At 42.3% G+C, this 60948-nt stretch overlaps 1 protein-coding gene across 1 annotated transcript; it reads right to left on the bottom strand.

Moving 5' to 3' along the window:
* Window positions 1–1956: 1956 nt before the first annotated feature.
* On the bottom strand, window positions 1957–46013 carry LOC115476553 (phospholipase A2 inhibitor and Ly6/PLAUR domain-containing protein-like). The gene is made up of 5 exons (XM_030212980.1): window positions 45884–46013; window positions 27394–27510; window positions 27033–27185; window positions 15595–15741; window positions 1957–2308 (listed from the first exon to the last, which is right to left on the bottom strand). The coding sequence occupies exons 1-5, from the start codon at window positions 45933–45935 to the stop codon at window positions 2190–2192; spliced, it is 588 nt and encodes a 195-aa protein (XP_030068840.1). The 5' UTR covers window positions 45936–46013; the 3' UTR covers window positions 1957–2189.
* Window positions 46014–60948: the final 14935 nt, after the last annotated feature.

Genomic DNA, 60948 nt, shown 5'->3' with positions numbered 1-60948 from the left:
ATAGAAGATGCTCTTCTTCAGTGGATTTCTCAAGTCAGGAGCAGACAGTTTCCTGTCAGTGGTCCACTGCTTATGGAGAAAGCTAATCAGCTAGCTGAAAGTCTTGGACTAACTGAATTCAAAGCCACTGTTGGATGGTTGGAAAGATGGAAGGAGAAGAAAAACATAAAATTCAAGAAACAGCATGGTGAAAAACAAGCCGCTGGTGACTTTGGTGCTGAAAATTGGGTTGTTTCAGTTCTTCCTACCATCTTGAACGAGTTTGCACCTCGTGACATTTTCAATGCTGACAAAAACAGTCTCTACTGGCGAGCGATTCCTTATGGAACACTTGCATTCAAACAAGCCGAAACTACAGGAAGTAAAACGTCGAAGGACCGACTGATGATCCTCCCTTGCTGCAATATGGATGGGAGTGAGAAGTTGGAACCACTCGTCATTGGAAAGAGCAAACAGCCCCGTTACTTCAAGAATGTTAAGCGACTTCCTGTGTCATACGAGGCTAACGCAAATTCATGGATGACTGGGGAAATTTGGAAGCAGTGGCTAAAAAGTTAGACACTAGAATGTGGGCACAAAAGCGTCAGATTTTGTTGCTTTGTGATAATTGTGCTGCACACAGTGATGATGTCAGGATGTCTAACGTCAAGGTGGTCTTCCTGCCACCAAACACTACCTCTCTGATCCAACCTATGGATCAGGGCATAATAGCCAATTTCAAAAAACATTATCGGGCTCTTGTGCTACGTCATCTGATGAGCGTTATGGATGACCAGATTGGCAAGGATAAACGTGCTGTTGAACTGGCTCATAATCTATCACTGTTGGATTCCCTACATATGCAGAAAGAAGCCTGGAATCATGTTACACAGGCAACCATTGTGAACTGCTACAAGCGGGCAAGCTTTGTTAGGGATGTGGAGAGGGACGAAACAGATGCAGCTGTTGCAAACGCATCAAATGAACAGGCTATTGACATCCCACCTGGTGTTACTGAAGAGGAGTTTCATCACTACGTAGCTGTTGATTACAATCTACAAACAGCTGACGACAGCACTGATGTCCGGATATGCGCCTACACGTAGGCAACGGCTGATGATGAAACAGATGATGAAATGAGCAGCGAGGCACATGCTGACGAAATTCAACAACCTCCTGTAACTTTTGCAAGAGCACTGGAGAGTCAACACCGCGCGGGCCTATCTGGAGGCCACTGGATGTCAGTGCTATGACAGTTTTTACTGTTTGACAGATGTAGTCTATGGAACTCACAGACACAAGAGTGTACAGAGGACTATGACTGATTACTTCAAGTAAACCTAACGTCAGTTAACGGAGACTGTATACTGTACGTATAATAATATAAATCTTGCACTTATCAGTGGTGTGCTAAACCGAAGTTTGTTCCCATAGAAATTGATGGTGCCAAAAACGGGACCAAAGTACGGCATGCAGTTAAACAGAGCATGCGCTTATCCGACATGCACTTAAATGTTGTACATTGTGTATATATCCTAAGACGATTATAAGTTACACCTATAATATATCCTATACTGGTGTCTGGACATGATCCGGCATTGAATATCCGGGCCTAATTTAGCTGGCAAGGGTCAGTGCTTAAAAAAAACACTGACTGCCACCATCTCAGTATTGATTGGCTACATATTATGTTCCTAAAATTTGGAATTTAGTGGAATTCTGAGTATAAATTTAGGGACTAAGCCCTGCATTTTTCAAAGAAGCCAATTTATGAGTTTATGTCTTAAAGTTAAAAACGTAAATCCTCAAAGCTTTTATCTGCTCAGTGTTTACTATAATGCCTGTGTGTTTGGTATGCTTGCATAATGCTATCAATGCATAGTGCAGGCTTACAATCCCCTCGACTAACAAAGAAATAACAAATGAATGACAAGGAGAAAGGATTATAACGAATTCTTTTTTTTTTTCTTAGCATGTTTAATTGACTATTGATTTTAAGGTAATTTTGTACAGATCTTGAGAACTCTTTAGCAGCAAATGTTGTAATTGAAAAAAATTGATCAGACTCCACGAACTGAGGCTTTAACTATTACTGTTTTCGGTTGGGAAGATCATAGTAAACATAGTTTACACTATTCAAAGCAATTACAAAGAGGAGGAAAAGAAGCATCTGATCAAGATATGAAATTGCAGAGATGTTTTCTGTTGTGTTATATACAGGTGAATTTCTTCATTGCAAGCGCCGTCATCCCTTTTGTCGCTGAAAAGCCAATCTCGCAGGATCCAGTTGAAATGCATCCCTGAATGGCCTGTTCTTCAAATTTATCACCTGTTCACAGAGAGAAATTACAGGTCATTTTCACTGCTCATAGCATGTTCAAATGAGATTATTTACCTACATACTGTATTGTCCCATCCTCTTATTTAATTGCATGACCACCATGTGTTCATTGAGCCAGTCATTCAGAAGACTGGGTAATGTGCTTGTTCATCAATCTACTATATACTTTTTTTTGGCCAAGCCAGTGCATACACAATAACTGAAACTGTATGTTACACCTGTTCTTTATGTAACCAATTGTTTATCTACTCTTGATTGACGCTTGCTATGATATATTATTGTAAGCCACATTGAGTCTGCAAATAGATGGGAAAGTGTGGGATACAAATGCAATAAATAAATAAATAAATCAGAGACCATCATTGGTGCATTTTTTTTCCTAGGCATCCCTGGATTTCTGCTTTTCTGCTTTCAATAATCATAGAATATTTAATTACATAGAAACATAGAAACATGATGGCAGATAAAAGCCATATGACCCATCCAGTCTGTCCATCCTCTGTAACCCCTAACTCTTCCTTTTCCTAAGTGATCCCACATGCTTATCCCATGCCTTTTTAAATTTTGGAACAGTTCTTGACTCCACAACCTCCACCAGGAGGCCATTCCATGCCTCCACCACCCTTTCTGTGAAATAGTACTTCCTTAGATTACTGCTAAGTCTAACTTTGTCATATGCCCCCTCATTCCAGAGCTTTTCTTCAGTTGAAAAAGGCTCTCTTCCTGTACATAAATGCCCTTGAGATATTTAAACCTCTCTATCATGTCTTCTCTCTCCCAGAGTATATATGTTGAGGTACATAAGCCTGTCCCTATTATTTTTGCGTTCAAGACCGCTTACTAATTTTGTAGTCGCCCTCTGTACCGACTCCATCCTGTTTATATCTTTCCATAGGTATGGTTTTCAGAACTGCACACAGTACTCCAAATGGGGCCTCACTAGAGACTTATAGAATGGCACTATCACCTCCTTTTTCCTGCTGGTCATGCCTCTCTTTATGCACCCAAGCATCCTTCTGGCTTTGACCATCATTTTTCTACCTGTTTGGAAACTTTAAAGTCATCAGACACAATCACCCCCAAGTCCCGCTCTTCCTTCATACACTGAAGCACTTCACCCCCTACTGTACTGTTCCCTCGAATTCTTGCGATTCAAGTGCATGACCCCGCATTTTTGGGGAATTAAACCTTAGTTGCAAAATATCGGTCCATTCAGCTTTGCTAGGTCCTTCCTCATGTCATTCATACCCTCTAGGGTGTCCACCCTGTTGCAGAGTTTGGTATCATCCTCAAAGAGACAAACCTTTCCAGAGCCGGCCCTAGGACTGATCCCTGTGGTACTCCACTGACGACATCATTTTCTTCAGAGCAAGCTCCATTTACCACTACCCTCTGTCTCCTACCATTCAACCAATTTTTAACCCAATCAGTTACTCTAGGTCCCATACTGAGGGCACTCTATTTATCAATCACCTGAGTGGAACCGTGTCAAAGGCTTTGCTGAGATCCAAGTATACCACATCAAGAGCCCCTCCCACGTCCAACTGTTTGGTCACCCAGTCGAAGAAGACAGTCAGATTTGTCTGACACGACCTCTCACTAGTGAAGCCATGCTGCCTCGGGCATTCCATTTAGTTCAAGAAATCTCACAATCCTCCTCTTTAGAAGCGTTTCCATTAGCTTACTCACCACCGAGGTCAGACTGACAGGTCTGTAATTCCCAACCTCCTCCTTACTTCCACTTTTGTGCAAAGGAACCACATCCGCCCTTCTCCAGTCCACTGGGACCACTCCAGTTTCTAAGGTAACATTGAAGAGGTCCATCAGCGGAGCTGACAGAACTTCTCCGAGTTCCTTAAGCACCCTTGGGTGTATCACATCTGGCCTCATCGCTAAGTCTACTTTTAGTTTGGCTAGCTCCTCATGAACAAAGTCCTCCATAAACAGGTCTTGGTCTACCATCCATCCATCCATCCATCCATCCATCCATCCATCACCTTTAGCCTTTGTTTTCTGCAGCCCTATCCCCGGTCTTTCATTCGTAAACACAGAGCTAAAATAATTGTTAAGTAGTTCAGCTTTATCCTTATCATCTTTCACATATTTTTCTCCCTCAACTTTGAGCCTCACAATGCTGTTATGGCACTTCCTCTTGTCACTTACATATCTGAAAAGGGTCTAATCCCCCAATTTTACCGTATTAGCTATCTTTTCTTCCATTTGCTGCTTCGCTTTCCTGATAGCTTTTCCAGCTTCTCTTCGCTTATTCAGGTATTCTCTCCTCTCTTCATCTTTCTGAATCGTCTTATAACATGTGAAGGCTAGCCTCCTTACCCTTATCTTTTCAGCTACTACATTCGAGTTCCAGAGCTTCCTCTTACTTTTATGTAATTTTCTAACATAAAATTATTTTTTTTTTTAGTTACATTTGTACCCCGCGCTTTCCCACTCATGGCAGGCTCAATGCAGCTTACACAGGGCAATGGAGGGTTAAGTGATTTGCCCAGAGTCACAAGGAGCTGCCTGTGCCTGAAGTGGGAATCAAACTCAGTTCCTCAGGACCAAAGTCCACCACCCTAACCACTAGGCCACTCCTCCACGCCTTTAATATAGCTCCTTTCAGTCTTGTCCATTGCTGTTCCCATCCTGCTAACTGTTCCTTGAGAAATCCCCCCATCTCAGCAAAGTTAGTTCCTTTGAAATCCAGGACCTTCAATCTCGAATGAGCCCTGTCTTCTGTTTTAATATTGAACCACACCATATGATGATCACTAGATGCAAAATGGTCTGCCACCATGACGTCAGAAACGTTCTCTCCATTCGTAAGCACCAGGTCCAGAATAGCTCCATCCTGCTTCGGTTCCATTACCCACTGCTGGAACAATTCATGCTTGAAGACAAAGCAAGTCAATAAGGAAACCCATAAGACACTGGGAACAGAGAACATATGCTCAGAAAGGGCCAGGACTGCCGAGAGATTGGGCTGGGCCCGGGGCAAGGCTGCCCCCGCTCCCCCCCCCCCCAGGCCGCGCTCCGCATTCCCCAGTCTCCACCCACCCACCCCCGGCCCTGTCGACAGTCCCCCTCCGTCCGCCACCAGACGGGGCCCCCTACATTCAAATCACAGCGCCTCACCTCCAAGAGAAAGCGCAGCAGCGGCAAATCGCCTCCTTTCGGGCCTTCCCTCCCTGTGTCCCGCCCTCGTGGAAGTTACATCAGACGAAGGCGGGACACAGGGAGGGAAGGCCCAAACGGAGGTGATCTGCTGCTGCTGTGCTTTCACACGGATGTGAGGCGCTGTGATTTGAATGCAGGGGCCCTGGCCTGGTGGCGGATGGTCAACGGAGCCGAGGGCAGGTGGGTGAGACCGGGTCTGCGGTGCTGGGCCCCCCTTGGAGGCCCAGGCCTGTGGAATTTTGTCCCCTCTGCGCCTCCCTTCTTGGCGGTCCTGGAAAGGGCCAATTACAGAAAACTATAGGAACTTGTAGTTCACAGCACAGCAGTACTTAATATATACAGTCTAGCATAGGCACCCCGTATAAGAGGCTTGTGGAGGCTAAGCCTCCCCAGTCAGGTGGGGCGCAGGGGGAGCAGTCGCTCCTCCAAAAATCTTTAAAAGAGATGGCGCCTAAGTGCCAAATGCTGACCGGCGGTCTCTGCCTCCTCCCCCCTCCCATGCGAGTCTTGCACCTCCCCCCTGCTCTCACCCATCCGCATTCTTCCTCCGACGCTGCGCTGTGGATTCACAGAGCCAGCCTTAATCTGCCTGCGTCGGAAGTTGCATTAGAGGAGGCGGAGCGCGTCTGAGGGAGAGTCTCCACTCAGGCAGATTAAGGCTGCCTATGTGAATCGCCGGCGTCGGAGGGAGAACGCCTCAGGCTTTAAAAATGAGTGGATGGGTGAGAGCTGGCGAAACGGAAGAGACAGGACCCTGGGGGGGGGGGGGGGAGTGGAGCGAAAGCTACGAACGGATGGATGGCTGGCTGGTTGGGGGAGGGGAGAGGAGAGTCGCTGGTGGGCAGGGAGGGCAGGGGGAGAGGTATTCCTTCAGGTATTTTAAGGGTTCCTGACCTACTGTAGCTGCTGTACTGCTCTAACCCTGTCCACTACAGTATTAACATCATGTACCAGTACAGATGTTGCAGAGGAAAAGTAGGCAGGTCCTGTTAAAGGAGGATGTCAAAGGGATATGCTCGTTAGTATGCAGGTACTGTCTCTTCATGTTCAAGTGTACAGCGCTGCGTACATCTAATAGCACTATAGAAATGATAAGTAGTAGTAGTAGTAGTAGGTCAGGGGAAAGGAGAGTTGCTGGATATGGGTGTATGGAGGGGAGGAGGGTTGCTGGAGATGGGTGGATGGAGGGGAGGGGAGGGTTTCTGGGTGGATGGAGGGGAGGGCAGGGGAGAGAAGGGTTGCTGGACATGGGTGGGTGGATGGAGAGGATGATTGCTAGACATGTATGGAGGAGAGGGAAGGGAGAGAGAAGACATGCTGGACATGGATGGAGGGGGAGGGAGGAGTGAGGAAGCAGATGAGATGAGGGAAAAGGAAGAGAGTAGAAAAACTGCACATGGATGAAGAAAATAGGCAGAAGCTGGATCCACTGGACAGTCAAGTCTGCGGAGGACCCAGCTTTTACTTACGGATGTAGGACAAGAAATGAAGAAGAAAGGCAGAAAGTAAAGAAATAAATGGAAAGGAAGCCCTGAAAACGGAGTTAAGAGGACAGATAGCAGCAGAATCGGATACTGGGCCAGCATGATCAGAAAAACAAAGTCACCAGACAACAAAGGTAGAAAAGATCATTTTATTTTCATTATAGTGTTTGGAATATGTCCACTTTGAGAATCAGGTGCTCAACATTAAAAGTTTATATTTATTTAATTATTTATGGCATTTTATCCCACATTAAACATGAATTAGGGTGTTTTGTGGCTGTACATGAGAATTGTGATATTATGATCCCTTGTTTCATATTGTTGTCGGCCCGCATTTTCCATATGAGTGGTATATTGGTGTATTAGGTTCTGCCCAGTGTAATATTTATGGTACAGTAAGGTTCTGAGTGTGTTTTTGCACAAAGTTGTGCATAGTGTTTTGCAGTTGAGCGATTGTGGTTAGTATATGCTTAGATCAACCACTTTATTCTTTGACATATGATACATATCTAATATCTGAATTTAATAAAAGGTATTAATTGTGACTTTTATTTTTATTTATTTATTTTTTCTGTGTGTTATCAGACAATTATGGATTTAAGCTCCACCCATGGCCCCACCCCTAACCCCACCCCCTTTAGCCTCCCCAAACAGTTGGGCCACCGACCGCCTATGCAGTCTAGGCTACTCACATCTAACATGGGGCAGCGCAATCAGGGCTGGATTAAAACAATATTGAACCATAGGTAAACATGCATTTATGGGCCCCCTTCTACCATGGAGCCTCATATTTTATTTTATCACTTCCTCCCCAGTCACATTTCAGCACTTGTGCAAACTTAGCTCTGCCTTTGAGCACCCTATGCACTATATCTGTGTTGGTACTGTTATAAGATTATTGTCTCTGTTGAGTATGAAGCAAAGGTAGAAATAAAGCATTACAAGGTCAGGTTAGTAGCCATGGTTAAGGCAAAGTATCCTGTCCCCCAGCCCACCCTCTTAAATATTCATTCATAGTCTTACCCCCAACATTTCACCTCTCCTGAAGTAGCAGAGAAAAGTGCAGAGCCTACTGAAGCTGTGGGTGTGTCAGTGCTAATACTTTGTTAATGAGCATTGGGATTAGGCAAATTATGTTTTTTTTCTAATATTTATTTATTGATTATAATACAGTATTACAAAATGTGGGAGGGGAAAACAATAAAGGTAGGAAGGGGAAAACCACTGTAATGAAGGAGAAGTTACAAATGTAAGTGTAATACAATATTAACGCAGAAACATATGGGCAGAAGATGCAAATAAATGAGAGGATGGGCACATAACAACCAGGAGGAAAGAGGATATTGATGAAAATCAATGATGAGAGGCAGAAGAGCAGTATGATTGACCAGTTTTTATAGAAAACAGGTAAAGATCCTTTTTTCCTTGCTAAAATTTCGTCAAATTTCCTAAACTGGCAAACATAGCCCCACAATTCATAAAAAGATATATTGACATTATTTTTCCAGTGAAGAACAATCACATAAATGGCAAATGCAATCAGCAGGTTAAATAGTTTAGCATTATCAAGAGAGACGGAAATGCCAGGAGAAGAGAAGTGTAGGATAATGATTTTGTATATGAGGTTATCTTGAATAGAAAAAACAGATTTAATTCTATCCCATACTTGCTCCCAGTATAAGACTAAGTTTGAAAAGTAGAAAAGCATGTGGGAAAGTGAACCATTGTCCTTTTGGCATGACCAACATAAGTTTGACAAACTCTCAGACATTTTAGCAAGTTTCTCAGGAGTTCTGTAGGCATTATGCAAATTGAAGAAAGAGGACTGTAAAATTCATTCTCATGCTGCATTATGGGACATGTAGCACTGGTATCAATGAGTAAAATCAGGGACTTCAAACAACATACTGAGATAGTATGTAAATTCAAAAACGACTGGCCAAAAAATCTCATTCCTGAAGCTAGGTAACTTGGCAGTTCTGGAGCAGTGGGCTGAGAACCAGGAAAGATGGGCAACTCTTTTTCACCCTACATTGCTTCAATTGTCGTGGGTAAACTGCTCCAAGAGTGAGATTTCTAGGCAATCCCTCGGATTCTACATAGCGCGACCGCTTCGTGCATAGTGGCTAACTGGCTATATGTTCAATATAGCTGGCTATCCGTGAATACTCAAGTGCTAGCCAGCTAAATTTAGAGGGCAAATCAGACCGCATAAATAGCAGTCCTATCTTTGCCTGCTATTAACTTAACCTGCTATCGCTGAATATTCATATAACTGGTCAAGTTAGAGCTGGCTAATAAAACCCCAGATATTTAATGCCAGTCACCAGAAACAGCCTCGCACTGAATGTCCAGATTCAGCGCTGGCAGCAGCACTGCCCGCTGCTCAATGAATATCGGCCTCTGTGTCTTTCAGGGAGGGGCTACTTCCTGGGGAGCTGAGCATTCCTGAAAAGCAGACTTTTGGAGCATATGTGTGATTTGAAGTACTGCAAACCTAAAAGCTAAGCTCTTCTGAATGTATATATTTCCAGAATTTATGTGTGATTTCGTTTATAGATCCTAAATTGCTCTCTTACCTGTGATTCTCTTTCATTCTGCTTTGGTGAACTGGGTGGGGGGAACAAAGCAGTCAGAAAGGGGGGGGGGTGAGGAAATGGGACCATAAAGGTAGGGATATTGGACTGATGAGTCGGAAGTTATGTGGGTGTTGGCCAATTTTCAGTGTCTGAACCCATATAGTTAGGCTACTAAAGACAGAGCAGCCTTTTGTACAGTACTATCTGGCTGCTTAGCTATGTGGGCACTGGCATCAAAAATGACCTGGTCCCGCATGAGAGCAGGCTCCTTGGTGGCTCCATCTCCAGATCGTCCCTCCACTTTCCAGTTTTCCCATGGGCAATTAGAGCCAAGTACTTGATGTCCCCTCATTTCATCAAATTAGATTGAATGAATATCGGTCATCTATTTTTTATATTGAAGATGCTAAACAGTGGAATTTGTTACCTTTTGAGTTATGTAGTATCACTTCACTTCTTCAATCTCGTAAACATTTGAAATCATTCCTTTTTATTCAATCTTTTCTGATAGTTAGTGATGATTGTTTTAATATGTTGAAGGCTACTGACTGACTTCTTTTTGCTATGTAAGGGTCCATTTGTCATATTGAATGTGTTTATGTTTTGAGGAAGAGCTTATTTGCCGTATTGAATGTCTGCATGTTTTTATTATTATTATTATTATTATTATGTATTTAACATTGTGATCTACCTAGAGTTGTAGAATTGTGTGGAATAGAAATTTTCTAAATGAATAAGTAAATTAATTAATTAAGTGGCACTGCTTGGCTAAGGGGATCTGTTAGAATGCTGCGGTAGAGCTACCTCGGCATTGTTGTATGCCAAATTGGGACTACTGCCGGGCTACTGCAGGATCCTGGCAGTAGTTCCCACCATCAGCACATGCCATTTTTGGTGCACTGGGTTAGCATGGCAGCCCTTACCGTTACCTAAATAGGTGGCAGTAAGGGCTCCCCCCAGAAAAGGCCATGCGGCAAGTGGCTCACTTATAAGTCTTTTACCTGCTGCGGTAGGGAGCCTCAGTGCGCATCAAATCCACGCACCAATGATACCTCAAGCCCCCTTTTACTGCAACTGAGTAAAAGGAGCCCTAAGTGCTGCTGAACATCAGTGGCCAATCCATCCATCAGGATTTGACTCTCCTGACCAGTTACACTCTTTTGAATATCAGGCCCATCATTTGTATATTGGAAGTAAAAGTTGTGCTCTTGTTGTTTTTAGGAACAGCCTGATCAGTGTGTCAAGATCTTTTAAGACTTAATATCTGTAAAGCCTTAATGTCTTGAAGTATAACCTCAGCACACCAGCACACACCTGAAGCCTCTTTATTTTCTGAAATTTCCTTTATTGAATTAATATAGATAGTTTACTCACAGTCTGATGTTCAGAAGTATTGCCCCAGGGCAACAGAGACTCCGTAATTGTGAGAGCTGTATCAGTGGTTGGAGATAGAAATCTGAAAAAAGGCAGCTCTATTGCAGAGGTGGGAAAATAGTTAAAACAGATGCAAGTAGTTCAGAGCTGGGTGGCTGGAATATGAAATATCTTATTAGAAAGAATTAACTAGGTAAAAAGCAAGTTCATTACAAGGGGTTTTAGCAGGACAAGTGCTGTCTGAAGCAAGATAGAGAAGGCCTCATGGAGCAGGAGAGGCAACGAAAGGGCTCACACAGGCTCAGAGAGGAGGAGGTAAAGGGACCAATTGGGACAGAGCCTACCATCAGGTAGCAGGGGTGGTCCTAGAGGGCAGCCCTCGATTGGAGGGAAAGGCCATACTCAGCTGACCTCTCAGGATAGAGATAGTAAGTATGACCAGGAAATGATAGCAAGTAGACAAAAGAGCTAAGTTTGGCTGAGAAAGAGTTGAAGTCTTTGCAGGAGAATAGACCACTAGTAACAGATTTATACAGGCAAGCAGAGGTGACTGCATTACATGTGAGACTACATTACACACAATGCATTGTTCATATATCTTTGCACTGAGGACTGTAGCAGTAAAAATCCTTAGAAGTGAGAATAACACTAAAGGCATTAAACACATTTTAAGGTCACACTCCAGCTGATTTTTGAAAGAGATCGCTGACCATCTTCCGACACAAATCGGGAGAGGGTCGGCGATCTCCTGGAGTCGGCCAAATCGGTATAATCGAAAGCCGATTTTGGCCGGCTCCAACTGCTTTCCGTTGCGGGGCCGGCGAAAATTCAAGGGGGCATGTCGGAACAGTAGCGAAGGCAGGACGGGGGCAGGATGGGGGCGGTACGGGGGTGTGCGTTGAGATGGCCGGCTTCGCCCGATAATGGAAAAAAGAAAGCCAGCCTTGACGAAAATTTGGTCCACTTTATTTGGACCCTTATTTTTCAGGTCCAAGTCCCAAAAAAGTGCCCCAACTGACCAGATGACCACCGGAGGGAATCGGGGATCACCTCCCCTGACTCCTCCAGTGGTCACTAACTCCCTCCCACCCTCAAAAATACAACTTGAAAAACTTTTTTTGCCAGCCTCTATGCCAGCCTTAAATGTCATACTCAGGTCCATCGCAGCAGTATACAGGTCCCTGGAGCAGTTGTGGTGGGTGCAGTGGACTTCAGGCAGGCGGACCCAGACCCATCTCCCCCCTACCTGGTACACTTGTGATGGAAAATGGGAGCCCCTCAATACCCACCCGAAATCCACTGTACCCACATGTAGGTGCCCCCCTTCACCCCTTATGGCTATGGTAGTGTTGTATAGTTGTGAGTTTTTTTTTTGGGGGGGGGGGGGTTGGGGGGCTCAGCACCCAAGGTAAGGGAGCTATTTTTATTTTTACTTTTTAGCAGTGCCCCCTAGGGTGCCCAGTTGGTGTCCTGGCATGTGAGGGGGACCAGTGCACTACGAATCCTGGCCCCTCCCATGACCAAATGCCTTGGATTTGCCAGATTTGAGATTGCCAACTTCGGTTTCCATTATGGGCAAAAACCGATGCCGGCCATCTCAAACCCGGCCATCTCTGACATTTGGGCGGCCCCAACCATATTATTGAAAAAAAAGATGGCCGGCCATCTTTTTCGAAAATACGGTTGGCTCCGCCCACTTGTGCAGCTGGCCCCGGAGATGGCCAGCCATGGAGATGGCCGGCGCCATTCGATTATGCCCTTCACTATAAACTAGTGCAAGGCTGTTGGAGGACAGAGCACAGTGTTCTGAATTAGGAGACAACCCACTTCTCATCTACATCCCCCTCTCTCTCCACTGGTACAAATGAGAGCCATTAGGAGATAACCCCTCTCACCCCCACCCCCTATCTCTCTGCTGGTACAGATGAGAGCTATGCTGCTCCACCTACAATGTAGGTAACAAAAGCATGGGTAAAGGTGCTCTCACAATGGTCATTATTAGCAGACCCCCGCTTATGAGTTTTAAAATGACTTGTTTTGGGAGCAGGTGGAGGGTGGAGTGAGTTGGCTTGAATTCTTTTGTTATTGTTCTTAGTTTTGTGGTCTTTATTTCATTGTGTGTTTAATGAAGGTACTGTTCATGCTCTTGTTTAACTGTTGAGCTTTTTGTAACCAGTGGAAGAATTTTTTTATTTATTTAGTACCTGGCATCTGGGAGCTGAGGAAGGCTCTGGGACGCATGCGCAGTAGTGTCAATGGAGACCTGCACTGATACTGGCAAGTTTAAAAATACTGAAAATATATTTTTAAAAGGAATTGCATGTAATTAAATGATAGAACTCAGGATCTGGGAGTTTGAATTGGCTGGCCATAAGGTTATATTTGCTTAGATGCTATGCAGATTAGTCCATTTTTGGAATGTTCCAGTTTAGGTATTTGGGGGTCATTTTAAGTGAAAATGTTTAGAGGGTAAACGTCAAGGCATGGCTCTGATCTGACTCATATGGTTTAAATCCACAAACAAGGGTTTAAGGTATTATTTTTGATGAGAAATGTAAAATGGAATCTCTGTATGGAAATATGGTCTCAAATAGAGCTCTCTGATTGGATGAACTGCTCTTGTTAGGGTTTTGCTTGGTGACAGTTGGAAGAGAGCAACAGAAGATTTCCATGAGAGAAGACCTGCTTAAGTGTGTCTGTGTGTGAGAGGTCTGTGAGGAAGGAATAGCTGACAAACATTGAGAGTAATAATAAAAGACTGACTGGGAATATACTGATTGGGAGTACTAAAGGTATAAGAGGTTTGTACTGTGAGTTAAGCAGTTTTGATTTAGTTCTTTAAAAAGGAAAGCTGCTGCTTCATAGGCTTTAATTGGGATATTGGTATTATTTAAGCTGAAAGATAGTTGGAATCCTATTTAAAGATATTTTATTCTGCCCAGTAGAAAAACATTGGATGTAGAAGGGTAAAAGTAAAGGCTTAACTGAAATAGAACCTCTTAGAGCTGAATGAATTCAGTTTGACTGTGTGTGTGTGAATGACATGGTCAGTGATGGACTACAATTTCAGCAACTGCTCTTTCCTAGTCAGGGAAAAGAAGTAAATGTGTATTATGTCAAGTTAGGAAATCAGACTCAGAGACTTTATTTTATTTTGCTTATTTTAGAATACAGTTTAGGTTCCTGTTGCAGGCAGGCTAATATTAGAGTACATACACTGCAGGGAGGCAAAATCTCTCCTTTTATTTCTTAAGGTTTAGGTTTAGGAAGAAGACCAAAGTAAAGTCAACCAAGAAAGAAGAATTGATCCCAAGGTCAAGAAAGCAGGAATCCAGCTAAGTACTACAGGAAAAATAAGGATAACTGGACTCTGGACAGAGAGAGAGAGAGACACTTTGCATTGGCACTGCTTTACATACTTATCTTAAGTGACTGAGAATCTGAGGAAAGAAAAAAATCTAAAATAGTTATATTAGGAAAATTTATGCAAAATGTGTCAGTAGTTGGGTAATACTTATTTGTGATTAGAAATAATTCTGTTTATTCTTACTGAAAAGAAAAATAGTTTAGAGTGTGATAACTGGATCAAGTAGGATACTGAAACATTGATAACATTTATACTATTTAACTTTTACTAATGGTTATAAATTAACACGTGCAATATAATCCTTAATTTGCACTAAAATAAATAATATATTTATTCTTTACTAAAGTGTGTGGTTTTGAATTTGATGTAAATCAAATTGATTCTATTCATAGAAATTAATGCTTATTTTAAATGCATTCATTCAGTAACATCTTTCTCAGGATGATGTTTGTTTATGTTCACTTTGCCTTTTTGTGAGCTACACACAGTAAACCTCGGCTCACACGACTACAAACTAGAAGGATAATTGAACTGTGTGAGGTTCACAAGCAGGGCGGGTGACATTTTACTTATTATTATTTAAATATAAATAATTTTTTTTTAAAAAGGCTTGTTTCTCTGGCATTCAGGAGGGAGTTGGTTTGACGGCAGGATGATATGGCTGGTTCTTGGTAGGTACATCCCCCACTCCAGTATCTTCATAAGGCCCAATATTGACACTTACACCTGATAGCCATGATATTCAGCAGCACTGACCAGACAATATCACTAAATATCACTACAGACCACCATAGGTGGAGTCTGTAGTTATCTTAATACTGGCACCGAACTTCACTGCTATCCTAATAATACAGGCACTGACCACTGAATCCAGATGTACCAGGCATTAGTCACTAGCCAAGTATCATTTAAAAAAATACTAACAGATTCATTTATATCTTTTCATTTATATATTTTTTCATTATTCACCATAATATTTATATCAATAGAAAATAAAATGATCAAGGACCCACCATGGCATGGGGGCATCATTTTATGGGTGTTTGCCCCATAAATCTTACCAATCTTATATGTTGCCAATCTGACAAAACTTAGTTGCACAAAACGATATATTTCTATCACCACAGCAAATGGATGCATATCACACTATTTTCCAAACCTGCACTTGGGCAGATAAACTTCTTTAAAAAGTGAAGAGCAAAATTCTATTAATTTCTCATATTCTAAGTGCAAGGACTACAGGGATCGCGTGACCATTTCATCAGACCACAACCTGAAATATGCACTATGTACCTGGCATCCTCACGTTACCAACAGAATTAAAACATTGTTCTTCATTCCCAACACACTTGATGGTTTTAGTTGAGGTGCATTCAGAAGACCCAATAATATAGCAGGTTGGACACTCAAAGCCATTCTCAGTGGTGTTTATGGGTGGCACTAAGAATGAATAAAGGAACAAATTTCAGCAGATTAATGTGTTCTAGTACAATGTTTCCCTTCAATTGAGTACCCCCACATTCTGATCAGCTCTGGCAGATGTACATTCCAAAAACTGACATTCTTTATTCACAAAATAGAAAACAAAGGTTTTGATATTCAAAGCGATTTAGCCTGCCACAAATGGCTCCTAGTTGATTAAATTGCCTACTTGGAGCTAACTAGTCATTTTCAGTGGCACTTAACCGGTTAGTACTGCTGAAAATGACCGGTTAGCACTTAAAGCAAAACAGTGGGATTGGACAAACAGGGAGCCTCAGCAGCAGAAAACAGGTATTTAAATGGGCAAGTTTGACTTTAATATGTACCCTTTGCTTATGTGTCGCATACACCTTTGGGGTATACATGGTAACATAGTAACATATAGTAACATAGTAACATAGTAGATGATGGCAGAAAAAGACATGCACGGTCCATGCAGTCTGCCCAACAAGATAACCTCATATGTGTTACTTTTTGTGTATACCTTACCTTGATTTGTATCTGTCTTTTTCAGGGCACAGACCGTATAAGTCTGCCCAGCACTATCCCTGCCTCCCAACCACCAGTCCCACCTCCCACCACCAGCTCTGGCACAGACTGTATAAGTCTGCTCAGCACTATCCCCGCCTCCCTACCACCAGCCCCGCCTCCCACCACCAGCTCTGGCACAGACTGTATAAGTCTGCTCAGCACTATCCCCGCCTCCCTATCACCAGCCCCGCCTCCCACCACCAGCTCTGCCACCCAATTTCGGCTAAGCTCCTGAGGATCCCTTCCTTCTGAACAGGATTCCTTTATGTTTATCCCACGCATGTTTGAATTCCGTTACCGTTTTCATCTCCACCACCTCCCACAGGAGGGCATTCCAAGTATCCACCACTCTCTCCGTGAAAAAATACTTCCTGACATTTTTCCTGAGTCTGCCCCCTTCAATCTCCTTTCATGTCCTCTCGTTCTACCTCCTTCCCATCTCCGGAAAAGGTTCGTTTGCGGATTTATACCTTTCAAGTATTTGAACGTCTGTATCATATCACCCCTGTTTCTCCTTTCCTCCAGGGTATACATGTTCAGGTCCGCAAGTCTCTCCTCATACGTCTTGTAACGTAAATCTCATACCATTCTCGTAGCTTTTCTCTGCACCACTTCTATTTTTTTTACATCCTTCGCAAGATACGGCCTCCAAAACTGAACACAATACTCCAGGTGGGGCCTCACCAGCGACTTATACAGGGGCATCAACACCCCCTTTCTTCTGCTGGTCACACCTCTCTCTATACAGCCTAACAACCTTCTAGCTACGGCCACCGCCTTGTCACACTGTTTCGTCGCCTTCAAATCCTCAGATACTATCACCCCAAGATCCCTCTCCCCGTCTGTACCTATCAAACTCTCACCACCTAACACATACATCTCCCATGGATTTCTATTCCCTAAGTGCATCACTTTGCATTTCTTCACATTGAATTTTAATTGCCAAACCTTAGACCATTCTTCTAGCTTCCTCAGATCCTTTTTCATGTTTTCCACTCCCTCCCGGGACCTCTGTTCTTGGATAAAGTAATGACCATCGTAAGTTTCATAAAGTGAAGGCCTAAACCCTAATTAGATGTAAGACTTTACTGAGTTCCAGTTTATGTTCTAAATCTTTTTCTTAAAGTTCAGTGTTTTATAAGCACATATAGCATGTAGTAATATTATTGAACAAAACATTCATTTTGAATTCCTTATGTCAGGACTCAATAAATCCTGAGGCTAGTTTGAAGTTTCTACACTGAACAGCTGAAGCATTCAGAAAGCCTAATCATGGTTTGGGGTAGAAAGCCTTCTGTTGTCTCTTCAACAGTTGAAGGCTGCTAGTAGAGGGAAATAGGTGGAAGGCTTCCAAGCCCGTTAGCTGTCCCGAAGTGAGGGTTAGGAAACAGAGCAAGACAAAATAGGTAGGTGGTGGGGAATTGGGGGGGGGGGGGGAGCTGTATAAGATCAGAACAGTGCCAATATTCAGCCACTATGGTCAGCAATCTGTGCACTGGCTGGTCTAGGCTGGCCTCTGGAGGTTATCTGGGTGCCTGCCGATGTTCAGATCAATACCTAGATAAATACCCAGATAAAATTAGGACAGCCTTTTTGCTGCCCTACCTTTATCTGTGTACTTACCTGGTTAGCAGTCTGAAAATGGCCCCTAAACTGAGTAAATGCTGGCTCTGCTCTTGCTCTACCCTGGCCTGCCCTCATACACAGGGGTAATTCAATAACATAGTAACATAGAAAATGACGGCAGATAAAGATCTGTACGGTCCATCAAAATAGGTGCTAACACTTACACACTTGTTAGGTGCTGAAATTTTATGTGTACTTTAATGCAGATATATGCCAGTATTCATTCTGTTAGAGTTCTGTGGCAGATCATTGCAGCTGTGCAGGTTGTGCCATGTCTGGGTAAATGAAGCTGACATTTCAGCCAATGAACTGGGGCTTTCTTCAGAGTGGTGTGAAGTCTGCAGGGTTGTTTTTATATAATTGTCCCTGAAACCTGATTGGCTGGGGTTTGAAGCGGGCAATTTAATTGGAGTATTTTGATTTTGGAAGGTGGGAAGATTGGTTAATACAATTTAAATTCTGAAAAGTAGGAACAAGTTCCTGGAGGAAAAGTCCATAGTCTGCTATTAAGACAGACATGGAGAAGCTACTGCTTGCCCTTGGATTGGTAGCATGGAATGTTGCTACTATTTAGATTTCATAAGAACATAAGAATAGCCATACTGGGTTAGACCAATGGTCCATCTAGCCCAGTATGGCTATTCTTATGTAATTCTTGGTGGGGAAATTGGTTGGGAAAGTCTGTTGGTCACAATTTTAACTTTTGGTTAGGAAATGATGTGAGAAAATGTGTTGTAACATTTTCAGTCTCTGGAAGGGGAGAGAATTGGCAATAGTCTTTTTTTGTGCTAAGCTTCCTATGACACAGTGAGCCCTTTGTCTCCATTTAAGTTGAGTGGATGTTTTTCTAGGTCTCTTTCATTCTTTTTGAATATCAAAGATCTTTTTCAAAGATCTATGTGTCATAAAATCTATCTGTATGGCCAATTTCTTTCATATAAAGGGCTACAGGACTTATGTTGAAGAGAAATATCTTCCTCCCTCTCCCAAAGTATTATCAACAAAGTTTCCCTCCCTTCAGAAACTGAAAATATTCCAACAAATTTTACTGCCTCATTTTCTAGCCAAAATTTAAACTTGACTATGAAATATTCTTCCCTCAATTTTCCCACCAAAAATGTCCCACCTCCCAGATTTTAAACTGTATCAATGAGTCTTTCCACCTTCTAGAATCAAAACTGCTTCAAAAAAACTGCCCACCTCAAACTCCAGCACAATCAGGTTTTAGGACACACTACATAAAGAAAACCTTGCCGATATCCCACCACCTTGAAGAAAGCCACAATGTGATGGCTTTAATGTCACTTTCACTTACCTGGACATGGCACAACCCAGACAACCACAGAAGCATTCCAATAGTCCATTTAAATGGTATGATATATATATATATATATATATATATATATATATATATAGTGATGAAGTCACATCCAGGATAGTTGGGTTAAGGCAGTGTCAGTTTGAAATACAAGTCCCAGAAGGCATTGCAACCAAGGATCCAGGGGAAGACATGGGTGTAAGCTGGCAGGATGTGTAGATTGGCTGCCACTAGGGGGAAAGAGAGTTAGGAAACCCTGTGTGCAAGAGCTCATCATTAGTCTAATGCTTATCTCAGCTGGTATGGGTGTGGGGGAAGCTAATGGAAGGAGAATGATTGGTTGTGAGAGCAGAAGCCAGGGATTGATTAGGCAGGTGGGAAGGAGTCCCAGGAGAGAGAAGCAGTTGCAGGCTGAAAACCCTTGGGTAAGAGAGGTCCCTAAAGTACTGAAGCAGGCTGAAATCCCTTGGGTGTGAGGAAGTCCCAAAAGTATTTGCAGGCTGAAAATCCTTGGGTAAGGGAAGTCCCTAAAGTATTGAATTTACCAGTGAAGCTGATGCAGGGTGAAATCCTTTGGGTATGAGGAGTCCCTAAAGTATTGAACTCTCCTGAAGGTAAAGAGAGTAGAAGGTAGAAACTGCTGCTTTGTGATTTAACTGTGATGATGAATTGAATGAGCTGCTTCTATTTGGAATTGAATTACTGTTTATTGTGCACTGGATAAGGGGCCCAGACTGGAGCTGACTGTGAGCCTGTATTGAATCCTGGTATGTGCTGATAGCCTACTGCTTAAAGGGGACTATTTGCCACACACTTTCAGGTGGCTTACATGTGCTTAAGATTGAAGGTGTATGCTGCTGTTGGAACTGTGTCAGGTCTACTAGAAACCTGCATGGAATAAAGTCCTTAAGATTGAAGTTGCTGGTGGACATTTATTTCTTGACTGTACCGGGAGCCCGCATATATAAGCATATAGTTACAATAGTGTGTATTTGCAAGGAGGGCATACAAAGGTGCATGACCTGGACAGGGTGCACACTTGCACATGCGCCTTACAGATTACTATGAGGTATGTGCATATCTCTGACATTTAAGCACAGGCATTTACACTACCTCTATGGCTGGCATACATGCTCATACAAGATATACATGTGTATATACATAGTTAAGCTCAGGGGCAATCCAAGGCAAGGTTCCGCAAGAGGCAGGGTTGAGATGCCGCCCCCACCCCCACCCCCCCGCTGCCATCATTGGCCTGTTCTCTACTGCGACCGCCTCTGATGAAACAGGATGTTACATCAGAGAGGCGGGGCATAGTAAAGAGAAGAGGCAGGTGCTGTCACCGGCTTTTGGAACATGAAGAAAGAAGGTAAACTCGGGGAACAGGGTGGTGGAAAGAGGGGGAGATGTTGTTACATGAAGAGTGTCGCCCCTGGTTAAGCTAGTTTTCTATAAAGGAAAGTAGTCGCCTCCATTCACCTAATCCTAGACACCTTTTTATAGAATTGCCCTTCAACTGGATAGTCCTACAATATCTCCCCACATTGTCAGCAGTACTATGGGGTTATGTGCTGCTGAAAATTTGGGAATCACCTGGTCGGCCGGAGAGAGCTGAGCAGAGAAGTATCTCCTATCTAATTTCTTGTTACTGCAGTGAAGACACCAAGAAAATCAGCTGCACTAGTATTTAAATTTCAAAGAGCACGTATGATAAAATAAGGAAAATGGTATAAAAAAGCTAAAAGGAACAGAGATTAATGGGGTTATTTTCAAACCAGAAAAATATGCAAAAAGCGGCACAAAGTGGCACATGGACATTTTCCAAATTGCTATTTTTGAAACCCATTTTTAGATGGTTTTCTATGCACATCTAGCTCAATGGCCATTTTCAAAACAAAAAGTTGGACATTTTTCTTGTTTGAAAATGGCCATATTCACTACTGCATTTTTGAACATCTTCCACAATACCATTTTGTGCACAAAAATGGGATCTTATAAAATTTTTGTATATTCTCAAAAGTCAAAGGCGTGATGTATATAGCCTTCCATACCCACCCATACCAATTTCAGCATCTTCTCTTCCCCTCCCTATTCACACCATGGTCTCCCTCAATCCTGCTGTCAGCTGCCATAAGAAAAAAGACCAATATTCAGTGTGTGTTAACTGGCTGGGAAAGGCTGCTGACAAGTTACTTGTGTCTCAGAGGATAACCAGTCATTTTCAGCTACATTTAACTGGTTATCGCAGCTGAAAATGTCTGTTTAGCACCTAAAATAAAACCAGCGATGATGGGGGCATTCTGGAGTTGTGACTGGTTAAGTCCAGATATTTGGAACTCAACCAGTTAGACTTGGTGGCCAAATAAGGCCACATAAAAAGCAGGCCTATCTTTGCCCACTAAGCCATGGCCAGTTAAGTCTGAATATCGACTTAACCGGTCAACTGCTAGCAGGTGTTGAACACCCAGGCATTCAATGCAGGTTGCTGAAAATAGCCTGGCATTTAATATCCAGGTTGAACCTTTTCCTGGAACTTCTATGATACATTTCCTTTTGAGCAGAGGGCAAGACCTGGCAGCATGTCTGAGCGTGCACCTGTACAAAAAGTCCCATAATGGTGTTGAGACTGCTGTGCAGCACCAGGACAAGGTATGAATGAAAGCAACAGCAAGGGGAAGGGAGGGGTAACACTGTGCTTGTGGATGCTGCTAGTGGGATCGGGGGAGACCTCTGGGGGGACAGGGAGGGAAAAAGGACATGCTGGAACTAGCATGGGAGGGTAGGGAAGGGGTGGCACAGGGCAACGTATATGAGAGTCAACTCATGAATATAGAAATTAAGGCAAAGCAGAGGAAGCAAGGGGGAGATGCCAGAACATGGACCGTGGGAGGAGGGCATCTCAGACTTGCCTCAGGCGGCATCTTGCCTTAGGTTGCCTCTGAGCTTAACCAGGTATATACATATGTATGTCTTAAGTGTGAGCATGTATGTCAGCCATACAAGTGATGTAAATGCTTGTGCCTAAATGTCAGAGATATGCCTGTAACTTATAGTATTCTGTAAGGTACATGTGCAAGGTAAAATTACATTTTACCTGATAATTTTCTTTCCTTTAGTCACAGCAGATGAATCTAGGAACTTGTGGTTATATCCGTCTACCAGAACTTGTGGTTATATCCGTCTACCAGCAGGTGGAGATAGAAAAACTGAAGGCAGTGATCTGAAAAAAAGTCAAGGATGATCAGGTGCCCACAGACTGAAATAATAAGCAGCAAGTCAGAACACATGGCGGTCAAGAACGGGAGGGATCCTGGATTCATCTCCTGCAACTAAAGGAAAGAAAATTATCAGGTAAGACATAATTTTACCTTCCTTAGTACCAGCAGCAAATGAATCCAGGAACTGGTGGGATGTACCAAAGCACTTCCTATGTAGGGTGGGAAGCCGCCACCCCTCGGAATAGCACTGCTGCTCCAAAACACGCATATGTCTACTTTGTAGTTGTTATGATTCTGCTAAACAGACAGGAGATTGGTTGGAACCCACAATGCTAATAGGCAGGGGAATGGCTAGAACTTGCCTCTCATTGGCCTGTCAGGATTTGAGCTGACATCTGTAGCTGCAGACCTCAGAAGCCAAGACCTACTTAAGCCTACCTTTCTCTGCAACCCTTGCTTTAGTGTTGATTGCTCACGTGAAGCCTGCTTGTGCTAGGGCACTTGTGTTTACATAGGAGTTTTGCTTTTCTCCTCGTTGCTTGTTGATTTTGTGTGTGTGTGTGCTGGGTATTCCCAGCATGAGCCTGATTGCCTCACTTCACTACACCTGGTCTGTACTCTGCTTCTCTAGTGTTATGCTGTCTGAGGTAAGCTTGTGCCTTGTATCATTCTTGTTTGATTAGTTCCCTCTCTCTCTGTGTTCCCTTTGTTGTGCTAAGCTTAGGCTCTGCTCCCTGTGGGTGTGCCTCCACTTGGCAGTCCCCCTCTCCTTGTATTTGCTTCCGTTTGTTTATTTAGTTTCCTTTTGTTTGCTGAGTCTGTCTTCAGATTCCGGTGAGCTTTGCTCCTTATCTGATCTGTGTGTGTTAAGGCAGCTTTCTCTGTTTGCTTACTCTCCCATTTACCTTGAGTGCTGTGTGGCGTAGCCTTGTATATTTCTATAAGCAGTTCCCTTTACCCTTGTGTGTTGTGGGGTCAGCCTTGTGCATTCTTGTGTTTGGATTCCCTTTACCTTGAGTGCTGAGTGGCACAGCCTTGTTTATTCCTATAAGTAGTTCCCTTTATCTCTGTGTGATGTGGGGCCAGCTTTGTGTATTCTTATAGCTAGTTTTCCTTTACCTTTCTGTGCTGTATGGTACAGCCTAGAGTGTTCCCTTGAGGGGCTTCCTGTATCCTCGCGTGCCCTGTGGCACAGCCTTGTGTATTCCTTTAGAGGCTCCTGTCTCTTGCCCTTTCCCTTGTGTCTCTAACCAGCGCTGTGTGTGCTGCTTGTGCTCCAGTCCCTTCGGGGACCCTTCGTTGTTCTTTCTCCCTTCCCAGTGTATGAGTGGGTTCCTGTTCGGCCGTGAGGCCCGCACGCTTGGACTCTGTATGTGTGGATTCCAGATAGAGCATTCAGGTGGGCTTCACGGCCTATCTCCCATTTTCTGGTGGTGCTTGTTGGTTGTTGTGCGTGTGTGGGGCTTGGTGACTGCGGTGGTGCATAGGGCCTGTTCGGTCTACCCTAGGCCTTGGCCAAAACCCTATACTAGGCCTCGCCTGGGATCAAGGGCTCACGCCCAGATTAACAGTAGTGTTTCAAAAATGTATGGTGGGCTACCCAGGTAGCATGCAAAACAGCTGGTGGGGCTCAACTATCCAAAATGTAAGCCAACACAATGGCTTCCTTAAGCCAGTGAACAATAGTTGCCTTAGAGCCAGCGAGTCCTAGAGAGCTCGGCAGCGACCTCAAACGATCACTTGAGCGAAGCCTCCAGACATCTATCCTGCATGTCCTTCAAACCTACTCCACCCTCCACAGGAAGAGTAGTCTTCTTGGTGAATGCAGTCACCAGGATATCTACCTTAAGGAGCAAAAATTGCTCCACCCTGTCTGTGCCCACTGGATATAGCCAAGCCATGGCTTTCACTATGTTTAAGCCCCCATCTGGATCCGACCACTGTGCAGAGATCATGAATGGCCTCATACACTGGGAGTGCTCTAGATGGTCTCCAAGTGCTCATCATCTTATGATAGTCCACAACTGACACTGACGCTTCAGGGTCAAAAATATTTAAAGCCTTAACGCATTAGAAATCAGAGACTGAAATTCCTCACTATGAAAGAGACTCACCGCCGTGGGGTTATCTGGTTCCTCCTGGAGGAACTCACCCTCCTCAACATCTTCCAGCTCCACATGATGCAATGAAACCTCAGAAGTGGCCACCAAGGAGGGGGAAGAGGTCACAGGTACCAAGGACCTCACCTCCGATGAGGAGGACATCTGCCTCCATTTAAGGGCTTGATCTTCCCCAGGGCCATCAGAATCGGAGCCGGGAGATGCTGATGCAGGGCACATTTTAAAACATAAACCTTGTGCATATGCAGCACAAACTCTGGAGAGAAAAACTCTTCTGAGTCTCTAGTCCCTGCTGCTCCCCCCAGCACAGGCCCCAAAGGCCTCCCGAAAACCCCCTCTGGGGCAGTCACCTTAGGATCCAGAGGGGAAACGTCCGTCCGCCTGACAGCCACAGAAAGCGACACAGAGCCCGAAACCGCATCAAAGGCAGTTTACAAAATAGTCTGAGCGCGATGTGCATTTTCACGGGAAACCACGGCTTCCACCACCAAGAAGGCAATGTCCCCCCAGCCAGTTTCAGGACACTCCGCGCTTCAGAAACTGGCAGCCGAATGACGTTTGCCACATTATGAACAACATTTAGCTGTCTCGTCTGCCAATTCCACGCCACCTAGGAGGATGAAGAAAGAATCAGCTCTCACGAAAGGAAGGGTAGCACCTCCCAGCAAGACCAGACCACACCAGCTCCCAGATCCAAGGCTGATGTTCAGGTGCTGTGCACAGAGCTCTTTGCTGTAGTGTTTGTCACATTTTTTTTTCACTTGTGAGGAAAGAATCTTTAGCCACAGACAACCAAGCCAGACACTGGGAGAAGGGGGATATCGAGGTGAGGCAGGAACCCAAAAAACCAAGTATGCCCCCAAAGAAGGCACCCTCGGCCAACCACCCTGTCTCAACTGGCCACACCATCCAGGAGAACCCCCAGCAATGTCGAATCCAGGAGCTGATGAGAAGCCGTTCACCATCTGATGCAGTTCGAGATATACAAACTTATGGCGGGGCGGACCCTCTGGTATCACTGCCTTCAGTTTGACTATCTCTATCTCCACCTGCTAGTAGATGGATATAACCCACCAGTTCCTAGATTCATCTGCTGCTGGTGCTAAGGAAGTTTGCACCCTGCCCAGGTCATGCCCCTTTGCATGCCCACCTTGCAAATATACCTAGATTGACCAATAGGCAAGTAAATATGGTAGGTCATGCCTAAAACTACATGCAATGCAACTCAGTACATACTAGTAGAAGAGGTGTGCACAGAGGTGGAGTTTAGGTAGAGCATGATTAGGATTTCAGTTTATGCATGCATTTCATAAAATATGCATATATGCACAAAAAGCATGTGCTAATATTTACATCTCTCTTGAGAAGGCATGTTGCCACTTTGAATGTAGGTGTTATTGTTGCTGGATTTTCACAAATAGTTTATAAATTCATATAGGCGCTTTTGTGTTTTTATAACATAGTGAAAAAAATAATCATCCTCTTCCTAGTTAAACCTAGACACACTGTTATAAAACTACCTTTAAACCCATGGATTCTAAATGGCACCAAAGTTTTGGTTACCGACCCATATGTGCGCCCAACTAAATTGACTAATAAGCCAATTAGTGTCAATAATTGGGTGCTAATTGGCACTAATTTGGGCACACATCTTACTACACACTATTCTATAAAAATGTGCGCCTAAACCTAAATCCCGTAGTGCACAACCCAAAAAGGGGTGTGGCCATGGGAGATGCATGGGCGGGTAGGGGGTGGTTCCTTAAATTTACATGTATTGTTATCAAATCCTGGGGATGTGGGTTGAGAGGATACTGGGTTGATACTATTTATCCAATGAGAGCCAACAGTGTTATTATTATTATTTTGCACTGCTGTGTTTTCTTGGTGCCTACCAGTTACATTCTAAGACAGAAAACCAGTGGCATACTGAGGGCGGGGTGGTGGGGGTGGTCTGCCCCAGGTGCACGCTGCAGGGAGGGGGTACAGGGAGCAGCCATGCGGCTGTCGGCTCCGCCGGTTCCCTGCTCCCTTTGATATTATTTCCTGTTCTGGGGCAGAGGGAGCAGGGAATTGGCGGAGCTGACAGCCACGTGGCTTCTCCCAGCACCCCAGGAGGTAAGAGCAATGTACCCGAAGGGGGTGTTTGGAGGTGATGCAACGGGGGGACACTGCACCAGGGGGAGGATGCTGCACCCGGGAGGGGGGACACTGCATCCGGGGGGGGAGGGAGTGCACAGCGTCCATCCACCCTGGGGGGCAGCTGACCAAGGAACACCATTGGAGAAGCCCGAATATAAGGAGTGGTAAACTGTCCCTAGACATCACGGGTTTTCCTCTGGTAGAGGACTGTAAACAAGATACCCAGCAAGAATCATAATATCCTCTGATCTGGAGTATCCTGCACCATGTGATAGACAGAGACAGAGCTCCTACCTGTGACTGTTCCACTGTTACAGTTGTCTTCATTGCAACACTCAGTGTATAAAACAAAGCTGAATGTATCACTATGGGCATACAAAGCTTTTTTACAGATCCTGGGGTCATATTTACCACACCCCTTGAAACACGCCAGATGACCTTCATTTCCTACAGGAACAAGAAAATACTTGTTAAGAGTTACAGTTGCCAAAACTCAGATTGATGAACAGAGGTCAGCATTTCATCTTTGGGGATCTTTAGTTCAGTGTATAATATTTACATTTTGCACAATTATTTTCTAGGCAGACCTGGAGCCCTATCAGTAATGGAACAGCCTCCGACCCCACCAGCCTCTCTTGGAAAGCATAGGACTCACCCTTTGTGGCATTTTCTATATGTGTAAGACACATTTCTCCCTCATTGCACTCAGCAGAAAGACCCGAGCATGAATCACCCTCAATGTTCAAGCAATGATCACAAGTCAGACAGAGTCCTGAGGAAAAGGAGAAACCATGTTTATATACACTATTGAATTTCTATCACCCTCAACTCTCTTCCTCCTTTCTCTACATGTCTTCTATAGCTCTACGTCTCCTCTTTTCACCCATCTTTCTTTTTCTACTCCTCTATTCTTTCTCATTCATCCTATTCTTCCTCCTTGTCCCTATTCCTTGTTTTCTGTAACCCTGTATCCCTCCTTTCTACAGTGGTGGAAATAAGTATTTGATCCCTTGCTGATTTTGTAAGTTTGCCCACTGACAAAGACATGAGCAGCCCATAATTGAAGGGTAGGTTATTGGTAACAGTGAGAGATAGCACATCACAAATTAAATCCGGAAAATCACATTGTGGAAAGTATATGAATTTATTTGCATTCTGCAGAGGGAAATAAGTATTTGATCCCCCACCAACCAGTAAGAGATCTGGCCCCTACAGACCAGGTAGATGCTCCAAATCAACTCGTTACCTGCATGACAGACAGCTGTCGGCAATGGTCACCTGTATGAAAGACACCTGTCCACAGACTCAGTGAATCAGTCAGACTCTAACCTCTACAAAATGGCCAAGAGCAAGGAGCTGTCTAAGGATGTCAGGGACAAGATCATACACCTGCACAAGGCTGGAATGGGCTACAAAACCATCAGTAAGACGCTGGGCGAGAAGGAGACAACTGTTGGTGCCATAGTAAGAAAATGGAAGAAGTACAAAATGACTGTCAATCGACAAAGATCTGGGGCTCCACGCAAAATCTCACCTCGTGGGGTATCCTTGATCATGAGGAAGGTTAGAAATCAGCCTACAACTACAAGGGGGGAACTTGTCAATGATCTCAAGGCAGCTGGGACCAGTGTCACCACGAAAACCATTGGTAACACATTACGACATAACGGATTGCAATCCTGCAGTGCCCGCAAGGTCCCCCTGCTCCGGAAGGCACATGTGACGGCCCGTCTGAAGTTTGCCAGTGAACACCTGGATGATGCCGAGAGTGATTGGGAGAAGGTGCTGTGGTCAGATGAGACAAAAATTGAGCTCTTTGGCATGAACTCAACTCGCCGTGTTTGGAGGAAGAGAAATGCTGCCTATGACCCAAAGAACACCGTCCCCACTGTCAAGCATGGAGGTGGAAATGTTATGTTTTGGGGGTGTTTCTCTGCTAAGGGCACAGGACTACTTCACCGCATCAATGGGAGAATGGATGGGGCCATGTACCGTACAATTCTGAGTGACAACCTCCTTCCCTCCGCCAGGGCCTTAAAAATGGGTCGTGGCTGGGTCTTCCAGCACGACAATGACCCAAAACATACAGCCAAGGCAACAAAGGAGTGGCTCAGGAAGAAGCACATTAGGGTCATGGAGTGGCCTAGCCAGTCACCAGACCTTAATCCCATTGAAACTTATGGAGGGAGCTGAAGCTGCGAGTTGCCAAGCGACAGCCCAGAACTCTTAATGATTTAGAGATGATCTGCAAAGAGGAGTGGACCAAAATTCCTCCTGACATGTGTGCAAACCTCATCATCAACTACAGAAGACGTCTGACCGCTGTGCTTGCCAACAAGGGTTTTGCCACCAAGTATTAGGTCTTGTTTGCCAGAGGGATTAAATACTTATTTCCCTCTGCAGAATGCAAATAAATTCATATACTTTCCACAATGTGATTTTCCGGATTTAATTTGTGATGTGCTATCTCTCACTGTTACCAATAACCTACCCTTCAATTATGGGCTGCTCATGTCTTTGTCAGTGGGCAAACTTACAAAATCAGCAAGGGATCAAATACTTATTTCCACCACTGTACTTCCTGAAAAAGTAGTGAAAATTTTATTTATAAATTTTAAAACTAACAATAAATGAGAACCTTGACTTTATGCATCCTACCAAAGAAATTGTGTTTTAATTTGATCCACTGCAGTATCAATTGTAAAGCTTCCAAGGCTGCAGGAGTGTGATTCTCCCCGAGCAGATTGCTGCTGGGGGTCTGGTCTTGTATACTCTTGTCTAATGGCAGCACCCCCCTCAAAAGCCGCCACTCCTTATAAGCCACCGGGTAAAGAAAATTCTGGACTCCACCGGGTTAAGGAAAATTTATTGTATACTCAGCAATCCATAAGGTAGTGGAAATGTCTTGTAATCCATAAAGTAAAGAAGATATATTATTCACAAGGTAAAGGAAATACATTGTAGTCCATGAAATAAAGAAGATATATTATCCACAAGGTAAAGAAAATATATTGTAATCCTTCCGCCCCCCCCCCCCTCCTCCCTCCCTCCTCCCTCGGTCACCAGTCTAAAGTATGCAGGAGCCTGCCTTTCCTTTGTCAGCACTCCCTTCAAGAAAAAAACACTTGTCACGGACTCAGGCTGGAACATGTGCTCCTCCAACCCTTCCTATGGGTTAACCACCTCCTTCCCTCTCTCAGTAACCCCCCAAACCAGACTTTTACCTCCCTTTTAAACTCTCGCCCTGTGGTTTTAGCAAGATCTGAGACATCCATGGGTTCCTCCTCTCCTCTTTCCTCTTGCCACTCTATGGGTTCTTCTAACCCTCTCTCCCCCAGCTGTTCCTTATTCTCCTGATTAGCCCAGGCTGGAGCCTCCTCCCTTCCCCTGGCTCCCCAGGCCGGGTGTTGCGAACTCCCCTCACCTGTCCTTCCTTGAGCCGCCTCTGGGGGTTGCTGGGAATGATAGTCTCTAATGCTAGTGTGGGAGTCTCCCAGGGGCTGCTGGGTCTTGTAGTCTTTACCCTTCCTTCCCCCCTTTGGGGAAAGCGCTCTCCGGCTTATCTGGGGTGCCTCGCCCTCCCTCTCACCCGCGTACTCCTCACACAATGTATTGCACATTCCATATGCTATAAACAATAGGGTAATTTGATAACAGGTATGATGATTAAATATTACATGAGGGAGATGTAGCAGGGAACTTATCAATGTTGGCTAATGTTAAAACATATTATTTTACTTTTAACCTCAGTTAATAGCAAAATAACACTTCCAAACGGTAGCTAGCGTTGATAAGTCTGCCCCTCAATGTATATGGATTGAGGAGTATGCACTAACCTTTAGTGAAAACATGCCCTGCAAAACATTCATACTCCCAGAAAGTTAAGGAAGGACTAGGCTCTCATTCTAGGTATTTCTGAAAGGGATTTGGATTTAGCTCATGCCTTTCTCAGTGTGGAAGGCAAGTTACATTCAGGTGCTTGAAACATCATGTCTCAATAAATTGGTTTGTTTAGAAGGTGCTACCTGTGTCTTGTCAATTTTGATAGACTAGATTAACATGTTGACCCCTTTTAAGTGTTTGTAAAATTCAAATATTTTCTAGTCCTCAGAGTTATATCAGAGGCAGTGGAAGTTAAATGACTTCCCAAGGTCACCAGGAGCAGCCTCAAGATTTGAACCTTGCTTTCCTGGTTCTCAGCTGCCTTCTTAAACTTCTAGGAATCTAGGCAGTTTTATTTGAAGGCAATTATCACAGTATACTGCTATATACATACATTTTCTTGCAAAGAGGATAAGCATCCAGAGAACTGTTTAAATTCTGAATTATTCTTAATGTGAATGGGAAGTGTGGCCAACCTCGGGGTCAATCTCTCTTTTTTTTTCTGTATTGTGACTGGTGGATGCTATCAGCTCCCCAGGACAGAGAGGAGAGGAGACAAAAGAGTGGGGGGTCCCCTTTTAAGCTAAGTCTTGGAGGAGAAAGTAAAACTGGGACTAAGGATAAAACCTGGAGACGGAAGTCCCTATCTAGCTTCTTCACTAAAAAGCAGGTACATATTAGTCTCTGTATTTACTGGGGGAGAGGGAAAGAAAGAACTGCCAGAACTTGCCTTAAGAAATGGGCAAGAGAAACCCAAATTCAATAACTGTTATGTCAACTCCTCAATCAAGGCAGCCTGCATATCCTTCAGTTTCAGCTGATAGGGGGCCTTGAGTATCTGTGCATGGTCAAGGTCTGCCAGCTTCTGTCCCCCTCCAGGGGGCAGGAGCTTCCGGCCTTCAGCATGTGCAGATCTTGAGGTCCCACATCACCCAGCTGTGCAATGCCTCTTATGCAGGGGAATGAGGTCAGTAAATAAACAGCTGACCAGAGGAGGGAGGCAAGCAAGGAGAAAAATGCTAATGGAAGGAATGAGAGAGAAGGAGAGACATGTTGGAGATTGGGGGAGGGAAGAAAAAGAGAGAAATCCTGGATGTTACAACCTGAGTGGAAGAAGAAAGAAACAAATGCTGGACACCTTATGAAGGGAGGAGGAAGACATGCAAGAGACCATGGATGGGGGAGGGGGAGAGAGGCAAAAGAGGGGGTGAGGGAGGGAGGTAGGGAAGGAGTAGGGTTACCATATGTCCGGTTTTACCCGGACATGTCCTCTTTTTGAGGACATGGACGGACAACTGGGTGGGTTTTGCCTGCCTGCCCGTTTTACAAACAAGCAGGCAGGCGGGCCTAGTGGTGTCCTATCCTCCATTCCCCTTACCTTACTATACTGCCCTGGTGGTCTAGTGACATTTTGGGGCAGGAGAGAGCACCTGCATACTACTTTCTTGCTGATGGTCCCAGCGCTGATTCAAAATGGCTGCCTCAACTCTCGGTGGCCATTTTATTTATTTATTTTATTTATTGCATTTGTATCCCACATTATCTCACCCATTTGCAGGCTCAATGTGGCTTACATAGTTTTGTTATGACATTGTCATTCCAGAATATCAGATACAGTTAGTAATGTGTAGAGAGTAAGTAGGGAAGAAAGAGGAAGTGATTGGGCGGGTGATAGTAGAAGTGGATTTTCATAACTGGTTGGGTTGGGAAAGTGAATTAGTGAAGTTGTTGGCTCTCGTTGTAGGCCTTGTTGAAGAAGTGTGTCTTCAGAGATTTGCGAAAGTTATTTGTTTCGACAATTGATTTCAGGTCTGTGGGTAGAGCATTCCATGTTTGCGTGCTCGTGTAGGAGAAAGTAGTGGCATGCATCAGCTTGTATTTTAGTCCTTTACAACTGGGAAAGTTCAAATTGAGAAATTTGCAGGATGTTCTTGTGGCGTTTCTGGGAGGTAGGTCCACTAGATTCGGCATGTAGATCGGGGCGTCTGCATGGATAATTTTGTGTACAATCGTACACATCTTGAACGCAATGCGTTCTTTAAGTGGGAGCCAGTGCAGTTTCTCTCTTAGGGGTTTTGCACTTTCATATTTAGTTTTTCCAAATATGAGTCTGGCGGCAGTATTCTGGGCTGTTTGGAGTTTTTTTGATAGTCTGTTCTTTGCAGCCCGCATATATTGCGTTGCAGTAATCCAGATGGCTTATTACCATTGATTGTTTTTTTTTGGATTTGGATTGGCGCCGAGACCGGAGTCGGCAGGGATCAGTATGCAGACCCTCCGGGCAGGAAAGAGGGGGCTCTTTCCTGCCCCAAAGAGGTCACTAGACCACCAGAGCAGTATAGTAAAGGGAGGGGAGGATAGGACACCCTTAGGAGTGTGTGATGGGGGGGGTGAAAGGGATGGGGCAGTATGTGACGTGACAGGGTGTGTGTGTGTGTGAAAGAGGGCGGGTGTCCTCTTTTTGGGGGGAGCAAATATGGTAATCCTAGGAAGGAGAGACATGCTGGAGACCTGGTGGATAGGGAGGGAAGCAGAGAGATGCTGGATACTATGGGGGAGGAGTGGGAAATGGAAGGACAAACATGCTACAGACTATAGGGAGGGGGAGAGATGATGAAGAAAGGGGTAAAGGAGGTAGCAAAGGAGAGAAATTCTGGACACTATGGGGGGAAGGAATGGGAGAGATGCTGAAGATGGGGTGAGAGAGGTAGGGAAGGAAAAAAATCATGGACACCATGTAGGGGGGTTGAGAGTGATGGAAGGAGAGATATGCTGGACACCATAGGGGAATGTAGGGGGTCTTTTCCTGCTGTCTCGCCTTTGTTGGTTAGGACTGAACCATCTTTTCCTGAACTAAATATGGATTCTGCAGCCTGAGGCCTGAATACATCAGAAACCAGCTTTGTTCAGGAAAAATACTTCACCATCCAAGGAAGCAGGAATTTTCCTCTATGGCTCAGGTTTTTGTTAGGTTTGGTTTTGCCTGTAACTGATTGGTTGTCTCAGGACTGGTGGTTAGTAGCCTAATACTGCTGCTATTGGTAATCTTTTCTCAGGATAGTATAGTTGTATAATTATATATATATATATATGTAGTTTTATGCTAATATGATAGCAGATGATTTGTAACATTTTGTATCTATTTGTAGATGATTTGTAATATTTTGTATTTTTTAAAAATAAGATGAGATGTATGAGTGTAATGTTTAAGAATGTATGGAAGAGTGTTGGGTTGTATGTTTTTTAATGAGTGATGAATAACATTGTGATATATTAAATGAAAACGTTTTGAATAAAGATTGATAATTATATGATACGGTTGTTTATGTAATTGTAGATTAAGATAATTGCAACCAATTGAAGAAAGCTAGCCTATTATTGGATTATATATATATATATTTTCCATATATTCTATTGGTGTAATAATCAGTATATTTTGGTAGTGTAGAGAATTTTATAACTTGCTTTGCATTTTGTCATATTGTTATTTTTATATCTATAATAAATAATATATTTCCATTTTAGCATTATTCCTTTCATTGGTGCAGCCAATCAGCAGAGCCTAAAGGCCAATTAGATACTCTCATATCCTTAGCAAATGAGTCCAGAAGGGATAGGCTCATGTAGTAAAAGTGCTGGTTTCCGAAGGGAAAGAAAAGCCCTAAAAGGAAAGGGGGGGGGGGAGTGAATTTTCCAAGAGGCAAGAGTGAAGGAATGGTTTCTTGCAAGGGAGCCATAACTCTCAGCTTACTAGCAAGAAAAGGGATTACCAAGAGAAGGGGCAGAAGTAGAGAGGTCCTGTCAGATGGCAGTTCCCAAAGAACAGCAGAAACACTGAGAGCTAGAAGCTATACACTTGAAGAGACTGGATGTTCCTCTCAGTTAGTTACATGCAGTGTGAATCCACGGGCGCCAATAGCAGATAAGAGAGGGCTGGGAAAGGGGGAGACTGTGGGAATGGGGGGTTGGGATTTGATATACTGCCTTAGTGCCTTTCTGAGGTTACAATCATATACAGGTACTTATTTCACAAGGAGCTGCAGTGGAAACTGAGCCTGGCTCCTCACCTGCTGTACTAACTGTAACCTGTGGTTAAAATTATTTTGCTTACTTGAAGGGGGGCTCAGGGCAGCCCAAAGACAGCCAGAAACAGTGTGAAAATTTATGTATGCGCAGACATAGGAGCCAACTTTTCAAAATTATTGGGGGTGCTAAGCCCAGTGGAAATAACTCTTCCCTGGACACATACAAGGAATTTTCTGAATATTGGGGGTGCTCAAGCACCCAGAGCACCCACAGAATCAGGGAAACCTGCACTGACACCTGAAACTTTATATAAAGTGTCTAAATGATTCTAAAGGTATTTGCAAGGTTATAAAACAGAGAATTTAAGTGTATAAACCCACCAGACATGTGCTACGACCTTATTTAAGCCCTGTTTGTATTGTATGTAGAACACTGTAAATTTAAAATGTTCATTTTGGGGTTTATAAGAGGTTTGAAAATGCAGATTTGTACATAAATAGAGAAGGACATTGCTCTGACTTGATTTATATTTTTAAAAATCAAAAATAAGAGTTTTATAGGTTATTTTATATATTAATTAGAGAAATGGATTGGTCAGGAGTATTTGTGTGGATGAAAAAAGAGCTCTGATTTGCTGCACAGCTCACAGAAAGAACCTGCCATAGCTGGAATCTGATTGGCTGCACAGCTCTGAGACAGGGTTGCCAGGTGGAAAATTTGTTTCCCACCCAAACGAGCCCAAATCCAGCCCAAAACCCGCCCAAAGTCAAACCCCGCCCCTGACACCCCCACCCCCGCGTCATCACCCCTGCCCCCGCCGTCATCAACCCCACCCCCGCCGCCATCGACACCGCCTCCCACATCATCAGCCCCGCCTCCCACGTCATCGGCCCCGCCCAGAACGTCAATAATCCCGCCCAAAACGTCACTAACCCCGCCCCCATGGCCGAAAAAAACACTTAAAAAACCGCCCAAAAGACCCCAAACAAGCCCAAAAAACCGCAACCCGCCACGGGCAAAAATTTCCCGCGGCGGGTCGCGGAAAACAGCCCAATTGGGCGGTAAAACCGCCCACCTGGCAACACTGCTCTGAGAAGGAAGGAACCCCTCTCTAAGAAGGAGTCTGTGTGTTTGCTCTGATGAAATCTGAATTAAAGTAAGTTTTAGAACGTATAGGGTGAAAAGAATTGAGAGTTAAATTTATGTTAAGAAAAGTGTTTAACAGGGAAAGGGTGATTCTTACCTGAATTTGAAAAGTTACTCTCTAAGGCTGAGAGTAAATCCTTGGATAAATTTTGAATGTTTGATAGAGGTTACTTATAATTACCTCTGAATGAAATGTGAGATCATAATTTTGTGATTTCAGAGAAGTTAAGCAAAGTCTGGGAACTTTGCATTGTGAGGGAAAGGCTGGACTGGCAGTTGAAATAGTGAAGTCCACTCGTAAAAAATTGAATGGAGTTCAGGATTTTAATACAGGGAGCAGGAATTTATTTTATAGAAATTTGATCTAGTTCTTTAGAAATTCTTGGAAGAAAGTTGTATGTCTTTGTAAAGAACTGCAGACACTGGAAGAAATCTGGTATAAATTAAAAAGGCTCCAGATATTATAAACCAATTTCTCTTTATTGACACTTCAGTGTCAAATAACAACGCTCTATAATGTTATAACATTTACTCATTCACTCACATGCATAAGTCAGACACCTTTCAAATCTATTGATTACCATACTAACAGTGAACCTATGATATTATTATGTGGGAAGTGTGTATATTGCTGCTATTCTGTAGACACCAGCATGATTGCTATTCCTCATAGCAATAAATTGTTTTTTTTGAGGCATAATACTTCATGCACCAGCGAATGTGTAATTTATTGTACTTGGTGTCCATGTGCATTGTATAACTACAATATTAAAGCTTCCACCTAATACAAAATTACAAAATTATAATAGTATGTGGGGAAAAGCCTCAAAGAGCTCCCAGATCAAACATCAATCCGTCGGAGCTAAAACAGACCATCCGGTCTTCTCTTCATCATAGGCATAAAAACCCACTCTAGGTAACTCTCGATGAAGTTCTATAGGCAAAAACCCCTACTAAACTACCCTGTATAACTTTCAACTAGGGCCGCAATAATTGCAATAATTAATTCAAAATATTTTTAGTTTCTCGTAAATAAGAATTTTGTGTTGCAATGCACTTAGCTTTATTGCTTGAGATTCAATGCTACTGTTGCTTCATGCTGTGTTGATCCTTATTCAATTACTCCGAGCCGACGTTGGCCAGCGTTTCGCTGCTTTTTCAAGGTCTCGGGTATATTATTGGAATACACTGCACGGCGTTTCTGGTTCCAGAAACGCCGTGCAGTGTATTCCAATAATATACCCGAGACCTTGAAAAAGCAGCGAAACGCTGGCCAACGTCGGCTCGGAGTAATTGAATAAGGATCAACACAGCATGAAGCAACAGTAGCATTGAATCTCAAGCAATAAAGCTAAGTGCATTGCAACACAAAATTCTTATTTACGAGAAACTAAAAATATTTTGAATTAATTATTGCAATTATTGCGGCCCTAGTTGAAAGTTATACAGGGTAGTTTAGTAGGGGTTTTTGCCTATAGAACTTCATCGAGAGTTACCTAGAGTGGGTTTTTATGCCTATGATGAAGAGAAGACCGGATGGTCTGTTTTAGCTCCGACGGATTGATGTTTGATCTGGGAGCTCTTTGAGGCTTTTCCCCACATACTATTATAATTTTGTAATTTTGTATTAGGTGGAAGCTTTAATATTGTAGTTATATTCATTTCCACACCACTAATCTCTCATGTGCATTGTATTACATAGGGCACATGAGGAAACAGTTAAAGAATCGTTTGGCAGAGCATGTAAGTAATTTACGCCTCAATAAAAGTGATAATCCGTTGGTGTCTCATTGGCAGGAATATAATCATACCGTTGACCAACTCCGCTGTGTTGTGCTGACAGAAATTTCACTCACTAATAGGGGTGGGAATATTAGCGCTCGTTTACGGTTGATTGAGCAGTGATACATTTATACATGGGGCACGGTGGCGCCCCATGGCCTCAATTTGGAGGTTGAATGGGTGTAGGCATACCGCTGCTCATCACTATGGGCGTGTCTGGTTTCAGTATAGTATTTAAATACTGAAGTGACATCATGGGCATATAGCGGATTTCGGTGGCGCGATCCACGGGCGGAAGCCCGGCTGGGTACCCTACAGATGTGCGGCCTTGCATAGGATTATCAGTAAGTGGAAATTTCATGATTAAAGATTGTAACATTTAATTAAACTAGACGTAATATAGCTGATGGAAGTTAGAACGAAGGAGAACGAAATGCGGTCCAGCATCGGGGAACCGGTTATTTGAAGTGGTAATTGCTGTGGATGCATTTCATCAGTTACCTGACTTTGCTCTACTGCCGATGTTATCACATCACGAAAGCATTGGGAGTTACCAACTTGAGAAATACTCACGTGGTGTTGTATTCGAGTCTATTGGATCCAATGACTGGTGTTAGTTTGAGTGCCACAAACGAAGGACCGAGTGGTGGACATTATTTCAACTAGCATGCTGGATCAAGGCCCGATTTAAATACCAGGTTTAAATGAACGTATGGTATTTTTTGGCAGTATTGTGTTAGTCTGTATAATAATATCATAGGTTCACTGTTAGTATAGTAATCAATAGATTTGAAGGGTGTCTGACGTACGCATGTGAGTGAATGAGTAAATGTTATAACATTATAGAGCGTTGTTATTTGACACCCACCGAGTGCAGCAGCGATCTGCCCCATTTGGCAGCCAACCAAAGATCGCCACTTATGTGGAGAAGAAATTCTCTGAAAAATTCAGTTCTAACAGAAGATTTATAGATTAAACTCGGGACCATAAATACAGAAGAGAACAGGAAACATAGTTAAGGAAGCGATATAATTATTTTAATTTTGGAAAGTTAGGTTTTCTACAGTGCCGGAATCCATATTTCTGACAGTCATCTGATAGGTTGAACAACACCTTGAAGAAAGGTTTCAAACCTATTCAATCCGTTAAAGTGGCTGTTTGGCTGGATGTGATGGGGGGGGGGGGGGGGGGGGTTAAATCCTTCTGCCACAATATATTCAGTGAATCCCTTTAGTTTCTTTCCCATCTGCAATGCTGATTTTGTGAAGTCAGACTGCACTGAAATCTGTGCCTGAAAGACTTTTTCTTGCTTTGCATCTGTGAAAGATTCTTGGCCATGACCCTGACACTGATTATCCAGCGATACATCTGAACCAATCTGCAGACATGCAGTGAATTTGGAAAAGGTCAATTTTTTATTCAGTTGCAGACTGCTTGGAGCACCAGAAATGTGGGCTGCCCCTTTTCCATAGGCCATCTTGTTCCTGTCTGGGCTCCTATATAAGCCTACTCACTGTTTGGTTCCCTTGCCAGTGCTTGGTACCATCTTATACTTTGCCTGCCTGCTTCTTGGGGGATCCTACTCACCTGATTAAATGCTTCTTGATACTGCTCTACTCCCTACTGGACCTCATCCAGTCTTACTACTGACTCACCATTGAGTGCTTTATGCTTGTGTCTCCATTGGGTTCCCTTGGTTTTATGGTTCTCACCTTGGGTTCTTGGTTCAGGCAGCGAGGGCCTGGTAGCCACTAGCATCAGAGGGCTCAACCCATAGTGAAGGTGTTTGCTAAAAGCAGAAGACCCAACCCTGTGAGGAATATGTCTGTGAGAGACAGGCAAGTTCTCAGACTCCAGGGAACCTGCCTGTCTCTAGTGATTGAAAACACAATATTGAAGAACCATCCTCCACAGGCAGCAATGTGGTTGGAGGACTCCTGCTCAGCTTAGAGGGAACAGTGTTCCGAAGTAGTGTAAAACAGGTAAAAGTGAATTGATTTTTCACTCTTTCAAAAAGTACAAGGACCAGGGGACACTCAGTGAAATTACGTGGAAATATTTTTCCTTGTTTAATTACTACATTAAAGAAGATTTTGGTTCAAGAATTCTGAGTCTTCTCATGCTGATGTTCTATTCTCTGGTTTAGCTGCATGCCATTCATGCCAGGCATTGGATAGGTAGAACAATCACATTTCTTTTAGATTTACTATTCATTATTATATTATGTATGTATTACTTTTGTAGCCCGCCTAGAATGGAAAGATTTGCTAGTAGCCTATCCACCTTATAATTGAAAGAGAAAAACGCCTAGATTTCGACCCAAATCGGGAGATAGACGTTTATCTCACAAAAACTAATAAATCGGTATAATGGAAAGCCGATTTTGGACGTTTTCAACTGCACTCCATCGCGGAAGCGTACAAAGTTGACGGGGGCGTGTCGGAGGCATGGCGAAGGTGGAACTGGGGCGTGGTTATCGGCCGAGGAGAGATGGGCGCCTTTCGCCGATAATGGACAAAAAGTATGCGTTTGTAGCTAGAATTTAGGGCACTTTTCCTGGACCCTGTTTTTTCACGAATAAGGCCCCAAAAAGTGCCCTAAATGACCAGATTACCACCAGAGGGAATCGGGGATGACCTCCCCTGACTCCCCCAGTGGTCACTAACCCCCTCCCACCACAAAAAAAAGATTTTTCACAACTTTTTATTTTCACCCTCAAATGTCATACCCACCTCCCTGGCAGCAGTATGCAGGTCCCTGGAGCAGTTGTTAGGGGGTGCAGTGGACTTCAGACAGGTGGACCCAGGCCCATCCCCCCTACCTGTTACAATTGTGCTGCTTAATGCTTAGTCGTCCAACCCCCCCACCCACTGTACCCACATGTAGATGCCCCCCTTCACCCCTTAGGGCTATAGTAATGGTGTAGACTTGTGGGCAGTGGGTTTTGAGGGGGATTTGGGGGGCTCAACACACAAGGGAAGGGTGCTATGCACCTGGGAGCTCTTTTACCTTTTTTTTTGTTTTTGTAAAAGTGCCCCCTAGGGTGCCCGGTTGGTGTCCTGGCATGTGAGGGGGACCAGTGCACTACGAATCCTGGCCCCTCCCATGAACAAATGCCTTGGATTTATTTGTTTTTGAGCTGGGCGCTTTCATTTTCCATTATCACTGAAAAACAAAAACGCCCAGCTCACAAATTGTCGAATAAAACATGGACGTCTATTTTTTTTTTCGAAAATACGGTTCGGTCCGCCCCTTCACGGACCCGTTCTCAGAGATAAACGCCCATGGAGATAGACGTTTTCATTCAATTATGCTCCTCTATGTTTATCTATATAAATAAAATCCCCCCTCAGACATTCTGAAGCTCACTCCATCTGTCCTGAACTCCTGTCCTCCTGGTAGGCTAGGCTATTCGGACTACTCACCCTCAGTCTCAGCCACGCCCATCTGGGCCGTAGGCCATGCCCCATCTGCACATAAAAGCACCCTCAACGTTCTAAAGCACACTCTGAGGCTTCAACAGTTCGTATGTTCGAAGCTCTGTAACCATTTTTAAGCACACTACATCTCTGCCCCGCCCTGACCTATCAGAGAAGAGAGGAGTGTCACAGCTGCAGTGCTCTGACCTATCAAAGGGAACTGAAACAGAAAAAGGGAGGAGCGTCACACCGAATGACGGACCTATCAGAGGGAAGTCAAATAGAAGAAGGGAGGAGCGTCAGAGGCCAAGGGGACGGCGGTATCTACGTCTCATAGGTTTCCTTGATTTCTTTTCAGTGTATTGCAGCTGCAGCCACTTAGGTAAGTCTAGCAAGCCTGTCAGCTACTGAATACAGAAAGCAAAAGATAGCATGTGGGAACTTGCTCCATTTTGTTCTCTGGAATGCAGTGATTATTATACAAATGGTCTTGCTTTCATTATTTTGGTAGGGGCTGCCTTCATCACTGTCCACAGTCCCCCCAGTCCTGACACCTGACAGGGGGGACAGGGAAGGACACTCACTGTCTCACATACGCACTCGCACACACTCATTCTCACATACACACACGCTCTCTCACAGACACACTCACACCCACTCTCTGTCACACACACACACTTGCACATTCTCACTCTCACACAGTCACTCTCACAGACACTCTCTCAAACATACACACTCAGCGCAAAACCTTGCTAGCGCCCATTTCATTTCAGCCAGAAACGGGCCTTTTTTACTAGTTATAAATAAATAAACATAGTTGAAGACAATCTGGGTTGAACAATAGGAAAACAGAAGATTCAGAGTCAAAGGTTTGATATACTTGTGAAGGCCTTTAATAGCTTAATATCCATGAAGTCTTAATGGTGTATAAGTATAACTTTGGCACACCAGCACACACCTGAAGCCTCTTTATTTTCTGAAATTTCATTTATTAAATAAATATAGATAATTTACTCACAGTCAGACATATTGCCCCAAGGCAATAGAGATTCCGTAATTCTGAGAGGTTTATTGCAGAGGTGCAGAATAATTAAACAGATTCGAGCAGTTCAGAGCTGGGTGGCTGGACTATGCAATATCTTATGAGAAAGAATGAACGAGGTAAAAAATGGGTTCGTTACGGGAGGATTAGCAGGACAAGTGCTGTCTAAAGCAAGATGGAGAATGCCTCATGGAGAAGAAGAGGCCAAGAAAGGGCTCACACAAGCCCAGGGAGGAGAAGGTAAAAGGACCAACAGGGCAGAGCCTGCCATCAGGTGGCAGGGGTGGCCTAGAGGGTAGCCCTCGATTGGAGGAAAGGTCATATCTAGCTGACCTGTCAGGATAGAAATTGTAAGAATGACCAGGAAATGATAGCAGGTAGACAAAAGGAGCCAAGTTTGACTGAGAAAGAGAGAAGGTCTTTGCATCAGCATTACCAATAGTAACAGTCTTTATATCGACAAGCAGGAATAGCTACATTACATGTGAGACTACATTACACACAATGCATTGCTCATATATCTTTGCACTGAGGACTGCAGCAGTAAAAATCCGTAGAAGTGAGAATAACAGTAAAGGCATTAAACACATTTTAGGGTCGCACTATAAACTAGTGTAAGGCTTTTGGATGACAGAACAATACTGAGTCCACAGCCTCCCAACCCCTCCCCCACCCACACACAAGCATTTCTATGAGATAAGCATTTCCAGCTTCTGCAGCATAAAACATAACAAACAATGAAATATAGCAATTAGGAACGAATCCTTTCAAATTGCTTGTCCCCTGTTCTCAACACTTTCCAACCACTATACTGCCCCACAACCCCCAAACTCCCCCATAAAATACTCCTGCAACTGCCACAACCCCCCCCCCCCAAATTATCCCACATTCACACTATCCTGCATAATTCTCTACCCTTTAAATTATCCCCAAGCTCCCCAACCTGCAACTGTCCCCAAAGTCCCCATACTACCACTTCCAACTATTCCTAAACTACTCAACTCCCAAAACTACCCCACAGTTGTCCCGGCCACCCGACCATACCACCCCCAACACTACTCCAAATGTTCACCCAACCCTCCAAACCCCAAGCAACCCAGCACAACTCTCCCACATACAAACTAACCCGCAACTGCCCCACCCCAAGCCTACCCATTACAATTTTCCCAACCCTCAAACTTCCCTCACCCCCAAAACTATCCCCTGAAGTTAGCCCTCTACCCCTTAACTGCTCTATCCCTCTAAACTACCCTTGTCCCACCATCCCTAACTGCCCAACTCCTCCAAAACAACCCACTCAACTGCCCCAATACCACCAAAACTATTCCTGCAACTGACCACCACCCTAAACTAACCTCAGCCCCCTAAACTCCCTCATAACTGCCCTGACATTCCCTATCTGCCTCCACCATCAAACCCTCCTACATAACTGCCCTGCTACCCTCAAATTGCCCCATTCCTCCAAACTACCCAGTACAACTGCTCCAATACACCTCAAAATACACCCACCCCCTAAACTACCTCCCACAACTGTCCTACTCCCTCTGCCTTGAACACCTGAGAAAGGTATGAGCTACATTCAAATTTCTTTCATACACAAGCATACAGGTCAAAGATAACTTTATAACAAAACACCACTAGTAGGTACCTCCATAGTGCCTTTTTATAAAGAAATTGTGATGCTCTTTTTTTCATAAAATACTACTGTAAGTTACTTAACATGTGCCTATATTGCAGGCGTGCAGATTTACATCTATGCAGATGGTGTTCTATGAAAAGTTATTTCAGTGCTACAGTATGTGGCCACATATGCAGTGGAATGACTTTATAGAATTACCTCCGAAGCGGAAAACATTTTATAAGTCATGCTCCACTTGCTTTCCCTGCTTTTTGCTCTTAACTCATTTGTTTCTGGATCCAGTGTGGTCTCTTCATTCTTTTTTTTTTTTATTTATAGCATTTATACCCCGCTCTTTCCCGCTCAATAGCAGGTTCAGTGCGGCTTACAAGGTATGGGTACAAAGTATCACAGAGATAACACAATGTATGGGTACAAAGTATCATAGAGGTAATACAATGTATGGGTAAAAAGTATCACAAAGATAATACAATTGTGTAGAGAAGGACAAGAGGAAGAAATGTGGGGGAAGGGTTGAGGCATGTTTAATGTTAGTGGTGTGGATTAGGATCGTAAGTTAAGTTGGGTCATTTGGATAGGCTTGTTTGAAGAGGTATGTTTTCAGCAGCTTTCGGAAGTGTAGATGTTCATTTGTTGTTCGGATGAATCTTGGTATGGTGTTCCAAAGTTGGCTGCCTATAACGGAGAAGTTGGATGCATAGTAAGTTTTGTATTTGAGACCTTTGCAATTAGGCAGGTGAAGATTGCGATATGTTCGAGAAGATTTGGACCCGTTCCTGGCTGGAAGGTCGAATAGTTTGGTCATGTAACTTGGAGCTTCTCCGTGGAGGATCTTGTGGATCAGTGTGTGGACTTTGAAGTTTATTCGTTCCTTGATGGGGAGCCAGTGGAGTTTTTCATGGAGAGGTGTTGCACTTTCGAACCGTGATTTGCCAAAAATTAGTCTGGCTGCCGTGTTTTGGGCGGTTTGGAATTTTTTTTAGGATTTGGGCATTACAACCAATGAAGATGCTGTTGAAGTAGTCAGCATGGGTGAGTACTGTGGATTGTACCAGATTGCGGAACGTTTTTTGGGGGAGGAATGGTTTTACTCTTTTCAATACCCACATCATGTTGAACATCTTCTTCGTCATGGCTTTTGCGTGAGTTTCTAGAGTTAGATGGTTGTCTAACGTTACTCCTAGGATTTTCAAGTTGTCAGATATTGGAATTGTAACATTGGGGGTGATTAGGGTGGATGGGAGTAGAGTGGAGTGTTTTGAAGAGAGGATTAAGCATTGAGTTTTTTCTTTATTCAGTTTCATTTTGAAGGCATTGGCCCAGGAGGCTAGGATGTTCATGCCAGTAATTACTTTAGCAGAAATTTCTGCAAAGTTAGATTGAAAAGGGATGAATATGGTGACGTCATTAGCATAGATGAAGGGGTTTAGGCCAGCTTTGGATAGGGACTTAGCCAAAGGAATCATCATAAGGTTGAAAAGGATCGGGAATAGAGGTGATCCTTGGGGGGACTCCGCATTGTGAGGACCACGCAGATGATACCGATGAGGTTGATTTGACTTGGTAGGTTCTAGTGGTGATGAAACTTTTTATCCATTTAATGATGTTTCCACCTATTCCTAGTTTGTCCAGAAGTTTTGTAAGAATATTGTGGTCTACCATGTCAAATGCGCTGGATAGGTCAAACTGCAGAAGAAGTATGTTGTTGCCAAATGAAATTTCTTGTTTGAACTTGGATATTAGGGTGAGTAGTACTGTTTCAGTGCTGTGTGCAGGTCGAAAACCCGATTGTGACTCATGAAGTATAGAGAATTTTTGTATGAATTTGTTGAGTTGGGAAGTCACTCGATTTTCCATTAGTTTGGTTAGTAGAGGGATGGAGGCCACAGGTCGATAGTTAGTGATGTCTTTCACTGATTTTGGGGTTTTTTTTGGTAATGGTATGAGTAGAATATTGCCGTGTTCGGAGGGGAAGGAGCCTTGTTGAGGTAGGAAATTTAGGTGGGTGGTGAGGTCCGTAATGAATTGAGCTGGGGCATTTTTCATTAGATAGTTGGGGCATGTTCCCCTTGCTAACATTGTGTGATAGAGTGATAAGACAAATAGTATTGAATTCAGTAAGCTATAGAAGTGGATGGAAGGAGCGGGATTTTTATAGACGTCCACCTATGAATGATGACAGAAAGACATTTTAGGGAAGGATCCTTACCTATGGCTATCAGAGCAGAGAAAATGCAGATGCTGGTGAGAAAAGCCCTCATGGTGCTGGAGAGAGGATGGAATTGGATGCAGTGTATGACAGGGTCTGAGCTCACACTCTGATCCCTAGAATCCTTCCTGCTCAGAATGCAGTATTTATATCTTGTGTTTAAAAAGATCCGCTCTGATCTGGACATTTGCTTGTGAGAAATGTTTACAGTTAAATATGCAATGAGGCTGTGTCACTCTAGTGACTGTAAGCCAAGTAAAGAGTACTTGTGAAGTGCCTGCAGACATTCCATACATGAAAATATTAAGAAGAAAAAATTCCTCTACATCACATGAGAAATTTTCTTTCACATATTTATTACGTGCATATTAAAAAAAAAAAGCAGGATGTTTTAATGGCACATATTTCAAATCTGAAAATCCCAATACCTTCATGATATTATTAATAAACAAGTACCTGTAATTATGAGATTATGTTGCCTTCTCATATAATCACTATTTGATATTCATGTATTGCCATTCTTGTAATTATATTATCCTTTTCCAAAGCTTGAGCACAGAAAGATGTGACTTGCCAAAGCACGAATGGGCAACCTTTGGGGCCCTTTTACAATGCCACAGAAGAACTACAGTGGCATTGTCACACGACAATCCGGCACTACCACTGGCCTACCAGGTGAGCCAGTGGTAGTGATGCCCCCAGCGTGCACCATCTGAGGAACAACAGACATTTTTTTTACCACCGGATTAGCACAGGAGCCCTTACCACCTCCTAAATAAGTGGGGTTCCCCTGGAAATGGCCGCACGGCAAGTGTGCACTTAATCCAAGGACAGATGCTACTGCAGGACCACTTTTTCCACAGTTTGGTAAAAGGGGCCCTTTATATACAGAAGACCACATGAATGTTAGTACTAGCCTTAGAGGGCTGCAAAATTTCATAATGTCAGAATCGGAAATGTACAGAGCTCTGTAGACTGTGATAAATAAATAAGTAGATATTTAACAAAATGATTAAAAACAAACTGCTAGAGTAGCTATACTGGAAATGTTTGTAAAATACAGTATTTAAAATCACCAAAATTCTGGTTAATAACATTTTCTGTGTATACTTCTTATGATCTTGGGGGCCACATAAAATTCAATGGCCTTCCAGGTCAAGTACTTCAGATGGCAGGAATGCAGTGGCTCAAAAGGAGCTTTCATCAGCTGGATAAGAACAACATTGAGATCCACATGGGTGGAGGTTTGACAGGGGGCTTTGACAAAAGCAAACCTCTCATGAAGCGAACAACTAGAGGCTGTCCAGAGATGTGTTTACCTTCTACACGATGATGACAAGCACTAATTGCACTAAGGTGAATCCATACGGAGTTGGTCTTAAGACCAGACTCTGATAGATGTAGAAGGTATTCAAGCAGGGTATGTGTAGGGTACGCAAGGGGTTCTAGGCCTTTGCTCTCACACCAGACAGCAAGCCTCCTCTATTTGAAAGAATAGCACCTCTTAGAGGAGTCTTTCCTGGAAGCCAGCAAGACCCAGGAGACACCCTCCGAAAAACACAAGGAAGCAAATTCTAGGCTTGGTTGGTGTGGGTATCTGTTCTTGAATCCATCATCACACATCACCATCATCACAGCAGCAGCAGCAGTAGCACAGCCTCACACAACACAGGTACACTAACCAAGGTGTTCTGCACCACGAGCAACTGCAAACAGCTGCCCAGCAGGTAACATATATTTTTATTTTTTTTAATGTGTCATGTAATTGTACTCAAAATAGTAGCTGGTGGTGGTGGGCTTCTGGGTGGGTTAAGCACTTCACTGCCTACAGGATACAAAAGGTATATTTAATGATTATATTTACCTTTTTTTGCCCTAGGCAGTGAAGAACCTACCCCCACCCAGAAGCCCACTACCAGCCAGCATTTTGATTACTCTTGTTCTTCCTTTATTGGAGGGAAAATACAAACTCAATGAAAAATAAAAGTATTACGACTCCTCACAAAACTGGTGGAAAAATGATGGCTCTGGTGGTGGGCTTCTGGGTGGAGGGTGGACTCTTCACTGCCTAGGGCAAAAAAAAAGTATATAAATGTAATTAATAATAATAATAATAATAATAAATATATTTCTTTTGCCCTAGGCAATGAAGAGCCCATCTCCACCCAGAAAGTCACCAACAATAAATTTTAATAGTGCCCAGGTTAATTTTTAAAAAGTCTATTTCTCATGTTGGTGGGTTTTTGGGTGGGATGATCTCTGCAGTGCCTAGGTTAAATTTTTTTTTTTTTTTAGTTCCAATATTTTTATTGTGTTTTATAAATGATAACAAATGGCTAAAATAAAGCAATTAGCCAGCTTAACAAGTTAACAGTAACAAGCATCAGCATACATGTTCAAGTTAGGGCAAGTCAGGGATTATTTCAATAACAGATCATAATCATAAGTCACAGGAGTAATACATAATTTCAATTCTGACGAAGGTTATTACATAGTGGGTTTAGTAAAGGAGACCATATTTTGTTGTACTTAACAAGTGAGTTATATTTTTCAGCCGCAGCATATTCATATTTAGCTAAAATACACACAGAATTCCACCATGATAAATAAGTTACTTTGTCAAGATCTTTCCAACAAAAGAAAAGTGTTCTAAAGGCTTGATGTAACATTAAATCCAGTAATTGTGCTTGATATTTGTATATTGATGATTGTAACATTAGTGATCCACATATAACTATATCTATATATATAAAACTCACCCTCAATGTTCTATTGGCTTCTGACGTCACTGAAGCCAAGGTTCGTATGTTCGAAGCTCTGAAGCCTCGAAAATCACAGTCTCTGGGCCCCGCCCTCGCATCAAACGTTAAGACGTTGAGGGCGGAGGCGGAGCAATTCACTGCCCTCGCGTCAAACGTTATGACGTTGAGGGCGGAGGCGGAGCAATTCACCCACATCGACGACGGGTGGGGGGGCACAGGAAAGTCTTGCTAGTGCCCGTTTCATTGGCTCCAGAAACGGGCCTTTATTTACTAGTTATATGATAAAACATCTTGAATATTCAAGGTGGAAGATATGGAGGGGCATAATCGACCAGAAACGCCTATCTCCATGGGCGTTAATCTCCGAGAACGGGTCCGTGAAGGGGCGGAGTGAACCGTATTTTTTAAAAAAAATAGACGCCCATGTTTTATTCGCCAAGGTGTGAGCTGGGCGTTTTTGCTTTTCACCGATAATGGAAAATGAAATCGCCCAGCTCAAAAACGAATAAATGCAAGGCATTTGTTCGTGGGAGGGGCCAGGATTCATAGTGCACTGGTCCCCCTCACATGCCAGGACACCAACCGGGCACCCTAGGGGGCACTTTTACAAAAACAAAAAAAAAGGTAAAACAGCTCCCAGGTGCATAGCACCCTTCCCTTGGGTGTTGAGCCCCCCAAATCCCCCTCAAAACCCACTGCCCACAAGTCTACACCATTACTATAGCCCTAAGAGGTGAAGGGGGGCACCTACATGTGGGTACAGTGGGTTTGGGGGGGTTGGACGACTAGTAGCATTAAGCAGCACAATTGTAACAGGTAGGGGGGATGGGCCTGGGTCCACCTGCCTGACGTCCACTGCACCCCCTAACAACTGCTCCAGGGACCTGCATACTGCTGCTTGGGAGGAGGGTATGACATTTGAGGGTGAAAGTAAAAAGTTGTGAAACATCATTTGTTGTGGTGGGAGGGGGTTAGTGACCACTGGGGGAGTCAGGGGAGGTCATCCCCGACTCCCTCTGGGGGTCATCTGGTCATTTAGGGCACTTTTTGGGGCCTTATTCGTGAAAAAACAGGGTCCAGGAAAAGTGCCCTAAATTCTAGGTACAAACGCATCCATTATCGGCGAAGGGCGCCCATCTCTGTTCGGGTGATAACCACGCCCCAGTTCCGCCTTCACCACGCCTCCGACACTCCCCCGTCAACTTTGTCCGCATCCGCGACGGAGTGCAGTTGAAAGCGTCCAAAGTTCGGCTTTCGATTATGCCGCTTTATTTGTTTTTGTGAGAAGAACGCCCATCTCCCGATTTAGGTCGGAACTTGGGCGTTATTCTCGTTCGATTATAAGCTGGATAGTGTCCCATACAGAATTCCAATATTCTTGAATATATGGGCAAGAATAGATGATATGTTTAAGATTTCCAACATCTTTTTCACACGTCCAGCATTTATTCGCACTGTTTTTTGGCTTTATTGTGTTCAATTTGGCGAGTTTAGCAGGAGTCCATAGGGCTCTGTGTGCTAAGTAGAACATAGATTGTGAAATGGACGCTGATTTGGTGGTATGAGTAATTTTAAACCAAAATTTTTCCCAAGTTTTTTCATCTAGTTGGGCATTTAGATCACATTCCCATGATTGCATGGTATTAGTAGGTTCTTTGAATTTAGCTAACTGTAGTATTTTGTACCATTTAGATGCGACTTTTTTGGAAGTCATAAAAGACTTGCAAAGTTGCCAACAAGAAGGGTAATCAGTAGTTAATTTTTTTTATATCTACGGAGTTAGTTACACAGTGTTTGAGTTGAACCCATTTATAGTATTGAGAACTTTTAAGACCACATTTTATACTTATTTGGGCAAAAGGTAGCCAAGAATTATCTTTTATAACATCATTGAGAGTCCTTATACCAGCTTTTTTCCAAGTATTCCAATTTATGCAACAATTGTTAATTTTGAATTTTGGATTGTTCCAAATTGGGATGTACATAGTATGTGTTATGGGATGTGTGACAACTGAATCAAGTTCATTAAAAACAGTTCTAAGAGTTTTAAACAAAACATTAGAAGAAACATTAGTCTTTTGAGACCAAGGGAAGAAATGTGTGGGTGTGTCTGGTTGCTTTAGCATTTCAATCTGGAACCATGATGAGGTGTTGAGTTGTTCATTATTATACATAAATGCTGAGTTTTGCTTTAGGAGAAAAGATATGTGATAATCATAGAAACTAGGAAAATTGACACCACCTTTTAGTGGACAGGCCTTCAATTTTTTAACTGAACTTCTAGGTGTTTTATTATTCCATAAAAATTGTACTAATTTAGCTTCAACCTTCTTATATGTTGTTGGATTTAGTAACATAGGTAGCATGCTAAGAATGTAGTTAATTTTTGGCACTATCATCATTTTTATGGTTTCTAGTCTACCCCACCAATTAAGCCTTAATGGTGACCATTTTTGAGTTAGTAATTCAGTAATTTTAATTATATTTTCTGAGTTATATTTAATAGTGTCCTCAATAGTGGGGCCAAATAAAACTCCCAAATACTTAATTTGATTATCATTCCATTGAAAATTATATTGTTGAATAATATGTTTCAGATGAACACAATTTATGGGCAAAAGTTCCGTTTTTGTGGTATTTAATTTATAACCGGATATTTTGGCATATTTAGATATTAAACACAGTATGTGAGGAATTGATGTAGGAGAGGTGAATAGTAGGACATCATCTGCATGCGCAGCTAATTTAATGTTTTGTTGACCGATTTTAACGCCACTGATAAGGGGGTGTTGACGAATCGCTGTTAATAATGGTTCAAGGGCTAGATTAAATAATAATGGAGATAAGGGACAACCCTGTCTAGTGCCCCTTGTTGGTGTAAAAGGCTTAGAAATTACATCATTAATTTGAATAAATGTAGTTGGGGAGGTATACAGGACTTTAATTATATTGATTGATTGTGCAGATAAACCATACCATTGTAGTACTTTGAACAAATATGGAGGGGCATAATCGAACAGAAACGCCTATCTCCATGGGCGTTAAACTCCGAGAACGGGTCCGTGAAGGGGCGGAGTGAACCGTATTTTTTTAAAAAAATAGACGCCCATGTTTTATTCGCCAAGGTGTGAGCTGGGCGTTTTTGCTTTTCACCGATAATGGAAAATGAAATCGCCCAGCTCAAAAACGAATAAATCCAAGGCATTTGTTCGTGGGAGGGGCCAGGATTCATAGTGCACTGGTCCCCCTCACATGCCAGGACACCAACCGGGCACCCTAGGGGGCACTTTTACAAAAACAAAAAAAAAAGGTAAAAGAGCTCCCAGGTGCATAGCACCCTTCCCTTGGGTGTTGAGCCCCCCAAATCCCCCTCAAAACCCACTGCCCACAAGTCTACACCATTACTATAGCCCTAAGAGGTGAAGGGGGCACCTACATGTGGGTACAGTGGGTTTGGGGGGGTTGGACGACTAAGCATTAAGCAGCACAATTGTAACAGGTAGGGGGGATGGGCCTGGGTTCACTTGCCTGACGTCCACTGCACCCCCTAACAACTGCTCCAGGGACCTGCATACTGCTGCTTGGGAGGAGGGTATGACATTTGAGGGTGAAAATAAAAAGTTGTGAAACATCATTTTTTTGTGGTGGGAGGGGGTTAGTGACCACTGGGGGAGTCAGGGGAGGTCATCCCCGACTCCCTCTGGGGGTCATCTGGTCATTTAGGGCACTTTTTGGGGCCTTATTCGTGAAAAAACAGGGTCCAGGAAAAGTGCCCTAAATTCTAGCTACAAATGCATCCATTATCGGCGAAAGGCGCCCATCTCTGTTCGGGTGATAACCACGCCCCAGTTCCGCCTTCACCACGCCTCCGACACGCCCCCGTCAACTTTGTCCGCATCCGCGACGGAGTGCAGTTGAAAGCGTCCAAAGTTTGGCTTACGATTATACCGCTTTATTTGTTTTTGTGAGAAAAACGCCCATCTCCCGATTTAGGTCAGAACTTGGGCGTTTTTCTCGTTCGATTATAAGCTGGATGGCCATTCTACACGATCAAATGCTTTTTCAGCATCTAATCCTATTGCAACCAAAGGATCTGATGTTTCTTGACCATGCATTAGTATGTTAGAGAAGGTTCTTGTGTTATCTGAGGAGGATTTCCCATTCATAAAACCCGTTTGATCCAGATGTATGATTTTAGGTAGGAAAAATTGTAATCTCTCGGCAACAATTTTGGCAAATATCTTGGCATCCAAGTTTATTAAAGATAATGGTCTATAGTTTTGCACAGAACTGGGATCTTTATCAGGTTTCAATAGCACAATAATATTGGCTTCAGTAAAAGTGCCTTTTATATTACCAGTTTCTATCATGTAATTGTAATAATCACATAAAATTGGGGATAATATAGACTTAAAGGCTGAATAGAATTCAATTGGTAAACCATCCGGTCCGGGAGCCTTTTTTGTCGCCATGTTTAGGATAGCTATATTAATCTCGTCTATTGTGATTTTTTTTAGAAAACATCTTATTGTCTTCTTCTGTGATAGTTTGATGTTCTAGTTTTTCCAAAAAAATCATAGTTTAATGACTCAGTTTCAATGTCTGAAGTATATAAGTCTTTATAAAAAGATTGGAATCTATTTGCTATGTTTATGTTATTTGTTAGAAGAACATTATTCTCATCTTTGATTGAAGAGATGTAATTTTTTTCTTTGCGGGCTTTCAGATAATTAGCTAGGAGGTGTCCTGCTTTATTACCTTCATAGTAGTATGATGCATTGCTATTAAAAATATCTTTGCTAGCTTTAGTACTTAATATTGTATTATATTTGAGTTTGGATGCCTTAAGCTCTTCTAATATGGGTATATTGTTAGTATCACTTATATGTATTAGTTCTAAAGATGTTATTTTATTTTCTAATTCCAATATTTCATTATTTAATTCTTTATTTCTAGAGGCTGTAAATGTTATTATTTCCCCTCTTATAAACGCCTTAAAAGCATCCCAAAAATTATTCCAAGAAGTGTGATTTGGCGAGTTGAAGTGAAAATATTCTTGCATTGCTTTTGATATATATTCTATGAAATTAGGATTAGTTAGGAGTGTGGAATTAAATCTCCAACGATGTCTATTTATTTGTGTTTGGTTGATGCTGAGCTGCAGCGTAATGTGTGCGTGATCTGATAATAAAATATTGCCAATGTCCGTGTTAAGTACGTCAGATATCAAAGATGACGATATTAAAAAATAATCAATCCTGGAGTATGAGTTATGGGGATTTGAATAAAAGGTATAATCATGTTCTGTCGTATGTGTAATTCTCCATATATCACAAAGTTTAAATTGAGATATTAGGTTGAGAAGATTTTGTGTTGCTTTAGGAGGTTTATAGGCATATTTAGATTTCCTATCAATTATGGGGTTTAATATAAGGTTAAAATCACCACCTATAATGCAGGGCGTGTCTCCTTCAGCTGCTAACATATCTGCCAGTGATAGAAAAAATTCAGGTGAGTCTGAATTAGGTGAATAAATGTTTAATAACGATATTGTTTTGTTACATATTTTTATGTTAATATTACCCCATCTGCCCGAGTTATCATTTTTATGAGATATTATGTCTAAATCACTTGAATGGAGTTATTTTCTCCTTTCTTACTTAACTAAACTGTGCTGATAAACTGAGTTCTTGTTAATGTGTTCACATGGTTTCCCTAAATTTGGAGTCAAGTTTACATACTCTCTCTTTCTGATGGTAATATAAATTTCTCTAATAGTCAGCCAAAAGGTAGCTTACTATCCTCTCAAGCTGTTGCTTTAAAACAATGATGGCTGCCAGATCCTGCAATGTGGCAATTTGGCTATTAATATGTGCTAAGGATCATTTAGTTGATCATAATGAATACACAATCTGTTTTCTTTTATTAATCTCTGCTTTGGTAAAATCGAAATAATGCAATACTATAATATATTGCTTTGCTGTATTGTTTTCCTACAACAGCGCTGTGCATATGAATCAGCTGATTGGCAGTTATTTTTTTCCCACGCTATAATGCTGTCAGCATTTTATAGTTTAGCTACCATTTTTCTGATGCATTACAATTATTGTGGCAGTAATTGATCTATACTGTGACTAATTTAATAGATCACAATAATAGTATGGGTACGGTATGGGTACAGGCTTGTGGGACAACGTTTCACTCTCCGCTTTGTTTAATTGTGTAAGGAAATAGAACTGCAACTGCATGCTAAATGGGTCCCGACTGAGGTTGTCTTGTAACTAACTGAACAGTAGGCTGTTTAGAGTCCTTGTTAATGCTAATTTCATGGCTTTTGTTAGCAAGCTGACAGGTAACAACAAAGATGACTCCCTGCTTAATTGTCCTATTGGCAGTGATAACAAAAATACACACTTTACAATATGGAGGATCTACTAGTTTTCTCTCTAATTTTCCCGCCCTGTTGCTTGAGAGGGTGAAGCCACTTAAACACCATTATACTGGCTACACTCGCAAGATTAAAATAACATGATAATTTGTAAACATGGCAGCATAGCTTACTTTGAATTTATGACAGGATCTACACGGTTAAAGATGCCTTCCTACTCTTTGTTATTTATTTTGATTGCAGTGATCTTAATATTAATTAGTCAGCCAAAAAGTAGTTTGCTATGCTCTCGAGCTGATGCTTTAAAACAATGATGGCTGCCAGATCCTGCAACGTGGCGATTAAGCTATCAATCTGTGCTAAGGATCATTTAGTTGATTATAATGAATACACAATTTTTTCTTTTATTAATCTCTGGTTTGGTAAAATCGAATTAATGCAATACTATAATATATTGCTTTGCTGTTTTGTTTTCCTACAACAGCGCTGTGCATATGAATCAGCTGATTGGCAGTTATTTTTCCCGCGCTATAATACTGTCAGTGTATTATTGTTGAGCTACCATTTTCTCTAATGCATTACACTTATTGTGTCAGTAACTGATCTATACGTGACTAATTTAATAGATCACAATAATAGTGTGAGTACAGGCTTATGGGACAGCGTTTCACTCTCCGCTTTGTTTAATTGTGTAAGGAAATAGAACTGCAACTGCATGCTAAATAGGTCCCGACTGAGGTTGTCTTGTAATTAATTGAACAGTAGGCTGTTTAGAGTCCTTGTTAATGCTAATCTCATAGCTTTTGTTAGCAAGCTGACACTTAACTACTACTACTACCACTATTTAACATTTCTTAAGCAACAGAGATGACTCGCTGCTTAATTGTCTCTGTTAGCAGTGATAACAAAACTACACACTTTACAATATGGCAGATCTACTAGTTTCTATCTAATTCTCCCGCCCTGTTGCTTGGGAAAGGGAAGCCATTTAAACACCATTATACTAGCTACGCTCACAAGATTAAAATAACATGATGATTTGTAAACATAACAGCATAGCTTACTTTGAATTTATGAAAGGATCAGCGCGATTAAAGATGCATTCCTACGATGATGGCTGCCAGTCCCTGCAACGTGGCAATTACTGATTAGGCTATTAATCTGTGCTAAGGAGCATTTACTATAATATATTACTTTGCTGTTTTTGTATTCCTATAACAGTGCTGTGCATATGAATCAGCTGATTGGCAGTTATTTTTCCCACGCTATAATACTGTCAGCGTTTTATTGTTTAGCTACTATTTTCTATGCATTTCTTTCATCGTGTCAGTAACTAAACTATACTGTTATCAATTTAATAGATCACAATAATAGTGTGAGTATAGGTTTGTGGGACAGCGTTTCATTCATCCATTCAGGCTGTCTGGTAATTAGCTGAACAATAGACTGTTTAGAGTCCTTGTTAAATGTTAATCTTATGGCTTTCCTCAGCAAGCTGACACTCAACAACAGTGACAATCTGTAAGTGGAATATAAACTGGAATGCTAAACTGGAGGGTGACTCGCTGCTTAATTGCCCCTATTGGCAGAGATAACAAAACTACACACTCCACAATATGATGGATCTGCTAGCTTCTTTCTATCTTTAACTGTGCTGACAATCAGGAATTTGAAGCTATTCTATTGTCATCTATATCAACAGTGCTCACCAATATTTGAATTGCATGGAGTCTTAAGAATTAATCCAGTGATTAATTTCATAACTATAAAGCTGTATGTCACTGTTTATTTATTTTTAATCACAGTGCTATAGTTATTATAACATCAGCAAATTGAAGGATTCCTTTTACCCGTGCTTTTGTCTCACAGCACAGTGATGTCCTAGTTAACTAGATGTTAATTAGTCCAATGAAACTGTATCATGTTTGGTATAGTAATTTGGCAATACAAACATTAACCCTATTAATATGGCCGATATACGAATCAAAAGTAAAAGGTATTTCGGTTGTGATTAACTATTATCCATTTATGATTCGTTAACAGCAAACACACAAGCTTTCAGTTTGCAGCCTGACATTTCACCCTAATCGCATCACTATTTGTGTTATGAAAACTATATCGTTATCGATATGTTTACTGTACTAAACGTATTTATCAGCATGACACTAGGAGTACATTATTTCTCCGTGCTGATTAAATGACACTGCAACTATCTTTCGCATACTTGTCAATGAGTGTGATGGAGATATAAGTGTTAGTGCTATTGGTTGCATTGAAGAAGTATCATAATTCCAGTATCTTAATGAACAGTTTACCACTTTTCTCTACATGAAACTCCTTTTGTGATTCAGTGTAGTGATCAAGTCGATATCAATCTCTATTGATTCTAAATTGTCCACACTGGGATCACGTTAGAAGGTTGTAATATGTGAGCTATCTACATTACTACTCTAACACGATATGCTATTGCTAATGCAGTCTACTAATTGTACTTATAATATTATTTGTCTATTGTACACATAATGTTATCTGTCTGCAACACGTGGTTGTACTATTCTTACAATGTTAAAGTGTTTATTTCCTATCTAAATATGAACTGATTATAGGGAAATTTAAATTAAAAAAAGACAAATATATACCTATAGGAAAATGTCACAATACAATCTTTTCATAAGTGGTGGGATTCTCCTAGGTATAACACTCTCTCCCTCACTTTATTATGTGCTTTACATCCTATACCATTACACTTGTGCTGATGTTTTTTTCTTCTAAGCACAAGGTTAGTTAGCATCATTACATGTTTAAGTCGTTTTCTCACACAATTATTAAACTATGCAAGTTTTCATATCTATAAGTCACGGAATATATCAGGCTAGGTTCTTTGAGAATTTTTATAAACATTCTCTATGGTTATTAAAATAATTTCTTTTAATGTAAAGGGCCTGAAAAATCCTATTAAGAAAAAGAAAATCTTGAATTATATCACTAAGTTAAATCCTGATATAATTATGCTACAAGAAACCCACCTATCAGTTGCTGAAGCTAATAAGATTTCCATAAAAAAATTTCTCCCCACTATCTTCTCATCTGCTATAGGGAATAAGAACGGAGTCATGACTCTTATAAAAAAAAAATAAGGATTTAGACATAATATCTCTAGGTTAAATTTTTTTTTAAAAATGGTCTTTATGTTTTTTGTAATATGTTTTAAAATTATGTGATCTGCTTAGAATTGCAGAGATAATGTGGCATAGAAATTTAGAAAATAAATCAATAAATTTCTGATTTTTGGTCCTTTATTCTGTAATTGATGAGGGTTGGTCTGTGGTCTGCTTGTGACTGAGCAGCTGAGAGTTTCTGCTGGCATGTGGTTTATATGGGGATCTTATAAGTCTGACTGATCTTATAAGTCTGACTAAAGAAATTTCAAATAGATGTTGGTCTTGTAACAACCATGTAGGCACATTAGACCATTTAATTTACCATTGCCATATACTGGATGAGTATTGGTCTCATATAGAGGAAACTATTTCTCAAATTCTAGATTTTAAGATCTCATTAACATACAAAATCATAATCACGGGAGAATTTGGTTTAGACACGATACTACAACCACACATAGCCAAATTACTTCGTATATTGATTCAAGTTACTTTAAAACTGATATGTCAAAACTGGAAGGACTTTACGAAGTTATCTTATGATATGTGGTGGAATACAGTATGTCTATACGCTAAATATGAAAAAGCTGCTGCTGAGAAATGCGGTTCCCTTGTAGCATTTAATAAAACCTGGTCTCCTATACTCAATTACTCATCCAGTTAATATTAATTATTATAATCTATGCAAATATAAATGGGTACTAATTACATATATATGTATAATTTCTTATCTCCACCTCTAACATTTAATAATATGTTTACTCCTATAGTTATAATTACCTGTAATGTAACAGCATCAGGGATTCTAGAGATGATGTAAACACTGTCCATAATTTTTCTATAAGTCAGTGTACATGTTCTAACTTGTTAAACTGTTATTAAGTCAATGGTACTTAATTTCCTTTTTTATTGTTATATCCAAATTAATAAAAATGATTGAACAGAAAAAAAAAAAAAAAGTCTGACTTGTCTGGCTTTTCCAATGAGATGCATATTGCTGTTGTGTATATTCACTGTTGCCTTTTTCAAGGTACTGTTATTGGCACTTGTGTTATGGTTTCCAATATAGGCTCTAAGAAGTCTCTTTGCAGGATTTAGTGTTACTTCACAAAGTAGCTGGCAATGAAGAGATTTTGTTTTGCTATTATTGAAGTGCTACCACAATTTGAATACATTGTTCCAATGGAAAGCTGTAAGAGGAAACATTCTAGCTATGTTCTGTATGCTGCAGATTCCTCAGTAGGTGGAAACAAATCTTGACATTGACAGTAATGTTTCTTATTTCATTAGTTAGAAATCTGGGGTTTTTTCTTCATGTGATTTTTGATGTGTTGACGAGTAGAGAACGGTGAACAGTTCTGAAAAAATGTAAGTTTGTTAATTGTTATTGAAATGAAAGTAAGGGGGTCTTTTACTAAAGCTTAGCTTGAGTTATGTGCAGCAGGGCCCATTTTATTCCTATAGGACCTGCTGCAGATAACTAGAGCTAAGCTTTAGTAAAAGACTCCCTAAATTCCGTTAAGAATACTATTTCCCTCACGTCCTTTTTTTTTAAAGTTAAAATAAATGATATGATTGGCACTTTTTTTTTCTTGTGCCACAGACAGCAGTGCTCAGTGAACATTATCTGTTGGGTGTATCCCAACAGAAGAATGGTTGAGATTGAGAACCATCTAGATTGTGGGGGTGGGGGTGCTAAGCTTTAGTAACAGGGCCACTTTATTATGCTTCTGCTACCTATGTCTTTGGAAATAAACTCAAAAGATCCTTATCATAAAATTTATTGAAGTTCATTGTGATTTTAGCTTCCAAGAGAGAAAATTCCCGGAAGTGTTGCTGAGATAAAGATATTTCCTGATAGTATTCCTTTGTCTACTCCCATGGCAGAACAAACTTCTTTACTAAGCTACTTCAAAAAACACTTCTAGAGGAGCATGGCGAGGATGATGTTTCCTCAACAAGTTCTACTTTATGCTTACAGATCAGTAAACCTGGTGTGCAACTGATGGAATTACCTTCAGATTTATCCGACATTGATGAACCACCAAAACAACCAAAGTTATAGGCTTTCCCAGTTTGTACAATTAGTGCCAAGTCCCGAAGTTTTCATCTCACTGGTACGATAAATTTCACTGGCTGGAATACAGTGCAAGCCAGGATGCAGTGTTCTGCAAAGCGTACAGACATTTTTCTGATACCCCGTGAAGAAACTTTCACGAGAACTGGTTTTAGAGATTGGAAGCATGTGAATCAGAGCTGCTCAAATTATGACTCCAGCAAGGCACACTCTCTTGCACTAGGAAAATCTGAAGACTACACACAAAGTCACTTACCAGGAGGTCTGGGAAACATTTTCAATCAATTAAACCAAGATGCAGGGCCGCCAAGAGGGGGGGCAGGGGGGACAAAATTTCCTGGGCTCGGGCCTCCAAGGGGGGCCCAGCACCGGGGTCTCTCTCCTCATGTTTACGGGCCACCAGCGCTGCAGTCCCTGGTCTCACCTGCCCACCCTCGGCTCTGTCGATAGCACCCCTCTGTCTGCCACCAAGACCAGGCCCCCTGCATTCAAATTGGTAGCATCTCACCTCTGTGTGAAGGTGGCAGATTATCTCCCTTAGGGCTTTCCATCACTGTGCCCCGCCCTTACGGAAACAGGAAGTTTCTATAAACCTAGAGGATGTAATGGGGCGATTTGACAAATTGAAGAGTAGCAAATCTCCTGGACCGGATGGTATTCATCCCAGAGTACTGATA

Source organism: Microcaecilia unicolor, chromosome 8, assembly GCF_901765095.1.
Source record: "Microcaecilia unicolor chromosome 8, aMicUni1.1, whole genome shotgun sequence".
NCBI lineage: Eukaryota > Metazoa > Chordata > Amphibia > Gymnophiona > Siphonopidae > Microcaecilia > Microcaecilia unicolor.
This window is presented reverse-complemented; position numbering and strand designations above follow the sequence as displayed.

What these genes read in the sequence shown, in the direction of transcription:
- LOC115476553 (XM_030212980.1), bottom strand. Translation starts at nt 45,935, where the DNA reads ATGAGGGCTTTTCTCACCAGCATCTGCATTTTCTCTGCTCTGATAGCC. An exon ending in CTCTGCTCTGATAGCCATAG is followed by an intron (nt 27,511 to 45,883) that starts GTAAGGATCCTT and finishes CCTTTTCCTCAG; the next exon opens with GACTCTGTCTGACTTGTGAT. An exon ending in TGGTAACGTGAGGATGCCAG is followed by an intron (nt 2,309 to 15,594) that starts GTACATAGTGCA and finishes CTCTGTGAACAG; the next exon opens with GTGATAAATTTGAAGAACAG.